Genomic DNA, 71,779 nt, shown 5'->3' on the forward strand with positions numbered 1-71,779 from the left:
GAGCGGACAACTTCCAAATAACCAATGTGATGCTCACTTTGCTTGAGCAACGGGGTTTCTTCACCGGTGGTCCAGCTCAAAATTCTTATTAGCATTTGAAGGGCTTTAAGATACATGTTGGTGGAGCAAACAAACTAATGTTTTCGAGGATGTATTGAGGCTAAGGCTTTTTCCCTTCTCTATACGGGGGAAAGCTTTAGATTGGTTGGAACGTTTGCCGAACTATTCCATTCACACTTGGGATGAGTTGGTGGAAAAGTTTATTTCTAAATTCTTCACTCTGGGGCACATGGCTACATTTCAGGATGATATTTTGGCGTTCCAGCAAGATCCAAATGAACCACTACACGAGATATGAGAATGCTATAGAACAATGGTTAAGGAATGTCCCAACAATGATATGATGGAGAATATGATTCAACAAACTTTCTATCGTGGTATTAACACAACCAACCAATGTGTAGTGAATCATCTAGCCGGTGGGAACTTTATGACTACGCCTTATGCAGAGGCGTGTGAAATCTTGGATGGGATGGAGGAAACGTCATCGTCTTGGAAATCCCGGGCCAATATTCCACAAGGTGATCCGAATATGATCCACCTTCACAAATAATTGCAAGACCATGGGCAAGCCATTGCCGAATTGACCACTATCATGACTCAACTAACAAAGGCCTAACTAAATCAAGTGCAAGCTCCTAAGCAAGTCAAAGTTATGGAGGGAGTGAACATGATGATGAATAAGAGGAGGACCAAGGGTCCACAAGTGCAAACTCGAGTGGATAACTATGTGCAAGATGATGGTGGTTTTGAGCAAGATGATTCCTATAATGAATAAGAAGAGGAAGTATAATATGTGAACAATTTTCAAGGGTAAAAAAACAGCTTCCAAGGCTCAAGCCAATAACAATGGTGACCACAAAACAATCATGGCAATTGGAACTCAAACAATCAAGGGAATTGGAATAACAATCAAGAAAATTAGAGTGGAAACAACCAAGGAAATTGGGGAGGCAACAATCAAGGTGGACGGAGTAACAATCAGGGCAACCGGGGGTCGGGTTTTCAAAGGCCCTCGATGTACCAACAACCGAGCAACCTACCTCTTTATCCTTCCCATGGTTCAAGTTCATCAAACAATGAGATGGGGCGTATTGAAAGCATGTTCAAGCAAATGATGGAAAAGAATATCGATTTGGATTCCCAACTTGCCTTACACAACACATCAATCCGCAACCTAGAAGTTCAAATGGGGCAAATCTATGAAACTCTAAATTCTCGTCCTAAGGAGGCACTACCAAGTGACACGGTGGTAAACCCAAATGGTGGTAACAATACGGGGCATTCCATGGCAGTTATCATAAGAAGTAGAAGAGGCGGGAATGCACCCACCTCAAGTAAAAGGCGACTTGTTGATGATGATCAAGTGATGCAAGAAGAAGAGATCCCGAACAATGTTATTCAACCTAATGAGGAAGTTCGATTGATATTGATGATAGTGTGGAAGAGAATCAAGATAAGGTGAACCCATCTAGGGAACACATTATTGACATATCGGAATCGGTAGTACAAAAGGCTAAGGCACCATTACCCAAGCCTCCACCTCAATACCCTCAAAGACTTGCCAAGCAAAATGGTGAGAATCAATTAAAGAAGTTCATCCATATGATGAAGATTCTTTCAATCAATGTGTCATTGGTCGAAACTTTGGAAGAAATGCCCGGTTATGAAAATTTTATGAAGGATCTTGTGACAAAGAAGCGGTCAATGAATTTTGAGACCATCAAAGTCAGTCTTCAAGTGAGTGCAATTTTTCATTCAATGGCTCATAAGCTGGAGGATCCCGGTGCCTTCACGATTCCTTATACAATTGGAAGTGCCGAGTTTTCTAAAGCTTTTTGTGATCTTGGGGCAAGTATCAATTTGATGCTCTATTCAGTTTTCAAGTATTTAGGAATTGGGCAAGCAAGATCCACCTCTATTAGATTGAAAATGGCCGATCGTACCATGAAAAGGCTGTTGGGTGTGATTGAAGATGTTTTGGTCTGGGTTGATAAATTCATTCTTCCAGAGGATTTTGTCATTCTAGATTGTGAGGTTGATTATGAAGTGCCAATTATTTTTGGGAGACCTTTGCTTGCAACGGCTAAGGCTCTTTGTGATGTGGATGCCGGAGAACTCACTTTCCGGGTTGGTGATGAAAAAGTGGTATTCCATGTGTGTAAATCCATGCGGGAACCAAGTATCAATGAGGTGTGTTCTTTTATCGATTTGGTGACCGATGTTATTGTTGATGAAACAAGTGCTACAATCAATGTTGATGATATGTTGGAGGCCGTTTTGCTCAACTTTGATGATGACGAGATGGATGGCTTCATGGAATGTGTGAACTCTTTGCAAGAAATGGGGTTATATAACTATGCACCCCGAAAATTGTCCTTGGATCTTGAAAATAGGACTCCTTCTCCTACAAAACCTTATATTGAAGAGCCATCTATCTTGGAGTTGAATCCATTGCCTCCACATCTTTGCTATGAATTTCTTGGCCCTTGTTCTACTTTACCGGTTATTCTTTTCTCTTGTTTGACTAACTTGCAGGTAGATTCCACATTGGTGATGCTACAAAAGAGGAAGAAGGCCATTGGGTCGACCTTGGGGAATATTCGGGGTATAAGCCCCGTAGTTTGCATGCATAAGACCAAGTTGGAGGATGGCGGAAAACCATCTATTGAACATCAAAGGAGACTCAATGAGGCTATGCAAGAAGTTGTCAAGAAGGAGATTATCAAGTGGTTGGATGCCGGGGTTGTCTACCCCATCTCCGATAGTTCATGGACTTCTCCAGTTCAATGTGTCCCAAAGAAGGGGGGGTATGATGGTGGTCACCAATTACAAGAATGAGTTGATTCCTATAAGAACGATGACCGGTTGGAGGGTGTGTATGAACTTTCGCGAGCTCAACAAAGTCACAAGGAATGATCACTTTCCACTTCCTTTCTTAGATCAAATGCTCGATAGATTGCCTGACCGTTCTTTCTATAGCTTTCTTGATGGGTACTCGGCTATAACCAAATTATCATTGCTCCGAAAGATCAAGAGAAAATAACCTTTACATGTCCCTATGGTACTTTTGCCTTCAAGTAGCTGCCTTTTGGTTTGTGCAATGCATCGGCGACATGGTGGAGGATTACCTTGAAGTTTTCATGGATGACTTCTCGGTGGTTGGAGATTCTTTTGATAATTGTCTTGCAAATTTGGACAAAGTGTTGTCTAGATGTGAAGAAACCAATTTGGTACTCAATTGGGAGAAATGCCATTTCATAGACGAGGAAGGTATTGTCCTTGGCTACAAAATCTCAACGAATGGAATTGAAGTTGACAAGGGAAATATTGAGGTGATTTCTAAGATTCCACCCCCAACTTCGGGGAAGGGTGTGCAGAGTTTCTTAGGCCATGCGGGTTTTTACTGGCGTTTCATCAAATATTTCTCTAAGGTGGTGAACCCATTTTGCAAGCTTCTTGAGAAGGATGCCAAATTTAATTTCAATGATGATTGCATGAGATATTTTGAATTACTGAAGCTCAAGTTGACAATTACTCCCATCATCACTGCTCCAAATTGGAGTGTGCCTATTTAACTCATGTGTGATGCAAGTGACGTAGCGGTTGAGGCTGCTTTGGGGCAATGCATCAACAGGATTTTCCATCCGGTATACTATGCTAGTAAGACCATGAATAGTGCCCAAGTCAACTATACCATTACGGAGAAAGAGCTCCTTGCTATTGGTTTTGCAATTGAGAAGTTTTGCCCGTACTTGATTGCTAAAGGTTATTGTGCATATAGATCATGCGGCACTTCGTTATCTTATGAGAAAAAAGGACTCCAAAGCTCAGTTGATGAGATTAGTGCTCTTTTTACAAGAATTTGATATTGACATCCAAGATAAAAAAAAAAAGGAGTGAAAACCAAGTGGCGGACCACTTATCTCGTTTGGAGGAGGAGGGGAGGCCGCATGATGGCCTTGAAATCAATGACTCTTTCCCCGATGAGAAACTCTTGGGAATTACAATGAAAGAGGTGCTATGGTTCGCGGACTTAGCAAATTTTCTTGTATATGGAATCATTCCGGATGAGTTCTCTTCAAGCCAAAGAAATAAGCTCAAAAGGGATTGTCAAGATTATTATTGGGATGAACCATTCCTTTTTCGAATTTGTATGGATGGGTTGATTAGAAGATGTGTACCGGAAGAAGAGCAAGGTGATATTCTTGGGGCTTGTCATTCTTCGCCATATGGTGGTCATCATGGTGGAGCAAGAACGACGGCCAAAGTACTTAGTTGTGGTTTCTATTGGCCTACTCTTTACAAAGATGTTAGTGAGTTAGTGAAAAGATGTGATGAATGTCAACGGGCCAGTGGAATCTAAAAGAAAAATGAAATACCTCTCACAACCATTTTGGAGATTGATATTTTTGATGTGTGGGGCATTGACTTTTGGGATCTTTTGTGAGTTCTTGTGGAAATACCTACATCTTGGTCGCGGTGGATTATGTATCCAAATGGGTTGAGGCCATCGCTTTACCCAACAATTAGGCGAGAAATGTAGTGACTTTATTGAAGAAGAATATTTTTACAAGGTTTGGTACTCTACGTGCAATTATAAGCGATGGGGGGGTCACATTTTTGCAAAAAGGATTTTGACATTTTATTTAGCAAGTATGGTGTTACTTATAAAGTCACGACTCCCTATCACCCAAAAGCTAGTGGGCAAGTGGAAGTCTCCAACCGGGAGATAAAGAGTATCTTGTCCAAAACGGTGAATGCTAATCGGACGGATTGGTCCAAGAAGCTTGATGATGCATTATGGGCTTATTAGACGGCTTACAAAACACCTATCGGAATGTCGCCATACCAGTTGGTGTTCGTAAAAGCTTGTCATCTTCCGGTGGAACTAGAGCACAAGGCAATGTGGGATCTAAAGAAGTTGAATCTTGATTAGGATGTAGCCGCTAACTTAAGGGTTGCACATTTGAATGAATTGGATGAGTTCCGGTACCATACTTATGCGAGTTCATCCTTGTACAAACAAAAGATGAAATATCTTCATGACAAATACATTTGGAATAAAGAGTTCAAGGTGAGAGATCTTGTATTATTGTTTAACTCAAGGTTGAGGATGTTTCATGGGAAACTAAAATCGATGTGGAGTGGTCCTTTTAAATTTGTAAGTGTGACCCCTTTTGGTGCATTAGACTTGAAGAACAAAAACAATAAAGTATTCCGAGTCAATTTTTACTAGGTGAAGCACTACTTGGGAAAGTTTGGAGATAGCCACGTGGTGACGGTCATTCACTTCATTTGAGGGTTTTCTATGTCGTGCTGCGACGTTAAATCTGGCTCTTCTTAAGAGGCAACCCATGTTTCTTTCCTTTTTTCTTTTGTAGTTAGGTGTTATTTGTGTTCTAACTTGATTTGAAGTGTGCTACAGAGATGAGTGTGACTTACGGAAAGGTCGACAAAAATATGGCTAAGTGTTCAAAAGAATGCGGACCGCACATTTCGATGTGCCATAGCAGAAGAGCATCGTGGCGGCATATTCCTCTTGTGGACCGCACAATTGAAATGTCAAAAATACCTATTCTCTGATGTTTGAGCTTGTCAGTGGAGGTCGATCTGCGACCGCACATGAAATCTGCGGCCAAACATGAAAATGTGCGGACCGCAGGTGGAGTTCTGAGATGAGGCCCCTAGGTGAAAGAGTGCTCGGCCGCACTCGCCCTTTTTACCCTTCTCAAAAAGTTGGTATAAATAGACTAATAGGCTTCATTTTACACTTTTCCCTATTTGAACAAAACATTGTTGCTCTGTTAATTTTTCTTGGAGATTCAACTGTCCACACACAAAGTCACCTTGATCATTCACTCATTACCTCACTCTATCTGGTATGCTTCAATTTCATGTTAAATTTTTTTGTGTTAGTTTAATTTTTAGATTTGTACTCCCTCTGTTTCAAATTAGATGGGGTCCTTTCTTTTTAGCCTATTCCAAAATAAATGACATATTTTTAAATTTAGAAATAATTCAACTTTAAACTCTTTATTTTTTTCATTTTACCCTTAATGAGAAGCTTTTATAACCACACAAATAACATGGCCCCACAAAGCATTTACCCCTAAAGCTTTTAAGACCACAAGTTTCAAAAGTCTTTTTTTTTATTAAACTTCATACGGAGTCAAACTACCTCATCTAAATTGAAACGGAGGGAGTAGTTATTTTTAGGCCATCTGTTATTTAGACTTCAATTATGTGTCCATGTGGGGTAGATCTGGACTGGGTAACCATATTACATGCTCTAATGGTTTTGGGTAGTAGACCTAATCAAGTCATTCTCGAAGAGTTAATCATGCTTTATTTGGTACCAACACACTTAACTACATGCGTATGGTTAAAGATAAGGTTTTTGAAAGAAATAGCTCTAGTTAGTGACTTTGTGGCTCTTGAGTTGACTTTGGTGATCATCAGGTGGTTTATCGGACCATAGTGATCTTTAAACTTGAATGTGGTCGTTATAGGCTCTCGACTCTATCCTCTTTTACAATCTAGTTGTGTGAGGGATGAGATGAATTGTTGCTAGTCCAAGTATCCATGTGAATGGTCTAGAACTTGCCCCGAAATTATTTCAAGATAAAATCCTAAGTTTTTCTTGGTTTCAGAAGTGATTGTAGGCTTTCCTTGGCCCGTTGAGCTTTCTATTGCCAACTAATATTGTTATCTCTAGTCAACCTCCTTTGAGCCTCTAGCCTTTCTCATTGGATAACCATGTCATAAGCCTTTACCCGTTTTGTCGTGACCCTCTCTTGGCACCTGGAATTTTCTTAACACTTTAGTGAAATAAGTGGCTTAAAGCATAAGTTTGGGTGAGAGATGATGAATTTGAAAACGGTATCAAGGCACAAAAAGAGATAAGAAATGATCTATATGAAAAGAGAAGGCAAGAAAAGAAAAGAACAAAAAGATAAATGCAAAAAGAAAAGTGAATAAGTGGAAGGGTTGATGGATTCAAAAAGAGGTAATGATCCTTAACATGAGAAATTAAAAAGGGAGAAAAATAATGAAGTGAACAAGAAAGAGTGATGTCAAGTCTCTCTAGCCCTCAATGAAAAGAAAATGCCTCTAAGAATTAGTGATTGTGAGCCGAGAAATGAAAATGTGGAGTGCTTAAGGAAAGGTGTAACCACTTACCCATATAGTATCCTACCCTAATCCAAAATCCTTCATTACAACCCGAAATAAATTCTACTTGATTTCGAACCTAGTGAGCTTACATTAGTGGTGATCTACATTAGGGGAAAGCCTATAGTACTTGAAGACGCACTTATGACATTCTCTTGTGAGAGATAAGTGAACCTTTACTGAATCTTAAGATTGAGTGCTAACGTTTTAAGTAAGCTTGGCAAATGGAAAGTAGAGGAGGAAGGGTTTGGAGTCCACCATGACCTACATGATAGAACAAGAGTCCTTGATGAGTAAAGTTAATTCTTGAAGCTCAAATGTCACATTAGAACTATATGCGCATGAATATCTGACTCGTCACCTTGTTGATAATGCATGAGTAGTATGGGTAATTTTTAGTCCTAACTGATGTATAAATGGCTCACCATTGACTCACTGAATTGACCTTTAACTCCGAGGAGGTGGGAACTAATTTATGTACTTGAGTACAAGCAAAGACTTAGGTTTGGGGGAGTTGATAAGTGTGGATTTTGACCACTTATTAGCACCTTTTTGCTTTTGTTTTAGTCCCAAATTATTGATTTATGTTCCCAAAACTAACGAAAGTGTGCAAATTGCATGAATGTTGGAAGTTTGGACTCCCATGATGAAATTCGACTAAAAAAGGAATGTTTCGACTCATAAGACAAGAAGGGGCGCAGAACATAAGATGTGCGGTCGCAGAAGAAAGTGCGGACCGCAGAATTCCCTCTGCGGCAGCAGAACAAGTGAAGAAGCCCAACAGAGTTTTAGCTAATGTGCAGAGCGCACATGATTTGTGCGGCCATAGAACAAGGTATGCACTGACAGAAATTCAAATGTTCAGAGAGTGTGCAGATGACCAAGACTTGAAGCTTTGCCGAAAGTGTAGTCCGCACAAGAATTGTGCTGTCGCAGAAGCTGACCTGCAGCCGCAGACCATATTGTGCGTCTGCAGAATCCAAGACCCTGCAAGCTAAAGTAATCTGCGGACCGCACATGGAATTGTGCTGTCGCAGAACCTCCCGAGAGGTATTTTTGTCAGCCCATTTTGGGCCACTGTAAATAGACGAGAATCACATTTTTAGGTCAAATTTTGAAGTTTGAACTGTTGTAGCCATTGTATATTGCTATTTAGGAATTTTGTGACTATTTTAGGATTTAAAGATCATATTTTATTATTTTAATCTTAGATTATAAGTTTAATTAGAATTTCTTCTTTATTTTCTTCATTTCTCACTATGAGTAGCTAGATTCTTACTAGGGTTGTGACTCAACCCTAGTGTGTAAACCTTATGGGTATTTAATTTAATTATTGGGTGTTGATTATTTAGCCTAGTTTATGATTTAATTTTAAAATTAATAGTTGCAAAAATTGATTCATGCCTTTTTGACTTGGTCTTTGCTTGAGAAAGAGAGACATTGTCTAGAAAAACTTGGCTAACAAGAAATTGGACTAATTAAGAGCTTGATTTGCCTAATTAAAGGGTTGGAACTAGAGATAGTGAGAACCCGACTTTAGCTCATATCAACTATTTATCTTGATACACATTTGGGCTTGAGAAAATCAAATTGGGAAAAATCACTCTATGACCGAGAGGTATTGAGTGGGTAACTCAGAGTTGAGAGCTATAATACACACCAATCAATAAAACAAGTATTAACGTATTTAACGCATTAGGTGAACACCTAGGTTAAGGTCACATCCCTAGGCTTTTTAACTATTTGGAAAAACAACAAAAACAATCATTCGCTTTCTAGTTTCTTCTCTTATCTTAATATTATTAGAGTAATATTAGAATTAGAAATCAAAACCCTTTGTTTGGAAGTGAAATCTAGTTGTTCCATTTGCTTTAGTCAAGTGTACCCCTAACACCCATATTAAACTCCATGTGGAAATCGACCCCGACTCTTGTTGGGTACTATTCTTCCAACGATCGTTTTCACTAACTATTGAGTATGGATTGGACGTGGATCAATTTTTGGAGTCTAAGAAAATCCTTATCTGTGGAATTGGTCCTGGTGAGTACAACATGATATCAGCTTTCTCTAATACAAAAGAGATCTTGGATGCACCCCAAACTGCTAATGAAGGAACAAACCAAGTGAAGAGATCATGGATAGAATTAATTATGAGGAACTATGAGCTCTTCTCCATGAAGGAGTCTGAGTCCATCCAGGAGAGGACGACTAGGTTTACTATAATAATAAATGAACTGAAATTACTTGGAATGGTGTTTACCTCAGAAGAGTTGGTTAGCAAAGTTTTAAGGATTCTTCCAGCCTCATGGAAATCAAAAGTCATAGCTATTCAAGAAGTCAAGGAGCTAGATAAGATCTCACTTGATGAGTTGGTTGGAAACTTAAAGACTCATGAGATGAGAAAGATAGACTGCGCAAGGAAGAACCAAAGAGGGATAAGGGCTTAGTTCTTTAGGAATCTGAAGAAGATGAATCTGACAGTAATGATCCTGACCTAGCAATGTTTTCTAAGTTCATAAAGAATTCCAAAAATGCATCTAAGAGAGAGAACAATGGTAAGCATAAGCAGATCGACAAAGTCACTTATGATGGGTGCTACAAGTGTAACAAGCTAGAATACATGGTTAAAGATTGTCCAATGTGGGAAATTGAGTGGAGGAAAGAACGACATGAAAAAGAGAAATGGGAAAAAATGAGAGAGAAGGGTCTAAACAAAGGAAAAATCCTAGGTAAAGGATTCATGAAGCAATGAAGCAAGATTTTATAGTAGCATATGAGGACAGTGGAAGTGATAAATAGGAAGAGAAGGAGGATCAGACCATAAGTTTATATGTTGTAATTGAGCAACATCAGACAGTGGAGACACAACCTCCAGTACAGCTTGGAATGCATATTGGAAGACCTCATCTATTTGATGTATATCGCTATGATGAATGGAAGATGCGTATGGAAATATTCCTTCAGGCCACTGACTTTGATCTATGGATAGCTGTCAGTCATGGACCAATCATCCGATTTTGGAGATTAAAACATTGAAGTGGCACCGATGGCAATTGAAGAAAGCCAAATAGAAGAATAAGTGATGGGGATGATGGCTATGAGTGATTCAGAGACTTAAGATGAAACAAATCATGTAAGTATCTATAACTTGAAAGAAAACATTCATGCTTTGTCCAAAAAATAGTTGATGGCGATAATTGTGGCCATGATGAGTGAAATGGACAAGCTGAGTGCTGGAAATGATTAGTTAATAAGCAAACTTTCATGTGTCAAACTTGAACTCGAAGAACTTGAAGGACAGGTCAAAGACCTTAAGAATAAGGTTCTTGAGCTCACTTCTAAAAATGAGAAATCAACTGATACACGTGGTAAAGGAAAAATGAGTGATTTGCAAAATAAGCTTGAAACGGAACAAAAAAGGGCTAAAGATAATCTTTGTGATGCTGAGTGTTGGAATAAAGTACTGAAAGAAAATCTAAAAAAAGCAAATTATGAATTATCTAGGCTAAGCAAGTGGCATAGATCCTCAAATGCATTAAATTGGCTGAATGGAAACTGCAGCACTAACAAATCAAGAATTGGCTATAGAAACCTATTCCCAAATTTGATCCAAAATATGTAGGAATTTATGATAACAAGATGCACACTCATTGTGGGAAGGTAGGACACTTTAGAGATACTTGCACTGCCTTAATTCATGCTGAGTTTAAGAACACTTTTGGTCTTGCTAAAAATGTGAAGAAGAAAGAAGAACCAAAAGTCAAGCCTCTTGTCTAAACTAAGTGGATTAAGGTTAACAACTCCTTTTTGGGCAAGAAGAGATCTGATTCATCCTTTTTCAAATAAAAAGGGACCCAAGCTTGTCTGGATTCCCAAGACTAACTTGTGATTTCTGGTGCAGGCTAAAGTGAGAGGGAACAATCAAGACTGGTATCTACACAGTGGCTGCTCAAGACATATGACTGGAGAAAAGAAATATTTCTCTCACTAATAGCCTTTTAGGGAGGGAGTGTGTCATTTGAAAATGGAAAAAAGTCCAGATAACATGTATTGGTAAGGTCGGTAAGTCACTCTCTCATGCTATAGAAGATTTGTATTATATCGTAGGCCTTAAACATAATCTCCTTAGAATTTCTCAAATGTGTGATAAAGGAAATGAGGTAAAATTAAATTCCAAAATTTGCACTGTCATTAAACTTGATACTGATGAAATTGTGTTAAAAGGTAAGAGAAACAACAATGTCTACAAGATATCGATTATGTCTCTTCCTCAAAGTGAGCACACATGCTTAAGTATAATGGAAGATGACCCATTGTTTTGGCATAAAAGACTAGGTCATGCTAGTTTTTCTCAACTCAACAAGTTGGCAGCAAAAGAACTGGTCCTTGGACTACCAAAAGTTGATTTCACCTCAGACAAGGTATGTGATGCTTGTGTCAGAGGGAAACATGTAAGGTCATCTTTTAAATCTAAAAAGATTGCCAGCACCTCCAAACCCCTGGAACTCCTTCACATGGACCTATGTGGACCAATGAGAGTGAGGAGCAGGGGAGGCAAGAGGTATGTATTTGTCATTGTAGATGACTTTTCTAGGTACATACAGACCATGTTTTTGGCATTTAAAGATGAAACTTTTGATGTTTTCTGTGTGTTTGTCAGAATGATCTAACAAAAACTGGGCTGCAATGTTTTAAGTATAAGAACAGACCATGGAACTGAGTTTGAAACTTCTAAATTTCTTGAGTTCTGTAACACACATGACATTGATCATAACTTCTCTAAACCTAGAACTCTACAACAAAATAATATTGTGAAAATAAAGAATAGATCTCTAAAAGACATGGGGAGGACCATGTTAATTGCGAGTGGATTGCCTAAGAGCTTCTGGCCTGAGGCAGTCAATACTGTTTGTTACTTGCTAAACAGATGCATGGTTAGAGTCATTCTTGAGAAAACTCCCTATGAGTTACTTCGAGGGAGAAAGCCCAACAGCATTTACCTGAGAGTTTTTGGGTGTAAATGTTTTGTGCACAATAATGGCAAATAAGCTGTAGGTAAGTTTGATGACAAAAGTGATGAGGGAATTTTCTTGTGTTACTCACCACATAGTAAAGCCTGTAAAGTTTTTAATAAAAGAATTATGTGCGTATAAGAAAATGTTCATGTTATTTTTTAGAAAGGTCTGCATGATGAAGACTATGATATAGGACTCACTGATGAAGTAGCTTCTAAAGAACCTGAACCTCAATCTGAAGATGGATCAGGAGATCTAAGGAAGTTGAAAATGATCATGAGGAAAAAGAAGAAGATATAACTACCCTAACTACTAACCAGGCTGATGATGTTGTACGTACTGACATTGTTCCTTTGAGTCACTCCTTGGGTGAACCATCTCTGGGGATGCAGATTAGACCATGGATACATTAAAGTTCACACCCCCTTAAGAACATCATCTTTGATCCTAATGTTGGAGTGCAAACCAGGTCATCTCTGAGAAACCTATGTGCATTTATAGCATTCCTCTCATATGTTAAACCTAAGAATATAAAGGAAGCTCTGAAGGATCCAGATTGATTTATAGCCATGCAAGATGAGATAAATTAGTTTGAAATAAGCAAGGTCTGGTACTTGGTACAAAGACTCAAGAACAGAACTGTCATAGGTACCAGATAGGTGTTATGAAATAAGCTGGATGAACAAGAAAATATCACAAGAAACAAGGCCAGACTTATGGTTCAGGGATACAATTAAGAAGAGGACATTGACTATGATGAGAAATTTGCACATGTAGCCAGAATGGAAGCTATAAGGATGCTAATAGCTTTTGTTGCACACATGGAGTTCACCATGTATCAAATGGATATAAAGAGTGCATTCTCGGACGGTTACCTTAAGGAGGAAGTGTTTGTTAAACAACCTCCTGGGTTTGAGAGTGAAGGATTTCATGATTATGTGTTCAAGTTAGACAAAGCCCTATATGCACTGAAACAGACTCCAAGAGCTTGGTATTAAATACTCTTAAAATTCCTCTTAACCAATAACTTTGTAAGAGAAAAGGTGGACAACACACTATTTCTGAGGAGTAAAGGCAAAAATGTTTTGATTGTATAAGTGTATGTGGATGATATTATCTTTGGAGCTACTAATAAAGCAATGTGCAAGATATTTGCTGAGATGATAGGGAATGAGTTTGAAATAAACATGATGGGTGAATTGAACTTCTTTTTGGGGTTACAAATCAAGCAAACACCTACTGGAACCATGATACATCAACAAAAATACATCAAGGAACTGCTAAAGAAATTTACATAGACTCTTCTATCTCCATAGACACTCCCATTGCCATTGCAACAAAGCTGGACCTTGATGATGAAGGGAAAAGTGTTGAACATAAGCTATATAGAGGTATGATTAGGTCATTGTTCTATCTCATAACAAGCATGCATGATATTGTATTCAGTGTGGGATTGTGTGCAAGATTTTAGGAAAATCCCAAAGAGTCTCATCTGAAGGTTGTCAAGGGGATACTCGGATATCTTAAAGGGACTCTTGATCTATGTCTATGGTATCCTAGAGTGTTTAGATTTGATCTAGTTGGTTATGTTGATGGTGACTATGTAGGTTTTCATGTTGACAGAAAAAGCACTTCAGGAACAAGACATTTTCTTGGTTCTTTCCTGTTGTCTTGGGGAACAAAGAAGCAGAACTCAATGGATTTATCTACAGCTGAAGCTGAATATGTGGCAGCAGTATCTTGTTGTTCTCAATTGCTATGGATAAGACATCAACTAAGGGACTATGATGTTTTTGTTGATTGTGTTCCTATTTTCTTTCACAACACTGGCGTCATAAACATTGCTAAAAATCCCTATCAACACAAGAGAACCAAGCACATTGATATTAGATATTACTTTCTCAGAGATAATATTGAAAAGGGGAATAATTTTCCCCTGTCTGCAGTAGGGAAGAAAAGCAAAAAGGTTTGTGTGAAAGCAAGAAAATCAGTTATCCCTGCAAGAAAAGAAGTGGCTCCTCTTGCTAGGACTCCTCTCACATTGAGTAAAATAAAAGTTGTTAATGAACACATCATTAAGGAGTCCAGAGGTTCCAAGAAGCCAAGGAAGCAAGTTCCAGTTGTTGAAATTGTTGTTGAGTTGGATGCAGAAGATGAGTCTGATTCTACTTTGCAAGAAAAGACATCAACATAAAAGAGAAATGTTGTCAAATCTACCAAGGCAGCTACCCCATCTAAAAAGGCCAGTAAAGGAAAGAAAATGAAGGGTATACCTACTGTGGTTGATAAGCTCACTGAGTTCAGGAATAGAAAAGTGTTGAATAGAAAAATTCTTGCAAACCCTGATGATAAATGGATGTCCCAGTTAGTTGAAAAACTTGAGCTACAGGGACGGAGACACATGTTTGTCAAGGCTTTTCCTCATGTATGTGTGCCTCCTGTGGTGGAGTTCTATGCAAACTTCCAATTTGATGGCAAAGTGGTCAAGAGTAATGTAAAGGGGTTTGAGATGGAGTTTGATGCTGAAGGGCTTGGGATATTTCTGAAGTTTGAATTGGATGCCCCCTAGAAGGTGTATAAGACTGATATGATTCCCTTTTCACAAGTTGTTGTTTCACTTTGTGAACTCCTGCATTTTGCAGAGATCTGAGAGAAGGCACGAGGGTACTCTGGTGGACTTGGCTATGATGGAGCTGCTTGACATTGGTAGAGCTATCAATCTCCCTAGCTTGATGATTCAGCACATGGCAAGGGCTGCAAACACTTCCAAGCCTAAGCATGTTATGCCTTATGGCTTCATGTTAACTGAGCTATTTGACAAGCTCAATATTGCCTTGCCTGAGCTTAAATGTGGAAACCACAATGATATTTTGGATGTTGTTACCCTCAATAAGTGTGGCTATGAGGAGATCAAGGCTAGGGGACCAACAGGTTCTGCCATTCTACCTGGTAGGAGCAGGGCAGTAGAGCTCACTAAGAGGTTGGAGTTAGCTCTTGAGGAGAATGCCAAGCTTAGAGAACACAATGATGAGTTGAGAAAAGAAACCATGTAGCTTAGGGAGGAGCTCAGAAGGGACAGAGAAGCTCATGCCCAACAGATTGCCACTCTTGTGAAATCATTGACCTTATCTTCCTCTCACCCATGAACCTCGTCCTTCCCCAGTGTCTTTAGCTTATTTTGTTATCCCAGTGATGCTTTAGTTCTTGTTTCTTTTGTTCTAGTTCTGAGTAGGTTATAGGATGTTTTGTTTATTTTGCTCTAATATTGTGAGTCAAGACCCTGGCTTATTTTTGCACTGCTAAATGAATTCTCTTATAATGTTTTAATGCTTCTCACTTGGTTATATCATTAGCTTAGTTTTTTTACTTTGATAATTCTTGAGCTTGTGTTGTAGCCTAAATAGCCATGAATCTTTCATTAACTGTGCTTATTGTGTCTAACATCTTTTTGTTATTTTTTCGATGATGCCAAAAGGGGAAAGATAGAGTTGGGGGTGTTGGTGTTGATATGTGTTGATGTGCATGTCTGTGTGCTTGTTGCATAAATGTTGTACCTATTCTGGTCATAGTATGGTGATATGATGATATGATGATGTGAGGTGATTACCTGGTTCTAATATGCACAAAGTTTGGCATCATCAAAAATGGGGAATTTATTAGTATTGAGATTTTGGTGATTAATAAAGTTTGTTCATATGAAATGCTTGAAGAACCAGGTCCTTAACGTAGTTGCTTAACTGCTCTAGGAACCAGCTCCTCAGGGTTAAAAATCAGCTCCTCAAGGTTGATGATTGTACGTCTTTGCAAGACAGTAACTTTATCTCAAAGTTACCCAGGTCCGAGTTTGTTGGAAGAGGACTGCTAGACATGATAAGGGTTGTTGCCCAAGAAGATACGCGTGCATAAGCGAGAGATAAGAGTCCCAAGACTTGTGGACTCCTTGGAGCAGTAGGAGTCCTATCAAACGAGAAGCTGACTACGCATAGGACTCCTAAAAGATCTCAGAGTCCAGGGAATTTAAATACTATCTTGTTGAACTGCTGAGATCATCCTTTTGCACACTAACTGAAGAACTATATTTTTCACACTCAAGTCGAGTACCAGTGTTGTGTTCTTCTTGAGTCAGTCTAGTAAATATGTTTTAGGAAATCAAATTGTAATCAAAGTATCATATACAATCAGTGAGTTGGAGTGAGTATTTGGTTTTGCAAGTTAGAGTAACTTATAAATCAAATAGTTGAAGTAGGAGCACCGGAGAGTATTGAGTTACAAATTTATAATTGATACATTTGGCTCATTGTTCTAGTGAAGTAGAAGTTAAAAATTCTACGTGGTAGGTCGTGATTTTTGCACCATTTGAGTCGGGTGATTTTTCACGTAAAAATTGTTGTGTTTACTTTACTCCTTATTTTACTTTATGTGTAAGGAGTAAGGTAACGAACCAAGTTCTTTAGTAATCCGTAAAGGCACTCAAACTAACACTAATTATATGATACCTATTTTCATAATATTTAAATATATATATATATACTAATACTAATAATGTAAGATCGTTTATACACTAACAGATTAGTAATTTAAACTTTTAGTTGTTGTGGATGCACTATATTTTAACAAGCAACTCTTAGTTGACTTCTATGCTAATACGGACTATATTAGTACTTCATATGATTACTTAAAGTGATATACACAAGTTGAAAAACTTTTATGTTGTCGATATAATCTAACCAATTGTGACAGATAACAAAATAATACTGGTGGGAGATTTACTCCAACCAAAAGAATATTTCTTAATTGTTAGAGAAAAGCCTATTTTACAATCAATAGACGTGTGTGTAATTTGTAAAAATAGTTTATTGACGTAAACTCTCCGTCCCCCTTTAAATCAATTAATTGAATAAGAGCTCATCTGATCGTATGTAAGAATCATATTATAAGTCCAAACTTAAAGTGACATAAAAAGTGCGGAAAGGGGCCAAAAATACCCTAGTTTGGTAAATGGTTTATTTTTACGTTCAATCCATCTATTGACGTAAAAATACATACGACGTTATCTTCTAGTCTAAAATTACTTTCGCGACTGATAAAAATTTATGTGGTCCCTTTTTTAATATGTTGGCAGCATGTAATTGGGCCACGTGACTCCCTTGTCCGGATCAAATTTAATCAGCTCCAAATTTAAACTCGCCCGACTAGAAAAAGAAAGAAAACAAAATCCTCACCCAACTCGTCTCCTCACCCACCCATGTCGTCCACCTGCCGTGCTCCTCCTCTGCATGGTCCAAAACTTGGTTATTTTAGGCAAGTGATTTTTTTTTAGCCCTCTTTTCTTTTAATTCTTTTTACCTTTCTCTTTCCTTCTTTTTTTTCCATTTTCTATTTTCCCATTCAACCCACTGATTCTTCATCATCTCGGGTCAGATTCTTCCATTGAACCACAAAAAAGCACTACTGGACTACCACTTCTCTACCGTAGACTTGAATTTGTTGAGACGGAATCGTCTTCTTCTTTAAAAAAATAATTAAATATTTTTAAATAGAAGTGGGTTAAACGCAGAATATAGAGAGACAAAGGGAGGAATTAGAAGTTTTGCAGGAGTTTGACTTTCCGGCGAGGGTTTCTTTGACGGAGTTTGAAGGAAGAAGGTTTTTGGAGTTGCATTAATGGAGGGTTTTAAGTGAGTTTACATGGTGTATAGCAGATGGTACTCTCAGATGGAGTTTGTGGTGCTTTTGGTGGTGTTTCGGGTGACCAGTTTTAGAAGCTTGGTGGTTACTGCATTTTATGGAGGTTATGTTGTGGCAACTATTTTGGAGGAGAGGCGAGGATGATGAGGGTTTTTATAGTGGGTTGGTCAAATAAACTGGGGTGAGTTTTTATATGGAGCGGGTTAAATTTGATCCGGACAAGGGAGCCATATGGCCCAATTATGTGCTGCCAACACGTTAAAAAGTGAACCACAAAAATTTCGGTTCAGAATACAATGAATTAAACGTAAAATGCATCACTAACATTTGTTAGTACCACATTTAAAGCATGCAGGCGACAACATAGTATACGAAGAGTTTGCGTGATGAGAAGCTACTAATAATCTTCTAAGGATTTCCCTTCACTTTCAACTGAAAAACGACAAAGCTTTCGTTAACGAGAATATAAACGAAAATCAGATAGCAACTTGTACAAAGAAGTTTCTACAGGTCATCGGTTCAAACCACGAAAGCATCTATTGATTCTTGCATTAGGATGGACTGTCTACATCATACCCCTTAGAGTGCGACTCTTTCCGAGATCCTGTGTGAACGCGAGATACTTTATACATCGGACTACCTTTTTAACATGTACAAAGAAGCAGACACAGAATAAAAGGGATATTATACATGATCATATCGATCAATGGCTAACGATAAAACGAGAACAATTAAACATTTTCAAAACATACCGCGACCAGATCATGATAATCCATATGATTTACAAAAATAGAAGGAAAAAAACAGTAGACAACAGTACTATCCCACTCGACCTGTTTAGCATATGTCATTTTGTACAACGTAACGTGACATTAATAGTAAGATCAAAAGAAGGTATTGTTAAAGGTTCCTTGAGAGAAATGAGAAGATGAAACAAACTCCATCAAATCAACTTCCACCTTATTGTTTCCTTCTGAAGAACAACCAGATGCTTGATTCATCTGCATATTCATGCTGTTTCCATATCCGAAGCACTCCGGATTATAAGATGAACCATCTAGAAGGTACGGAAGGTAAACGTCAGGACAAAAATGTTGAGAATACTGTAATTGAGTCTCTTGACCGTTAGATAGCGGATTTTCACCAAAGGAATTGAAGGCAGAGTTAGAGATAGATGAGTTGTTGTCGAAAAGATTTTGAGTTACTTTTGCCTCCATAGAATGATCAATGGCTTTAGTACCATTATTGTCACTCAAGAGTGAATTCTTTCCAAATAAATTTTGCATGAAGTTCATTTCTTCATCACATGTTTGATGAGTGAGCAACGATGGAGAATCATCGTCAGAGTATGTTAGGGTTGCATTTGTGATGGTACTATTACTCTGTGTGACAGTGGTGGTGGTGGAACTGCATCCACCGCCACCACCAGAACCACCGCCACTATGGTATGTGGCGGTGGTGAGGGGAGAATCATCAGCGAAGCACACGCTTCTTATATAATCTTGGAGAACATTGGAGCGATTTTGGCGTTCATTTTGGCCATCTTGTTGATTTTTTCTCTTCTTATTTCTCCTTGAATTCATCCTTCTTTTAGTGGCATTCCAATGGTTCTTGATTGAATTCTCAGTCCTTCCCGGAATTCTCTTTGCAATTTCTGCCCATTTATTTCCAAGTTGCTTATGTGCTTCTACTAACATCAACTCTTCTTCTTCACTCCATGTATCTTTCTAAAAGAAAAAAAAAATTAAAAGATAATTTTGGATGAAGAAATATATATTAACAAAGAAGATGTTCTCAATTTACAAGAAATCTAATATTAATTACTTTTCCAATGAAGTGGACTCACTTTTATAACTGATTTTGATGCCTTTGTCAAAGAAAAGTTTCACAGTCACGTGAAAATGGAGGTTGAAATCAGTCAAGCATTGTGAGAAGAATGAAATAAATATAGTAGAAAACAAACCCTAAAAATACCTTTTTGGTGGAAATCCTTGTGACCAAAAAGGTAAGAGCATAAAAACTAAATAACCAAATAGAAAAAGACATCTCTCACAATAAAACTTTAGGTCCAAGCTTTAATTCCCTACCAAAAAAATGGAGAGAAAATCTTCAAACATCTGAAGTTCTATAGGTTAATTCTAGTCCTTAAAAACATCAAAAAATGTTTTCTGATAGAGGGATCATTCATTACCCAAAAAAAACTTTCTTTTCAGCAGATAAAAACAACAAAATTAAGGGGCTTGAAAATATTTGGTTACTTGATTAGATAAAAATGGATGGTGGAGATCTGAATGACTAAACATCACCCAAAATCTAGAGCAAATCTGAGTTCTTAGATAGCCTTTGCATGTATCTATTAAAAATTTAACTCTTATTTAGTAAGAGCCGAACCTTTTTTTAGGGCTGTATTAGGCTAAATTTTAGAAATGAAAATTTTAACGCTTCGGAAGACAAAGGAAAATTAAGAGAGCAAAAATTTATAGGAAAAGAAAACCTTGATATCTGGACGCAAATGATTATGCCATCTCTCTCGACACTGCTTCCCTGCTCTAGCGTCCATTTTCTCAGCAATTTGAGCCCATTTCCTTACTCCTAACTGTTTTACCAACCTAAGCAGTTTGCTTTATAATTAATCCACAAAAAATATAAAAATTAGTTGAACACTTCAGTTAAACTTATTCTTCCATTCGTTTAGATTAAACTTAAGAAGTGCAAAAAAAAAACCTGTCTTCTTCATCAGTCCACGGACCCTTGACCAAATAATTTGTTGTTGAATTGCCTTCTTTTGCCTTTTTCCAACTCTCCCTTTTATTTTTTTGAACTGAATTCGCTTCTTCTATTAAATCACTCTCTTGTTCGTTGAGAAAAAACCCTTCAATAAAACTTGGCTCTGGTAAAGTTTTTGGCCAAGAAACTCCATTTGCCTGGCTACTACTACTACTACTACTTAAAGGGTAAAAATAATTTTCATGACTCCATAAAAACCTATCTATGGCAGTAAATGGAGGAGTTGATCCAAGGTAGTTTTTTGGTAAATTTTGATAGGGACGAAAAGCACTACTACCACCTTCCATGGAAAGAGAAGAAGAAGAAGAAAGGAATGTTTTCAGCAAATAAATTTGCTTTGTAAAAAAGGAAAAGTGTTTAAGTTTTCTTCTTAGTTTGGAAGATATGACCATATGACAATAGCTGAATAAAGAGCTTATAATACTGTGGTTTCTTGCAAAGAGCTGAGGGGGAATACCAGCCGTTGATCTTAGAATCCATCCAACGGTTCAGAAAGGAGGTGGGCTAGCTAGCTATAACTCCTGAGCTTCCTCTTTAGTGTCAACTGTAGAAAGAAAGGTGGAGAGATTAGTGCTGTCGTTAATAAATTATCATTATTGTATCACTTTCTATAATAATAAAAGTTTAATTAGTTGTGGTGAATTCATTGGGAATTTATTTTTATTTTACTGACAGTAATGACATGCTAAACTACCTATTATATATATATACATGTTTATCCAAATTTTCGCCATGAAACAAGTTAGTGATGAAATATATAAAAATAAAAATAAAAAGGTTAGAGAAAATTAAGGTAAAAGAGGAAGAATTACAGCAATGCGACTTGAAAACGTTTTTAGCGGGAAGGGTAAATTAAAAGGATCATAATTAATAAGGTAATTGGTGCTCATAATTTTCTCCATCGTAATAGAGGGAATTATGGACGACTTTAAGTTCCATATTAATAGCTCTACAATTACTACTAAATGACTCACTCATTCGAAGATAACATGACAACCCTAAGCTTACTATTAATTTCATTTTTCTCTACTTCTTTTCTGTTCGTTATAATGCACATATACACTTTGAAAATTCTAGCTAGGGTTCATCATGCATGAATCACTAGCATAATTTATTTTTCCAATCTTTGGACAACCATACTAATATGCAAGGAATGGTCATTATGTTCTTGAACGTGTTGTTCAGCATATTATTATTTTATAAACTCATATGTACTAGGAAAAAAAAACTCAATTGTAGCCGTGCAGCTCGATATACGAAATATCCCTCATTCACACACATGATACGAGGAAAGGTTGCACCCCAAGGGGTGTGATTTAGACAGTCTACCCTGATGCAAGTATCAAAGGCTAGTTCGACTCAAACCCCTCAACTAATAGGTCACACAAAGACCATTGTATTACTGCTGAATTCTTCTGAACGAATTAAAAAGAGTTATTGAGAAAAAACTTCAAGGGCCTCTCAAACTGCATAAACAACCGTGGCCATCTTTTAGGATTTGACTATAAAGTTTGCTTGGGTATTTGTTTGTAATTTTCAAAAACAAGAATCATTCAAATAAATTTTGTAGAAGAAAAGTGTCTTGGAGCTATTATATTGTTTTTTAATACATTCGTAAAACTTCTTTAAAACAGTATTTAATCAAACACAAATTCTTTTTTTGTAATTTTGTTTTCTTCAAAAAGCTTCTCCAATCGAAAACTATCGTGTAGTTAACGTGCTTGGAACCTTAGTATTAAAAAAAAATCAATCAAAGGAACAATCGACTATGTCTAGACTCCAACTTAATTTTTTGAATTTTTCTTAAAGAGAGTCATTCTCTCTTGACTGTGTAATCACCGTATAGCTTTTTATGATTTTCCTTTGTTTCGTTGTATTTAGTGAAGGGCATATGGTTAGTGATATACAGGTAGTGCGTGGTTAATGCATAATTAACCTCTCTCACACCTAAGGTGGAATAATTAATTAAATTGAACCATATACAACGTATTACATTCCATAAGAATTACTCCCTCAATTCTAGCTTATATACCCCTATTTTATTTTTAACTGTTCTAAAAGATGATTTGGTTCTAATTTTAGAAATAATTTAAGTCACAAATATGTATATGCATCTGCCGCTACTGACACAATGATATGAGGTGGCGGTGGGAGGGAGAATCATCAGCGAAATATTTGCTTCTTATCGATATAATCTTGGATCGATATTTGCGTTCATTCTGGCCATCATGTAGTTGATATTTTCTGTTCTTGTTTTTCCTTGTAATCTGCCTTTTTTTTAGTGGCATTCCAGTAGTTTTTTGCTTTGAATAAACAAAAAGAGGAAAAAGGATTTTCAGCCAAGAAAAATATTTTTTGCTTTGAATAAAAGGAAAGTACTCTTTGAGTTTTCTTTTTGGTTTGCAAGATAATATATGTTCATAACCATATATAGCTGAATAAAAGAGCTTATAATACTATATAGATGGCTGAGGACGAATGTCAGCCGTTGATCTTTGAACCCATCCAAACGTACGGTTGACAATTGAGGTGACTGTAACTCCTGAGATTTTTCATTCCTCTTAGTAATAACAACAGTATAATTAAGAGAGGTGGAGAGATTAGTGCTGCCGTTACAGAATTTTTATTGTTAATCATGTATATAAAAAGCTTAGCCATAGCTAATTCATTTGAATTTTTTTAATAATAGTGTGTGATTAATTCTAAAATACCTCTTACTAACTTTTATATACTAGTGTAATTTATTTTTTACACTGGTGTGAAGTTAAAAAGGTAAAATGGGAGAATCACAGTTCTTAGAACCAACAACTATTTGTTTTCTCTTAGAGGGGAGGGTAAATTAAAAGGATCATAATTAATAAGTAATTGGTGCTCATAATTTTCTTCATAATAAGGAGGGAATTATGGACGACGTTAAGCTCCATATTAATAGCTCCACATTACTACTAAATGCTAATGACTCATGTTCAGTTCCTACAAATTAGAGGAAATGATTTCCTATGACCAGTTATAATTTGAAGAGAAAAAAGTGATCCAACAACAATCTTATATTTTTATTTATCGATCTTTTGTGAAACATATACGTAACTAAAGAACTTTTATAATAAACCATAAAACTCATCTCCCCGAAAGTGAGTTTATGCCAAACTTCTATATTGATATGCTCTCTGCAACTATATATAACTGTGTGCTGAGTTTGTAGCTGAATTCAGAAAAACGCACTACTATATATGTACCTGTTAGCCACTAGATTACTATCTATATCAATATTATTTATATAGATAATAATCTACAAACAATATTTACTTGATCAAATTGTTACCATCAGAAGAGAAATTAAACTAATTTGACCATAGCCATACCCTAAAAGTTCGTCATTGTCTAAAGACTATAGTGTAGTAAGTAGGGATTGTTACACAAAATAGTCGGCCAGATTTAATGTTTACTTTTTCTAGCCGGTATACATAGATTACATATTGATTATATACAGTTATACATTTTTAATACATAGAGTATATACATATTATACCTTCGTCGGCTATTTTTAGTTTAAAAGATTAAGTGGACGACTATTTGGGTTAATTATTCTAGTAAGTATCCATCCAGCAATACCAGATTTGTCATGTTATTTGGGCCATGAATTATGTATTGGGCCAAGTGGTGGAATTTTCATTCGGGATTTTTTTCTTCCTCTACAATATTTGAAAATTATTTATTAAAATTGTCCTAATTTTGTATGTTAACTGCCCTAAACAAGGATTACTTACAAATTATATACAATCCATTATTAGTGCCTTAAATTAGGGGATTTAGTTACATCTTTTTTCTATTTTCTCTCCATTCCTCTTTTAATAAGACTCATTCTAGTTATGTATTACTTATTTTAAGCTATAACAAACGGAATTTCAGTTACAAAAAAGAAAAAAGATACGCTACAATATGACAACAACTTTGAACGCAATTGTCGCCAAAATTTATCCCTGTTTTCCATCTCTATGATTGCTCTACTCTGCATTTACTAAATAATTTCTTAACAGCATTGTCAAACTATAGCACCAATCACAATTAAATCAAAAGGCATAATTGAGCAGATTCGAAGTTTTAGTAGATTTCAAATTAAATTCAATCGCCTCAAACTTTGGATTCAACTTTGTATTAGTATTTCCAACAAGAGTCTATGCTACCCAGTTAATTTCTCACAAAAATTTTAAATCTCACATAAAACTCAGTTTCTCGGAAGTGTGACGATGACACTTTTAATATGAAACTCGAAATTTCTCCACCAAAATCATTCAGTTCCTATCAATATTCAGGTTTTTCTGCTCAAATAAATATGAATCAGTGCACATAAGTCGATTTGGAATTCATTCTCTACTTTTCTTTCCTTTATAAATCAACTGAGAAAAGAACAATGTATGGTATATCAACATACAAATTAAAAATACATTTTGTACAAATTAATTTAATGTAAATTTGAATATCTACAATAACATACATAGTAAAAATAAATTTCATACAACTTATTTTCAACTTACCTACAACTTTCATACATTATTTTTACCCAGTTAAATACAACTACAATATCATACAACTTAAATACAATTTTCATATAAAATTTATACAATATGAGGGTGTTTGGCTAAGCTTATAAGCTGGTCAAACTGGCTTATAAGCACCTTTTGGCTTATCTACGCGTTTGGTAAACACTCAAAGTGCTTATAAGCTAAAATCAGCCATAAGTCATAAGCTGGTCACCCCCAACTTATGACTTTTCAGCTTATAAGCACTTTTAGTTTGACCAACATTTTTACTAGTTTATCCTTAATAATATTTTATAATTCACAAAATATTTTTCACAAAATAAATTTCTTGACTTTCTCTTCATTCCATATTCGTTATTAATTCTTTTCTTTACAAAGAAATTTTTAATTTATAATCTTTTGAAAAAGATTCAAGGGTATTTTAGTTATTTTAATAAAAGAATAGTTTATCAGCACTTTTTAATCAAACACATCAACTGCATATTATCAGTTTCAGCATTTCTATCCAAACACATAAATGCTTATTTTAAAAATCAATTTCAACACTTAAAAAGACTCTTCAGCACTAAGCTTATCAGCTATTTACAATCAGCCAATCCAAACGAGCTCTATGTCTTTTGTATGTATTTTGTATAAGATTTGTATATATTTTGTAAGTAGTGTGTTCTTCTTCCTCTCTGAAATTCCAGTCAAAACTTCCTCTCTTAAAACAATGTTGGTACATATCAACAACTTTACGTAAAAAGATAGTATTTATAACTTAAATATAAATTTCATTCAACGATTCATACATTATACGATTATTTTTCAACTTTCATACAGCATTCAAATAAAAAAATATATAATTACAATAGAATACAACTTAAATACAATTTACATACAACTTTAATACAATATCGTAAGTATATTGTATCTTCTTCTTCTTCTTCTTCAACTTGAAATTCTACCAAAATCAAGTCTAATCTTCACCAAACACCCTCGAAATTGAGATATAAACTCCAAAGAATATTTTCAATTGTTTGCAATAACACCTTATCCAAACAAACAATAATTTTTGAAAACCCAAATTCGAATTCAAAGTTTCAAAGCTTTTTAATGGCTGTCAATGGTGGAGACTCAAATACCTTCAAAATTTATTGATTAACAATTTCAATTCGAACACCAATTGTGTAACATGAAAGGAATTGCTAAGTTAAAACTCTATATTTTAACAATTAAAATTCATTGATGAATTTTCTGAAAATAAAAAGGATGAAAAGTAGAGAAAAACAAAGAAAGAAAATTGGGAAAAGAACAAAGAAGGAGAGAGAGAGAGAGAGAGAGAGAGAGAGATCAGGGATGGGGAATTGGAGATTCCCTATTCAATTCCTAATACAAAGGAATACTCATTTAAAACTAATTTGTATATAATTGGTAAATTGTATATGGCCATGTAATTAAATTAAAACTTGATTATGAAGGGTTATAAAGTTTCATATATAGTATAAAAAAGTAAAAATCCCTTTTCATAAACCACTATAATTTAGAACCTAGTAACTATAATTTACCTAATTACCATTCGTAGCTACTATTTAATTGTTACTAATTTGTATCATTTGTATTCAAAGGCGCAACGAATACAACTTGTGTCAACTGTATTCGTTCACGCAACGAATACAACGTGTATCAACGGTATACATTCGTTCAACGAATACAAAATGTATCAACTGTAACCAATGTGAAATACAAGGCTGTATACAATGGATACAACTTGTATCGACTGTATATATGGGTGTATACAAAGAATTTGACTGTATCGACTGTATTTATTCGCGCAACGAATACAACCAAGACGAAATACATAAATACATAAAAATAAAATATTCTTGTTGAGAGTCGAACTCAAGACTTTTACTAACTAAACATGCGCTCTAATCAACTGAGTTACGAGAGCTTCTTGCTCTCTTGTTTCATTTTAAAACTATTAATCTTTTATTTCATGGATTTGCTAGACGATTCGAATATAGCTATGAGTGGTAAATTTGTTGAAAGTATGACTACGAATTATAAATACAATATAAATATTTGATGTGTCGCGTAATTTCTCTTCGCGGTACTAGTCCACTAAGGGGTACACCAATAGAACTCGGGAGTTCTGAGCATGAATCCTAATGGACCTCTTCATCATTGTATTTTTTTTCCCATCAAAACGATAAAGTCACCACGTAAGGCCTTGCAGATCATTTTGAACTCTTTTTTATATAATAGATTGCATTTTCTGCCTATAAAAATAGGTCAATTGATCGAATTACGTTAAATAGTTATGTCTTTTTAGATATATTTCTTTTGTTATCTGATTTACCATCCTTTAAGATTTATTTTATTAGTTTTCGCATGACACCTAATTATTTCGATCATAATAGTATATTCTATCCAATACGCAAAAGGACAAATGCCAGGTCATTGCGGACAAAAACAGAAATATAAGAAGAGTTTTTTTACACACTTGATCCCTTTTTAACTATTATTTTAAAAAAATAGCATCATTTATTGTTTATTCCATAAAGAACACTTTTTTTTTCATTATTAGCATATTACCAAAATTAAGCCCAACATTCATCTTCTTCACTCCATTTTTATAAATCTGATGCATATATGAATGCCACCTAAATTCAAGATGTATTGATTTATACGTCTTTTATACTTTGTATATCAAATATCACTTTAATTAAAAATGTATTTTTATGTATATAATTTTTGTATATTTATTTGTGAAGTGCCATCTTATTTTAAGATGTATTTTTAATGTATATTTCAAATATATTTTATATGTCAAGTTCCATTTTAGTTCAGGATGTATTTTATATATATATATATATATTTTGTATATTTATATGCCATCTTAATTTTCTTTAATTTTTTTATGTATTTTTATGTATATTTTATATATGTTAATTCAATATATATGTTTTTTATACACGTTTTGTATATATTAACGTATATTATTATCGAAATAAGATCGAAAGGAAGAAAGAAGGAAGAGAAAAATTTAATAAAGATAATAAAAAAGAAAGCGAATGGAACAAATTTAGAAAATATATTGGTTTCGGCAGAAAATAAAATTAAGAACGATGAAGAAAAAGAAGGAAAACTAATAGATAAAAAGAAAAAAAAATATGATTTTTGTACAAAGAATTATTGACTTTCTATTCAAATTGCTTATGTTTAGAGATTAATAATTAATATTTTTATTTTAATGGAACTGTGCGCTATAAATATAAATATTTTTCTGTAATAATTATAATATTAAATTTTATAGTAGGAATTTATTATATTTCTTTTAAACCGTGAGAGTTATATTATTTCCAAATAAGAATGCACCAGCAAAAGGATCAGAGCTGACAAAAGCTTTAAACGATGTGGTCTTGCGACGTGGCTGAAGCCTTCAGATACATCTCTAGAGTTCTTACACGCATCCTTCGAATCCACCTACTTGTCCACTTTGGTTAACTAATTCACGAAAATCACTTGTGTTCTCCATATATTCTTCGAATCCACCTACTTGTCCACTTTGGTTTTGGGGAAGAACTGTAGTTAACTTCTTTTTCAATTGAGGGTTTAATTTCCAGCTCTGTAACTATCATCTGATCAAACTATGGCTACAACTAAGGTCTACGTTGTGTAAGTAACACACACACACACTCACAAAAGTAATTGGATTTGAGTGGTTATTAGCAGTAGCAGCTGATTCTCTTTGTTAATTTTTTATTATGTTGGATGATATTTGATTCAGGTATTACTCTCTTTATGGCCATGTGGAGACTATGGCGCGAGAAATACAACGCGGAGTCAATTCTGTTCAGGGTGTCGAAGCAACTCTTTGGCAGGTAAACTCTACAGCTCAGCCTTGGAAACATGTTGTTGAAGTTTCTGCTATAGCTTAAGTAGTTTCATTTTAGTAGTAACATTTAAGTTATATACATTGATCGTGACTAGGAGTGGCAAACAGGCGGGTCGGATATGAGCGGTCAAAAGCGGGTAAATTATCCGATCCGATCCATATTTAGTACGGATAAAAAATGGGTTATCCGGCGGATAATATGAATATTATCCGTGGCTTCTTGAACATAATCACTATGGGGAGAATTCCTAGTCTTCCAACCTTGAGGAGTTCCCAATTTGGGGTTTTACAAATGTAAAAGTTAAACCATTAGTTATCCATTTGGTTATCCATTTTCTAAATGGATAATATGGTTCTTATCCATATTCAACCCGTTTTTAAAATATTCATTATCCAACCCATTTTTTAATGGATAATATGGGTGGATAACTGTTTTCTTTTAACCATTTTGCCACCTCTAATCGTGACGTTTGATAAGTGATATACATTGTAAATTTTTTAATTATCAGTGACGTTTATGGGTTATAGCAGGTTATTTACCTTATTTTTTCAAGGTTATTAATCGATGTCTATTATAGTCAATTATGTGTAATTGCTCAGTCGTAGCCACGTGTAGTGAAGGTTGTTCAATTGAATCCCCTTAATCTGAAATTTATAGTGTGCAAGTAGGATAAAAAACAAAAATTTTCTTTTGTGTGTAGATATAAATTCTTGAAGCCCTTCATATAAGAGAATCTTTTATTGTAGTGACAAAGCTGGTTCAAGAATTGCATTAGGTCGCTTGTTTGAATTCCCGTGTGCTATTCTTGCATTTTTTCCCGGATCTCCTTGTTAGAACTTTTTGTCTCCGCCACTGTGATTGGATAAAGAAATTCTATTTACTGCTAGTTCCATGAATTTGATTGTAGGTTCCCGAGACACTTCCTGAGCGGATATTGGAGAAGATGAAGGCTCCTAAAAAACCTGATGATGTGCCTGAGATCAGGCCTGAACAGCTCTTGGAGGCTGACGGTTTCATTTTTGGTTTCCCTTCTCGTTTCGGTGTGATGGCAGCTCAATTCAAAGCATTTTTTGATGCCTCCAGTGAGATATGGGCCACTCAAGCATTAGCTGGTAAACCTGCTGGAATCTTTTGGAGTACTGGTTTCCATGGAGGTGGTCAAGAGCTTAGCGCGTGAGTACTTCATCATCTAGTCTCTGCTTTTTAATCTGTGTTCTAGTTAATCCTATTCACATAGATTCATTGACATTAGTATAGATTCTTGACTTGCATACTATTGAGTTTTAAGGACCACTATCCTGCTAGATTTAGACTTGTGGAGTATGAGGCAGCCCGATGCACTAAGCTCCCGCTATGCCGGGTCCGGGGTAGGGCCAGACTACAAGGGTTTATTGTATACAGCCTTACCCTGCATTTCTGTATAAGACAGACAAATTTTGAATTTTCCTTAGTGCTTCAACTCGATATATTTGTGAAAGGTTAGAGCTTTGCAAGATGCATTATTGGTAAATCCAGAATCTTCCGTCAGTAGCTGTATAAACGGTCGGCGGTTAACCGTGGCCCGTAGATTGCAAAATATTAATATTCTCTTCATTTCCTCATGTCACATAAGGGCATTGAATCCTAGAATCGTGCATGTTCACTAACCGTAGTGAGGAAAGTTCATAGCTCTGCTGTGAGTTCTTTCTGCATAATTTCCAATTTTCAAAAGTGTTAAATCTAAATCTAAATGCTAGTAGCTCTATGCTCACCTTTGCCCAGTTTGGTTTAGCTACCTTTTTTCTCCTCTTTTATCATTTGGGAAGACAATAGATCATCACAGCCTTATTCAATTTGATCAGGATATTGCATAAGAACTAAGTTTAAGCCCCTAGCGAGAAGGATAATTATGACGGAACATCTTTTCACGGATCTAAGAAATCAACCTCTTGAGATTTCCAGAACAGGAAACAGACTTCAACCGAAATTGAAGGTTGGTTTTGGGATCTTATTATTTGTAGAGTGATCAAGTACTCCCAGAAAGAGACATGCAATGTTCTTCTAAAACCAGAGGTTTCAATTCAGTGTTTGGGTTGATGAACTCAAATAGGCTGGTGATATCTGCAGAATATACGTAACTAGGGAATATATAGCAAAGCAAAGCAGATACATGAAGCTTCTCATGGGTTGTTAAATCATTTTGGAGAATGTTACTGATGTATTATCACGATTGCTTTGGATACTTATTTCTTCTCTTTTTGGTGACTGATTTATATATTTGACAGCTCTTTTATCGACACGAGCGCTTGTTGTTTGCAGACTAACAGCCATTACTCAGTTGGCACATCATGGCATGATATTTGTTCCTCTTGGATATACTTTTGGTAAAGGAATGTTTGAGATGGACGAGGTAAAAGGGGGATCATGCTATGGAGCTGGAACTTATGCTGCAGATGGATCTCGTCAGCCGACTGAACTGGAATTTCAACAGGCCTTTCATCAGGGGAAATATATTGCTGAAATTACAAGAAGACTCAGTAATTGACACATAATTGAGCAATCTGTCACTGAAATGGAAAGAATCCAGTAAGCTAGACTCTCTGCAAGTGTACATGATTGTAAAAGCCTTTTAAATCTGTAGAGAAAAGGTTGAATGTACCATCACTACTCGTCTGGTTTTGCTTATATTCTGTTATGTTCTAATCGTTGAAATATTTGAGCAGCAAGGCTAAACAGCACCAACACAGTGGTTTTCTCATATGGAAAAAATATTTTTATCTTAGCAGTATATACAATTACAGGAAAGCACTTCTTGTTCAAAGAAGGAAAAAGGAACCGGCTGCTATTAGTCTGCTAAAGTATGTAATGCTTACTCTTAAGTCTAACACAGCGCAAACATAAGGTCCATTAAATTCTTAATGGAATATTATACTACAAATTACAATTAACAATAGCCTCTCAATTATTGTATTGTTTCTTTGAATATGATGCTCCTAATATTTATCCAATCTTTGTTGACATTCAAATTTGCTTAATCACCCTTAAATTATATGCCTTTTTTAGTTAATAATTTGTTGTAAAGTTTATCACTCATATGTGAAGAAAAAAGAGTGGTCATAATTCAACGCAACAAAACCAAAATACCTTATTTCCATATTAACGAGGAACTACGAGATACGTAGAATTTTACATTTTAGGAGCCAAAAGAAACAAGTGACGAAGAAGTTATGGTGACTCCGTACACCCAAGTCCTTCCCGTTCCACGTCACCAACACTTTCCAAAAACGAGCCCCAATTCTATTACTGTCACCAACGACCGTTACTTCGCAAATAACCCACTGGTCTTACTCATCGATAAATGTAACAGCATCAAGCAGCTCAAACAAATCTATGCCTGCTTTCTCCGTACTGGGCTCTTCTTCGACCCATACTCAGCTAGCAAACTCATCGAAGTCTCTGTTTTATAGCATTTCTCATGTCTCGATTATGCCCAGAAAGTGTTCGATCAAATTTCTCAACCAAATCTCTTCTCTTGGAATGCGCTTATTCGTGCCTATTCTTCTAGCCAGGACCCCATTCAGTGTATCTTGATATTTGTTAATATGCTTCGTGAGGGTTGTGAGCTTCCCAGTGGATTTACTTACCCATTTGTGATCAAAGCATCTGCCAGGATGAAAGCTTTTCGAATCGGGAAAGGACTTCATGGAATGGTAGTTAAGGGGAGATTTGGTCTTGATATCTTTGTTCTTAATTCATTGATTCATTTTTATGCTAATTGTGGATGTTTAGATGCGGCGTACATAGTTTTTGAGAATATGCAGACAAGGGATGTTGTTTCTTGGACTACAATGACATTGGGTTTTGCTGAAGGGGGTTATGCGGATGAGGCGTTGAACTTGTTTCATAGGATGGACGAGGACAATGTGAAACCTAACGATGTGACAATGATGGCACTTTTGTCTGCTTGGGTAATAAGTTGGATTTGGAGTTTGGTAGATGGGTGCACGCGTTTATCAAGAGGAATGGAACTAGGGAGAGCGTAATTTTAAGTAATGCGATTCCTGATATGTATATTAAGTGTGGGTGCATTGAGGATGAGAAAAATTATTTGACAAGATACGGGAGAAGGATATTGTTTCTTGGACAACCATGCTTGTTGGGTATGTAAGGGCGGGAAATTTTGATGCAGCGAGAAGCAGTGGCGGATGTAGTGTAGTATCACCGGGTTCAACTGAACCCATAACTTTTGACGCGGAGTAAAAATTTATGTGTAAAAATTCATTAAAATTACAAAAATAGTAGATATGAACCCATAACTTTACAAATATAATGGGTTCAATGCTAAAAACTTTAAAAGTTGAACCCATAAAATTTAAATTCTGGATCCGTCTCTGGCGAGAAGGGTGTTGAATACCATGCCTAGCCAAGATATTGCTGCTTGGAATGCTCTAATCTCAGCTTATGAGCAGAGTGGTAAACCAAAGGAGGCTTTGGCTGTTTTCGACGAGTTGCAGCTCATCAAGAAGGCAAAACCTGATGAGGTGACGCTTGTTTGTGCTTTGTCTGCGTGTGCTCAGTTGGGTGCAATTGGTTTAGGTGGGTAGATCCACGTGTATATAAAGAAGCAAGAGATAAAATTATATTATCACCTCATTACTGCATTGATCAACATGTATTCCAAGTGTGGGGATGTAGAGAAAGCACTTGAGGTATTCCATTCAGTCAACAAAAGAGATGTGTTTGTATGGAGTGCTATGATTGCTGGCTTGGAATGCATGGGCGTGGCAAGGAAGCAATAAGTTTGTTCTTAAAAATGCAAGAACATAAAGTCAGCCTAATTCTGTAACACTCACAAATGTATTATGTGCTTGCAGCCATTCAGGGTTGGTGGAGGAGGGGCGGGCAATTTTTAACCAAATGGAAACCGTTTATGGGATTGTACCTGGGTAAAGCATTACACTTGCTTAGTTGATATACTTGGCCGTGCTGGTCAATTGGAAGAAGTTGTGGAGATGATAAAGAATATGCCAGTAACCCCTGGTTCATCAGTCTGGGGTGCTCTGCTTGGGGCATGTAGATTACATGGCAATCTTGAACTAGCTGAACAAGCTTGCAATCAATTATTTGAGTTGGAACCTGAAAATCGTGGTGACTACGTACTTCTATCCAATATTTATGCGAAATCAGGGAAATGGCACGAGGTTTCTATGTTAAGGAAGCTTATGAGAGAATGTGGATTGAAGAAAGAACCAGATTGTAGCTCAAGTGAGGTCAATGGTATTGTTCATGATTTTCTAGTGGGAGATAATACTCACCCTCTGTCGCAGAAAATCTATGCAAAATTGGATGAGATTGCAGCCAGACTGAAGTCTGTAGGTTACGTTTCCAACAAGTCCCAAGTACTGCAACTTATTGAAGAAGAAGATATGCAGGAGCAAGCCCCAAATCTTCATAGTGAGAAGCTAGCTATGGCATTTGGACTTATCAGAGCGACTCCATCTCAACCAATTCTTATCGTGAAGAATCTACGTGTTTGAGGGTTGATGGTAGGTTAGAAACACGTGTTTTAGCCGTAGTATTGCACTCTAATTATTGCATTTTACGTGTGTTTGAGCTTAAATGATAGTGAATTATACATATTACGTGTTTTATGCCTTGTAGGAAATGATTCTAAGCTATTTAGGTAATTTGGAGCAAAATCGAACAAGTTGGAACTTTGAAGTCTCAGTTGAAGCCTAAGAAATTAAGTCGGGATCACGTTCGGGGGTCGAAGACCAAGTCCGGATATCAAAAAGTGAACAAACAAGTTTACTATGAGAAAAAGCCACTACCGCGCCGCAGTGCAAAAGTGGTCTGACAAGCAAAGTGCAAGCTCTATGGATTTCCACACTAGCGCGCCGCATGGGGCGGCGCAACTGTGCAAAATCGTCAGAGTGATTTCCAAGTTCGGCTAGGAAAGAGTAATTTCGTCCGGGCTTGTTTCTACACGGTATAAATACACCAAAAATACGGTTTTGAAGGGACTTTTGACCTACGGGAGATTGGAGAACCAATCAAGGCAAGAGGACTTAAGAATTCATCAATATTACAACCTGCAATCGGTGTAATACGAGAGTTTGTATCGAATCATTAGAATTGGTGTTTTCTTTGTTCTTAAACTTATTTGAGATGTATTACTCCGTTGTTATGGAGTAATTTCCATTAGGGTGTTGACAGATATGATGTTTCGATAACTTGATTAGGGATTCGATTCTTAATAATTGTTAGAATTAATTGATGGAGCTTTAATTTATATGGTGAGTTATTTATTGTTTTGCTTAATCAAAAGAGGAGTTTGATATTGAATTTTTTCACATCTTATGCTCTAGTTTAAATTCGTGATTCAAATAAGTAATCGAAAGAGCCTCTTGAATTGTTAATCGGACTAGAAAATAGGGAAATATTCGCGAGAAGTTACCCTTTAGATCATAACCACCATTTGATTGTTGCAATAGTTTACCGTGCTTCAATTAGATTAATGACTGAATTAACGTTTAATCGAAAGAGGAACATTAACTTCAAGTGCAATATGATTATCGGTTGAATTCGTGAGAATCAACTGTATTATAGAGTTAATTAACTCAAGAATTGGATCCTGAGTCAGTTATCTTTCACCTATCTAGTTAAATATCCTTAACCCTCTCATTGATATTTCTTTGTAGCTCATCTGCTGTATTTTGTGATCAATTGTTATTTGCTTGATTTTTAGTAGTTAACCGTAGTAGCAGTCATCAAATCAAGTATTAATTTTTCTGGATAGTAATCAACTAGAGATTATTCGAACACTATTTGAATTCAATCCCTGTAGAGACAATAAGTAATCTATATTATCTTTGACTAGCGAGCAATAATTTTGTGTTGTGTTTTGCGCTTGTCAAATTTTGGCGCCGTTGCTGGGGATTGGCAATCAATAGTGTTTCAAATAGTTTTTAGCACTAATTCAGGAACCATATATTTACTTTAGTGTATTAACGTTTCTCACTTGTGTGCAGGATACAAGTTTGATTTCTCTAGTGTATGACTCGATCCTTTTCAAAGGAAGTGATACCCTACGAACCAGAGTTGGAGAAACACCTGTGACAACTGAGAAAAGAAAGAGACTTAACAGAAAAATTCTTGGGTCAAACTTCGACTCATGATACCATGGCAACGAAGAGAATGATGGAGTAGACTTAGCTGCAAGAGAGGCAGCACAACAAGAAGCTGCACGGAGAATTGCTGATGAGACCATCAACGATGATGGGGATCAAAGATTCAATCTAAGTCGACCCTTGGTTGAAGACCAGTTCGAGAATGCAACACCCAGGCCTGGAAGATCATTGGGCGACTATGCTAGGCCAGTCTATAATTAAGGACTGTCAAGTGTCAGACCTCCACCCATAGCAGTAAACAACTTCGAATTGAAGCAAGGCTTGCTTCAAACTATCCAAAACAACTGCATTTTCAGAGGGAGGGTGAACGAAGATCCTAATACTCACTTGATGGATTTTGAAGAAACCATGAACACCTTCCAATACAACGGAATATCAAAGGATGCAGTCTATTTAAGGGCATTCCCCTTTTAATTGAAATATGATGCGAAGCAATGGCTTCGTAGCTTACCCACAGGTTCGATCAGGACATGGGAAGATATGACCAAGAAATTTCTTGACAAATACTTTTCAGCTGCAAAAATAGGGAAGTTCAGATGGGAAATCCACAATTTCTGCGAGAAGGAGACAGAAACGGTTTTTGAAGCTTGGGAGAGATTCAAGGAGATAATCAGAAAGTGTCAGCACAATGGAATTAATTTGTGGATGTAACTCCAGGATTTCTGGGATGGGCTGATGACGAGCGCAAAACACACTCTTAAATTGTGCTCGCTAGTCAAAGATAGTATAGTATAATAGCGTCTCCACATGGATTGGATTTAAACAATATTCTCGTAGTTTGTAACTATATTGCTATCCAGGAGGATCAACAGTTGAGATTTATATAATTAATAATCTAAAATCTATAGCTATTGACTAATGACAATCACAACAAAGGTAAGCAAGGAAGTTATCAATGGAAAAAAATATGGGTTGATAGGATAGGTGCAAGATAATTCTTCGGGATCTAACTCTAGATAATTCACTTCTAATGTTCAAGTGAGTCTCTCGAATTCACTTAATTATCAGTACAATTGGTTAGTAGAAACCCCTCTCTCGATTAAGTCTCAACCTCACAATATGAACCAATTTAAGCTCAGTGAAGATATGCAAGAATTCGTAATGGGTTGGTCTTTAGGAGAACCTCTTTCGATTATCCTCCTAACTAGGTTTAATCAAGGATTCAACTAGCCTCTTTCGATTACTTAGAAGAATCTATGAACGCAACCAATAATATAGTGCAAATATATCACAAGTTATGCCTTTCTCGATTACAAGAACAAGTGGACATAGATGCAACAATTAAATCTTTCAAAAATGATTCAAATACATAAAAATAGAGTTATAATCCACAAACAACCATCAATACACCAAATCCATCAAAACCCAAAAGGTTCTACTCCATAGACATGGAGAAGTTCTTCACAAATGAAACAAAAATATAGGAAAACATAAATACAATCCAAACCCGGATCTTGAGTGAGGAAGGAAGGATGAAATCCTTGTGCTCTTGCTTCTCCCTCTTCTCCTTAGCTACCCTAGGTCTAAGGTATGTCCAAAAGTGCAGAAATGGTGTTTTTCCCGTGTATTTAATTATTCCCCAAATGAACCCCGGGTGAAAATACCCCTTTTTACTGAAATTGGGAACATACTCTAAGAATTGTTCACTACTGCGCCGCATGTCGCGCCGCACCATGCGACACGTAGTGGCAATTTCCAGAACAATTTACAAAATGGATTCTGGGCATATTTTGCACAGCAGCGGCGCATGCCGCGCCACACCATGCGACGCGGTAGTTGGGTATTTGGAAAAATGTAAAACAAGAGAGTTGTATCCCTTTTAAATATCTTTCCAACGATATATTGTGGATCCCAAACGGATTTCTGAGTGAAAGGTTATGTGCATTTCACTGGACAATGCGCAGTATGCCTGCTCGATTCTTCGTTTCGTTCTTAAAGTGCACTATCATCCGTTGATCCCCGAACATGATCCCAACTTAATTCTTGGGTTTTTACTCAGACTTCAAAGCTCCAGAATAGCTTGAATTCATTCTATAACATCTACATAGATCGGAATCACTCATACAAGATATAAAATACATAATTAGTGTAAAACACTAGCGATTAAAGCTCAAACTCAATTAAAGTGCAGTAAATTGAAGTGCAATAAGAGACAAAAATATGAGATTATAGACTACCATCAGCTAACACTGTCTTCGTGACGAACTCTGAATACTGCATGTGGAGGACCACTAATGAAGAAAACTCCAGAGGAGATTGTCTTAATCCTTGATGAATTATCTGAGGATGCTAATCAGTGGCCGGCTGAAAGTAATGACAGGAGAAAATCAGTTGGGGTTCATCAAGTAGACTCTAACACATCCATGCAAGCCCAGCTAGACAACATGGCCAAGGAGATAAGAAAATTGACATTGGCTAAGGTACAGAGTGAGCCGCAAGCAGCATGTGACTTTTGTGTATTGGAACACCCTACACATGAGTGTCAAGCATAGGCTAAGGAAGTCAATGCAGTGGGGAACTTTAATAGAGGAAACTACCAAGGCGTGAACAACTATAATACTATGGGTCAAAGACATCCATATTTTTCGTGGAGTTCACCTAGTGGGAGTCTGAACTCATGGCAGTAAAATAGTCCTAGACCCTAGGGTCAAAGACCACCAGGTTTTCAGAATCAGCAGAGGCAGCAATACCAATCATAACATCCAAATCAGTCTAGTATGGAAGATCTCATGAAGGCATTCATCAATTAAAAAAATGAAAAATTCGAGACTTAGGGCACGACTATCCGGAATTTAGAAAGACAAATGGGACAAATTGCAAATTTGTTATCTGAGAGGGCTCCTAGGACTCTTCCCTCTAACATTGAAAAGAACCCAAAGGAAATAATCAAAGTTATATCTTTGAGAAGTGGCAAAACATTGGTTGACCTAGTGGTGAAAGCTAGACCAGAGGTGGTGAAAAAGCAGACTGAGACACCAGTAAAGAAAAAGAATAAAGAGAAAAAAGGCCAGAGTAGTGGGGTACAAAAGGATATTGAAGAAAGTAGACATATGCCAGCTCTACCATTCCCTCAAAAGATGAAGCGGGAGAAACTTGAGAAATGTTTTGGGCGATTCTTGGAGATGCTCAAGAAACTTTATGTGAACATTCCCTTCATAGAGGTACTCACTCAGATACTTGCTTATGTAAAGTTCTTAAAGGAAATACTGTCTAGCAAGAGAAAATTAGAGAAAACAACAGTGGTCAAGCTAAATGCCCACTGCAATGCCATATTGCAAAATAAAATTTCCCAAAAGTGTGGGAACCCAGGAAGCTTCACCATACCATGCTCGTTGGGGAGTGAAAACATTAGACAAGGCCCTCTGTGATTATGGTGCGTCTATAAATCTAATGCATCTGTCTGTATTCAGGAAACTGGAAGGTGAGCTTAGAGAGATCAAATCAATACCAGTGTCCCTACAACTGGCTGGCCAAACCACCATTCTACCTGAGGGAATCATTGAGGATATTCTAGTGCGGGTGGACAAGTTTGTGTTCCCCGTAGACTTTATTGTGGTGGATATGAAGGTGAAAAAGGAGGTGCCTCTAATTCTAGGGAGGCCATTCTTATGTGCAGGCAGAGCTATCTTTGATATCTATGAAGGGCAGCTTATGCTCAGAGTGGGCAACGAAAAAGTGGTGTTTCAGATGAAGAGGATGATGAAATACCCCAGTGATGAGGCGTCCGCCTACTCGTGTTTCAAGCTGGATGTTGTTGGAGAATTGGCTGAAAAACACAAGTTTGACAAGTTTGTGGGGATACTCTAGAGAGGAGTATTACCCACTCTAGCACAGTGGAGGATAAAGATCCTGAAATAAAGAAAGAGGATGAAGCTCTTGAAACTGAGGATCAAGTGGTTGATGAGAAGGAACTATAAGAGAAAGCTTCTAAGCCTACTGTGGAACTGAAAGTCCTCCCCACTCAATATACTTTTCTTGAAACTAACAATTTTTCTGTGATTATTTCTGCTGACTTGACAGGTACACAAGAGCGAAAGCTGGTGGAGGTGATGAAAAAACACAAGAAGGCTATTAGTTGGAGTATAGTTGATATTCAAGGAATCAGTCCACCCATTTGCATGCACAAAATTCTGTTGGAAGAAAATAGCAAACCAGTGGTGCATCCCCAGCGCAGGCTGAACAAAAATTTGGAGGAGGTAGTGCACAAGGAGATCATCAAATTGCTAGATGCAGTAGTGATTTTTTCCATCTCGGATAGCCAGTGGATTAGTCCAGTACAAGTTGTACCTAAGAAGGGGGCATGACAGTGGTGAAAAATGAAGATAATGAATTGATCCCCACAAGACTAGTCATTGGGTGGAGAATGTGCATTGATTATAGAAGGCTGAATGATGCAACAAGGAAGGACCACTTACCACTCCCCTTTATTGATCAAATGCTCGAGAAAGTGGATGGACATGGATGCTACTGCTTCTTGGATGGGTACTCAGGCTACAAACAGATACCTATTGCCCTAGAAAATATTGAGAAGACCACATTCACTTGCCCATCAGGTATTTTTGCTTACATGAGGATGTTGTTTGGGTTGTATAATACACCTGCCACTTTTCAGAGGTGCATGATGTCTATATTCTCTAATTTAAATGGGAAGTGTCTAGAAGTATTCATGGATGATTTCACCCTCTTTGTGATGACTTTGAGGACTGCTTGAAGAATTTGGAGCTCGTTCTTGAATGTTGTGAAGCCACACACTTGGTTCTTAACTGGGAGAAGTGTCACTTTATTGTGAAAGAGGGAATTGTCTTGGGCCACAAAGTAACTGCACATGGAATTGAAGTTGACAGAGCCAAGGTGGATGTAATTGCTAGGCTCCCTCCACCAACTTCTGTGAAGAGCATAAGGAGTTTTTTGGGACATGTTGGGTTTTATAGGAGGTTCATCAAAAACTTTTCCAGCATTACCAAACTGTTGACTGCATTGCTAGCGAAAGATGCCAAGTTTGTTTTTAATATGGAGTTCTTAAGAGTATTCGAATTGATAAAGGAAAAGCTTGTAAGTTCTACTATTATGGTGACACCTTATTGGAGCCAGCCATTTGAGATAATGTGTGATGCCAGTGATGTAGTTGTGGGGGGCAGTTCTGGGGCAAAGAAAAGATAAAAAGTTTAGGCCCATTTAGTATGCCAATAGGACGTTGAATGATGCTCAAGTCAACTATGTCACTACTGAGAAAGAGTTCTTTGATGTGGTCTTTGCTTTTGACAAGTTTAGATCATACCTGGCGGGGAACAAAGTGATTGTACACACGGATCACTCAGTCTTAAAATATCTGTTGAGTAAGAAGGAGTCCAAGCTGCATCTGATGCAGTGCGTGTTGTTGCTCCAAGAGTTTGACTTAGAGATCAAAGATAGGAAGGGTACATAAAATCAAGTCGTCGATCATCTGTCTCGACTTGAGAGACCTCCGGTTGAAACAGTTGACGTAAGAGAAGAGTTCCTTGATGAGCATATTTTCTCCATTGTTACGGTCTTTGAAAGACCGCCTTAGTATGCTGATGTAGCCAATATTTTGGCTAGTGGATGGTGGTCTAGTGACCTCTCTCGTGATAAAAAAAAGAAGCTTCAAGGTGAGGTAAAAAGTTATTTTTGGAATGACCATTTCTTATTTAAACTGTGTGCCGATGGTGTGATTCGAAGGTGTGTGCCTGAAGGAGATATGGCAAGCATTCTTTCTCATTGCCATGATGGAGCAGCCGGAGGACACTATGGTGGAAATCGCACTGCAGCAAAGGTCATGAAAGTCGATTATTATTGGCCTACTTAGTACAAAGACGCACAGGCGTATGTAGCTGCATGTGACAAGTGTCAAAGGGCAGGTAACATTAGCAAGAGGGATGAGATGCCACCAAACTCCATTATAATATGTGAAATTTTTGACGTTTGAGGCATTGACTTCATGAGTCTGTTCCCATCATCTTATTAATATGAGTACATCATAGTAGCCGTTGACTATGTCTCTAAATGGGTCGAAGAAATCCCTACTAGGACCAATGATGCTCGGGTGGTGTGTGAGTTCCTATGGAAGAACATCTTTACCCGCTTTGGACACCTCGATTGATTATCAGTGACAATGGGTCGCACTTTGTGAACAAGCAGTTTGCTGCACTGCTGTCCAAGTATGGGGTCACACATAAAACATGAACCTCGTATCATGCCCAAACTAGTGAGCAAGTTGAAGTGTCTAACCGTGAACTTAAATGAATTCTTGAAAAGACGGTTAGTGCTTCCCATAAGGATTGGTATGTAAAGTCTGATGAAGGTCTATGGGCGTACAAAACTGCGTTCAAAACAACCATAGGAACTTCCCCATTCAAACTAGTGTATGAAAAATCATGTCATCTACCTATTGAGATAGAACATAAAGCTTATTGGGCAATTAAGATGCTTAATCTTGACCTTAGTCTTGCAGGTAAACACAAGTTGGCGCAGATGAACGAATTGGAGGAATTTAGACTGGACGCGTATGAAAATGCGTGAATCTTTAAGGAAAAGACAAAGAGGTGGCATGATTATCTGATTAAGCCAAAGGAGTTTCATGAAGGGGACATAGTCTTACTATACAATAGTAGACTTAGGTTGTTCCCCGAAAAATTCAATTCAAGATGGACAGGTCCGTATGTGGTTAAACACGTCTCACCGTATGGCGTCATTGAAATACATAATGAAGAAGGGAATGAAAGTTTTAAGGTGAATGTGCACAGGTTGAAACAGTACCTTGTTGGAGTATTTGACAAGCAATCCTCCAACATCGTGATCAAATGAGTCTAAGTGACGGAGTCAAGCTGACGACTATAACTCATAACTACTTCTAACCCTCTTTATTGCTTTTGTAGACTAGTTAGATAATGGTAGTTTAGGATTATTAGAGTTTAAGAGTTTTGATAATTGTTTGAACATGTATGAGCATGAATCGAACACAAAATAACTACAAAATAGAGTCGGGGTGCGACCCGTAGGCTAAAAAGTGAAAAATAATCGGGAATCTGAGAAAATTGGCCTCTCGCACCGCATGAGGCGCCGCGCTAGGCCAAAGAGGCAAAATCTGTCAGAAAACGACTCTCTGGAAAACCCCACTACCGCGTCGCATGGGTGTCACGACCCAATTTTTCCCTCCGTTGGGTATCGTGATGGCACCTAGTCTTAGGGACTAGGTAAGCCTAACATTTACTGAATAACAACAATAATTAAATAACATCTAACAATTTTTGAAATAAAAATCTCTATAAAATTTACAATTCCCAAAACCGGTAGTACAAGTCATAAGCTGTACTGAGTTATTAGAAAGCCTATAAATGCAATTATTTTGAAATAGAGATAAAACAGTGCAAATACAATATCAGAAGCTGACTCCGAAGCCTGCGAACACAGCAACAGATTTACCTTGAGTCTCCACAGCAAGATCCGTACTGCTAGCGATCGGTCAACCGACTCCACATTACCTGGCTCTGCACAAAAATATGCAAAAGTGTAGTATGAGTATACCACAATCGGTACCCAGTAAGTATCAAGACTAACCTCAGTGGAGTAATGACGAGGTACAGTCAAGACACTCACTAGTCAAATAACTTGTGCCATACTAAAATAATCGAAAATAAATAGCAGTGATAGCAACAATAATCCACTAGTGCTATAAACAACAAGGCAGCAAGAACACCATAATTATTACTCAGACGAATAAGAAATACAAGAACAAGTCTTTCACATATAATCTCTTCAAATAAATACCCTCCAAATATATTTCTTCAAATAAGTATCCTTCGAATATAAAACTCTTCCAAATAAATATCTCATATCATTGGTTCTCGACCCTCTTTCATATTCTCATGGCTCCTCGTGCCCGCATTTCTAATCACAACCGCACGAACAACTCTCGTGCCAAATATTTCAATACATAAAATCCGCACGATTAATTTATTTTTAATAAAGTAAGGTTATAATTTTTTTAAACCAAGTAAGAATTCAAAAAAGAAGTGAGCTTATTTTAGAAATAGTTTGAGTAAAGAAAAATGACATTTCAATTTAAATAAAATATCATATAATCTATTGCTTCGGATGTAAAACTTATTAATTTAAAATATAATAGTAACTTCTTTTATTTCAAATAACTCAGTCATCAAAAATCGGTAAAAAAAATCAGGAATATAAATCTTCAGAGTCTCGCACTAAAAGCCCAAGCTAATACAATACAACAAAGAATACAAACACATAGTAAAATCAAATAATACATCACGGTAGATCACAAGGATTGACCTATCACGCAAATACAAAATAATCAAAGACAAGTACAACCATAGAGAGATGTCAACAAAAGGCACTCCCGAGATACCGTCTCGTAGTCCCAAAAGTAAATGCTCAACAGGGGATCTCCCGAGATACCGTCTCGTAGTCCCAAAAGTAAACATGCAAGACAGGGGGATCTCCCGAGGTACCACCTCGTAGTCCCAAAAGTAAATATGCAAGATATGGGGGATCTCCCTAGGTACTGTCTCGTAGTCCCAAAAGTAAATGCTCAACAGGGGATCTCCCGAGATACCGTCTCGTAGTCCCAAAAGTAAACATGCAAGATAGGGGGATCTCCCGAGGTACCGCCTCGTAGTCACAAAAGTAAATATGCAAGACATGGGGGATCTCCCTAGGTACCGCCTCGTAGTCCCAAAGTAAATATGCAACAAATAACAATGCCCACAGGCTATCACAAATCATCACAATTCAATTCCCGACACAACCCACCTTGTCTCGCCACATGCGCAATAATAAAGTAAATGCCCGCCTTGTCTCGTCACACGCGCATAATAATATTCACACCTTGTCTCACCACATGCGCAACCCCCCCACCATATATATATATATATATATATATATATATATATATATAGTCCGCCTTGTCACGCTGCATGTGCATAAATCAATAGTAATAATAGCACGGCAGAAACCTCGTGCAAACACCCGAACAAAACTTCCCAACAATATAACGTGCCAATATCACATCTCATAAATTGTACCTCAAGTGCTCAAATATTACAACATATCACAGATTTGCACATCAAGTGCTCAAATATTATAATTTATCACGAATTGCACATTAAGTGCTCAAATATTATAACTCGCCACCAAATTCAACAATACATTATTTTTCACAATAAGGAGCCCATGGCTCGACCATAATGTGCACAAAATCTTAACAAATATATCCGGGAGTGAACAACTCAACAAAATAATATTTCACATAAAAATCAAGGTGGCAATCACACCAAATTATCATATAAAAATAAATCCAACAAAACAAGAATTTAGGCAAGACAATTAAAGGATATAATAAGTGCCAATAATTTCTAATTTAATACATAAGGGCGTCTAAGGATCTTAACCAATGTAATTTGTACATATAAACCAAGTACGTACTCATGACCTCGCGTACATGGTTTTCAATTACACAAATTGCACATAAGACTCAATGCCTAAGGGAAATTTTTCCCACTCAAGGTTAGGCAAGATACTTACCTTTCTGAAGTTATGTCGATATTCCAAAATCGCTTTCTTGCTTGAATTGACCTCCGAACATCTCAAATCTATCCAAATTAATTGTACAACTTCATTAAAATTTATCGGAAATAATTCCGGATAATAATACGTCGACTTAAAAATTTATTCCGAAATGTCAACAAAAGTCAATGCGGGGCCCGCCTCTCGGAACCCGACATAATTTTTATGAAATCCGAACACCCATTCCGATACGAGTTCAACCATACCAATTTTATCGAATTCCAATAACAAATCGTCCTCAATATCTTGAATTTTCATTTTTGAAAAGTTTTTACAAAAATTCCCATTTCCTCCATTAAACTCGAATTAAACGATGAGTATAACCATAGATTCATGAATATAATCACTTTCGGATATAGAATACTTACCCCAATCAAGATTGTGAAAAATCTCTCCAGAATCGCCCAAATCCGAGCTCCAAAAGTCCAAAACGAAAATGGCGAAATGATCATTTTTGGTCCTTAAATGTTTCTGCCCAATTTTGCACCTGCAGACGAGTCGCCGCATCTGCGGAGCCGCTTCTGCGAGCCAAGATGCGCACCTATGCTGCCTCCACTTCTGCGAGCACAGTGGCCGCACCTATGCTTCTGTGCAATTGTTGCCGCATCTACGACCTTCTCCATCAGCCTTGCCCAGCTCCCCTTCACTCGCTTTTTCAAGGTCGCTTCTGCGAGGTCGCTTCTGCAATGAAGCATCCGCAGAAGCGAGAATACCAGTAATCAAAATTCCATCAGTTCCAATTGTCCAAAAATCGATCCGTTAACCATCCGAAATCCACTCGAGGCCCTCGGGACCTTAACCAAATATACCAACATGTCCCAAAATACAATACGAATTTAGTCGAGGCTTCAAACCACGTCAAACAACGTCAGAATTACGAATTGCGCATCGAATCGAATTATGAGTTTTCAAATCTTCCAACTTCTATATTTTACGCCGAAATGTATCAAATCAATCCGGAATGACTTCAAATTTTGCACACAAGTCATAAATGAAGTAATGGAGCTATTTCAATTTCCGAAATCAAAATTTGACCTCGTTATCAAAAATTCAACCTTCAGTCGGACTTTCAAAAAATCTTCTATTTTCCAACTTTCGCCAAAATGCGTCGAATTGTCCTACGGACTTCCAAATCCAAATTCGAACATACGCCTAAGTACGAAATTATCATACGAAGCTATTGCCATCATCGAAATTCCATTCCGGGGTCGTTTGCTCAAACGTCAATTCTCCGGTCAACTCTTTCCATTTAAGCTTCTAAATAAGAATTGTTCTTTTAATTAAATTCTGAATCTTCCGAAAATCAAACTCGACCACACATGCGGTTCATAATACATATTACGAAGTTGATCGAGACCTTAAGTCACTAAACATGATGTTAATTTGTTTTTAAAATGACAAGTCGGGTCGTTACAATGGGGGTGTCGCGTCTAGCGACGCGATAGTGCAAAATTCGCGGTTGATTTTAAAAAAAATAAAATATATATATATATATATATATATATATATATATATATATATATATATATATATATATATATATATATATATATATATAAAAGACCCGTTTTCCCTTCCCCTTCTCCCATATCTCTCATTCTCACTCTCTCTCTCAAGTCTTTCCTCTCTAACTCACCCCCAAATCCCCCATTTTTCTTCTTTCTTCAAATTTCTTCCACTCCAACTCTTTGGCTTCACCCCTCATCAAGGTAAGTTCTTCTTGTCCTTCTTTTAGTATTTAATTGTAGATTTTAGTTAACTTTAGTTTAAGTTTTCTAACCCTAGGTATTTTATTTTGCTAATCTTTTAGCTATTTTTGTTCTATTTTGGCATAAATTCTTGCATAAACTTGTGGGGTTTTCATTGTTCTTATGATTATGGGTGATTTTTGGTGTGCTTTGATGGTGTTGGAATTAATTTGTGTTGAAGTTTGGTGGGGGTGCCCAAGTGGCCGAAATTAGTGAAGTTTGTATAAAATTTGTACGCTTGGTGCTATTGTGAAGATATGGTGATGTTGTGGTTGTCGTGAGTGGTGTTTTTGCTATGGTTGTATGATGATTCTAACCCACTTTGAATTAAAATAAAAAGGTGAAAAGTATGCCCACAATGTGTATTGAAATGCCTTAGTGACATAAAATTATGTAGTGTTGCTAATTTTGAAGGAAAGTGTTTTGTGGGATGTGATGCTAGATGATAAGTGTGGGGTAGGAGGTCATGTTCGTATGTTGTGAAACTTTAGTTTGTTAGCCCTGAGTGCTAATTTATTGACCACCCCAAACTAATATTTTGCTAGGTGCTAAATAGGGTGCCCGATTCATGCTAAGTACTTGTGTAGTATTGTATTGTATCTTAATTTTGTTAGTAGTGGGTTAGACTAACTTATTATGCTTATTTTATTAATTACTAGTTTAGCTTCTTAATTTTGTCTTTTACACTAGTGTAGTCCGTGGTTATGTTATTGTAATGTTATGTTGGTGGTCGGGTAGATTGTTGATTACTCGTGGTGTGCTTTCAATGGGGTAGTTTGAGTCCCTGATATACATTGTACTTGTGAACATGCCAATAACATAAATATGGGGTGGTTACCCCGTTTGGTCTTATTTTTTGTTTTAAGTGTTGTGGCTAATGTTGTTCGTCTTGTGCAGGTACAATGTCTCGCTGTCCTAGCAAACGTTCTAACACAGGTACCTCAGAGGTTGCCTTTAGTAGCCGTCGAGGAGGTAGGCGGGCATCTCCCCCGCCCCAGCGGAGGAGAAAGAGAAGCGCATTGATGATGTGGATGTAAGACCAGGCTGCAAGTATGGCATTCAGGCTGTGCCAACTCATGCTAGGATATGGTACCGGACCTTTATTCCATCGGTGAGTCCCGACCCGGAAGTTGGCATTGATGATGGTAAGCAAGCCAGCAAATACTCGAGAATTTACAACAACATCAGACACATGGGTTTTGAAAGCTTGTACCGTCCTGGTGAGTCGGTGAATGCGAACATGGTCAAGGAATTTTATGCTAACTGGCAACCTGAGGCCAATTTAGATGCAGTGTATGAAGTAGGGGTGCAAGGCAAGATGATTTCATCTTCTTCCCGGGTAATAAATCAGATCATGGGATTCACAGAGCATTCACATAAGTTGTTCTTGAGGTTGCTGCGTCGGCCCCCTATCCTGATATTAGACACCAACTGTGTGGCGCGGGGTCTCTTGCCACATGGACGCGAGATGCTAATGAGTTCCACAACGACATGAAGAAGTGCCATTTCCAGCGTCCCCCCCTCCCCCCCCCCCCCCCCAGAGTCGTTCTCCGTTTGATTAATAAAAAAATCATGCCTATCTAGAATGGCACTGATGTCTCTCGGTTGAAGGTATGTCTCATTTATGCTATTTTGACTCAGATGAAATTTGATCTGGGTAAGATTATGCTTGAGCACATGTCTCGAGTACGACCGCTTGGGGCCCGCCACCTATATTTCCTGAGTATGATCACTCGGCTTCTGAGGACTCACCATGTGGAGGAGGAGTTCCATTATGATCGGGAGATTCCGGTTTTGCGGCCTCTTAAGCCTTTTGATGTCATAGCTGTGACAGACCCCCCCCCTCCGGATGTTTGTTGTTCCTGTAGATCATAGATTTGTTTGTGTTGAGGAGACACTGCAGTTGCTATTTGCTGATATGCACATTCGCGCTACTCGGGGGAGGTTGACTTGGCAGAGCTGCAGGAGGACCATCCCCTCTCCGCGGTCACACAACAGTGATTGGGCTTAGCCGCTGGAGTACAGATTCCACCAGATGAGGACGCAAACTCTGTTCCCTCTGATGATGAATAGTACCTGCGCACCTTTGAGGGTGCTGATGAGGAGTAGGCCACAAGCCTCAGGGAGTTACCTTTTCACTCTTATTTTACTGTTTTGCATTGGGGACAATGCAATTTCTTAAGTGTGGGGGTGCTTCTATTTGATTGTATTTGTACTTGTTTTCTATTTGCCAGTTGGTTTTGTTTGATTTGTTTCTTGCTTTCTTAGACAATATGGTCTGTAATCATAACTCTGATTTCTATCGGCCTGTAATAGTTAGTAATTAATTGTTTAGTTTCGACTCTTCCCGACGATGGATTTCGTCGACTGGCTTCTTGAGGGATTTGAAGTCGAACGAGAAAAATACAAATAAAAAAATTTGAAAATAAAAAATGTCTTTTGTTTTATTTTATTCTATTTTATTTTACTTTCTTAGGTAGTGTAGTAATTCTTCATTGGTTTTTCTTTGTGTCGCGGTTCTTTTTCAAGAGTTTTACTTGAACCAGGTGTAGTTATTTTTTTATTTTATAGAAATAAAGAATCTTGAGTAATAGTGCTAATTTGAAGCAATTTCCCTTGACTGCATATGCCTTAAGAGTGGTGAGTGCCTTAGTCATGACGCCTAGGCTCAATTCTTGACTCTTAGATAAGTGCCTTAAATTGCTTGATCGTAACTTTGCTTAGCTGCTTTGACTAGAGAGTCGGGAAAGATCTGATCCTAAGTGAGTTATGTGCTAATGTGTGAGTGAGGTTTTTGTGATATTCTGTGCATTTCAGTGATATCTAGAACTTGCCCCGTGTATTTGCAAAGTGAAATAGTAGTCTTGTTCAGTCTAGAAAGTGATATAGGCATTTCTTTGTTGAGCCAATTATATGTCTGTGACCTGCCTAATTATTGTGCATCTTAGTTAACCCCTTTGAGCCTGTAATCCTATTTTATTTTTTTGCAACCACACTACAAGCCTGACCTCTTTGTTTGAATTGACTACCTGTTTGAACCGTTGACCTCTCTTGAGCACTTGAATTTGGTATGAGTTTGTTAAAATCTACAAGGAGGTATGGTTGGGTTTTGAGTGAAACAATAGAAAAGGAGAAAGATGAATTGTTGTGAGAGCCACTTGTAGGAAATTGAGAAAAAAAGAAGAAGAGAAAATCAGAATCTAGAAAAAGAAAAAAAATTGTTGGTGTTTGTATATATTATAAAGAAAATTATTCTTTGCTAGTGGTAAATCTTGCTTTGTATGTGCTTAAAGAAATTGGGAGCTTGATGTTAATATGATGTGAAGGTTGGGGTTTGGTTCAACATAACTGTAGGGTTTAATTTGTGAAATTGTAAGTATTAAAGTGCTCAGGGAGGTGTAGCCACTATATCCATATGTATCATACCCGCCCCGCAGCCTACATTACAACCAAATAAAGTCTTACGTGATCCTTGACTGAATGAGCTCAATTAGTAGAGTATTACACCACGAGCAAGCTTATGGTACATATTTCTGAGAGTGAGTGAATTCTATCTATCTTGAGTTCCTATTTGTTGTTGAATTTTATTGTGTGTGGAACTACTCTCTGTTGTTTGTATGAAGGCACATGACTTGTGAAGGTAAGGTAAAGTCTTTGACCTCTGTGTTAGAGTAAGTGAACAGGTTGTGAAAAATGTGTGGTGCTTTTGAGTCGAGTCTTGAGGTTAGGATGTTATGATAGGGTGCTTAGTCGATTTTAAATATTCTTGGCATGATGTGTTAGGGATGTTGTTTAATGAAAAGGCTGTCCCTAGGTGAAGTGCAATTTGATTGCTCGAGGACGAGCAATGGTCTAAGTGTGGGGTGTTGATGGTAGGTTAGAAACCTGTGTTTTAGCCATAAGTATTACACTCTAATTACTGCATTTTACTTGTGTTTGAGCTTAAATGATAGTGAATTATACGTATTAAGTGTTTTATACCTTGTAGGAAATGATTCTGAGCTATTTAGGTAATTTGGAGAGAAATCGAACAAGTTGGAGCTTTGAAGTCTGAGTAGAAGCCCAAGAAATTAAGTTGGGATCACGTTCGGGAGTAGAGGACTAAGTTCGGATATCAAAAAGTGAACAAACGAATTAACTCTAAGAAAAATCCACTACCGCACCGCACGGGGCACCGCGAGGCGCGGCGCGGCAGTGCAAAAGTGGTTTGACAAGCAAAGTGCAAGCTCTCTAGATTTTCTCACTAGCGCGACGCATGGGGCGGCGCGACGTGCGGCGCAGCTCTGCAAAATCATCAGAGTGAATTCCAAGTTCGGCTAGGAAAGGGTAGTTTTGTCCGGGCTTGTTTCTACACAGTATAAATATACCAAAAACACGTATTTGAAGGGACTTTTGACCTAAGGGAGATTGGAGAACCAACCAAGACTCAAGAATTCATCAATATTACAACTTGCAATCGGTGCAATACGAGAGTTTGTATCGAATCATTAGAATTGATATTTTTTTTGTTCTTAAACTTATTTGAGATGTATTACTCCATTGTTATGAAGTAATTTCCATTAGGGTGTTGACAGATACGGTGTTTCGATAACTTGATTAGGGATTCGATTCTTAATAGTTGTTAGAATTAATTGATGGAGCTTTAATTTGTATTGTAAGTTATTTATTGTTTTGCTTAATCGAAAGAGGAGTTTGATATTGAATTTCTTCATATCTTATGCTCTAGTTTAAATTCGTGATTCAAATGGGTAATCGAAAGAGCCTCTTGAATTGTTAATCGGACTAGAAAATAGAAAAATATTCGTGAGAAGTTACCCTTTAGATCATAACCATCATTTGATTGTTGCAATTGTTTACCGTGCTTCAATTGGATTAATTACTGAATTAACGTTTAGTCAAAAGAGGAACAATAACTTCAAGTGCAATTTGATTATCGGTTGAATTCGTGAGGATCAACCGTATTATAGAGTGAATTAACTCAAGAATTGGATCCCGAGTCAGTTATCTTTCACGTATCTAGTCAAATACCCTTATTCCTCTCATTGATATTTCTTTGCAGCTCATCTGCAGTCTTTTGTGATCAATTGTTATTTGCTTAATTTTAGTAGTTAACCGTAGTAACAATCATCAAATCAAGTGTTAATTTTCCTGGATGGTAATCAACTAGAGATTATTCGAACAATGTTTAAATCCAATCCCTGTGGAGACGATAAGTAATCTATACTATCTTTGACTAGCGAACAATAATTTTGTTTTATGTTTTGCGCACGTCAAGGGGACTGCCACACTGTTGCCAAGATTCTCTCCAAGCTTTATGATCGAGAAATACTATTGAGGGATCGCTATCGATTCCATCATTTTAAAGAGGGGAATTGCTCATGTAAGGACTACTGGTGAGTGTTAGAATTGACTGCATAGTGAACTGTAGGGAGAAGTGTCGTTCATTTTTTTTTATATATTGCCTCCCTATGGAACTAATAGCTCAGGTAAGATGTTCAGATGACTGGGGATGCGTTGTTAATTAGCATGTAGATGAACATGATGCAGACTAGAGACACCAATTTAGTAACTGTATAAATAGCAGTCAAGGTTATTTCATATGCTTAGTCTACCTCAAACCTTCAAACATTGGATGATTATTAACTTAACTTAGTAACATAACATTCACATCAATGCAAAGTGAGACTAGAAAAGAAAAGTACCAATGAAGGTAAGGTAGCATAGGTCAAACTGTACTTTTTTCCTGGGCGGATCTCTCTTCCAGTTACAAGTTGCAAGACTAGTCTCAATGATACTTTACTTGAAAGGAACTTTTGTCATAAATGTTACGTAAGATATGGTCAAAATTATACTGAGGCTTGAATTCATACTAATGTATTAATTCAAGCAGAAAATACGTAACCAAGAACGCCGAATCTGGCAATAGGAGCTTTCAGAAGTAACCAACTGATTAGTAACTTAAGAACTGAATACAATTAGGCAGTTAATGTGCAGACAGATAACAGATGTGGACAGCAGAGAAATAGATAAGAAATTTCAAGAATTATTAGGAGGGTAAGTATGGTACCAGTGTAGCTGTGTACATGAATAATTAGATGCTTCTACTCTATTATTCTATTGTGCTTAAAATCAATGAGGGAGAATTTGGCAGCATGAGACAGGCACAACTTCTGCTAGCTCATTTTCTTGTTTGGTCTATGATTCCGCAGAACCTGCAAATAAGACAATGTGTTTGCATTTTAGTTCTCTGAGGATGACTATTTGAATCTAAAATATCAGACATGAAAAACATGAATACACAAATGCCACTAAATATGCAAACTGGTCCCTGTTAGTAAGTATACATGTATGTGATATGGCTGATTTTCCTTTGTTAACATCCACTCAATATTGAATAATTCCTTTTGATGGTTAACTAAATTTAGAATTATGAACATGGAAAGGAGATAGAGGAAATTGTATTTATGCACCTTTTTTTGCATCAGTCTCACTCAGAGGAGTTTCTGATGTTGGAGATGATGGTGAAGTGCTTACAGATTCCCTGGCTTCAATCAACATCGAGATCACTTCTCGCATTGTAGGCCTATTTACAGGGGATGTATTGGTACAGAAAAGAGCAATCTTGAGAACTAAAGACATCTCCTCACTTGTTCTTTCCACAGTAAGATCCAGCCTTTTGTCATAAATTTCAGATATTGCCACTCCTCCTTGAAGTGATCTTCTCACCCAAGTCACCAAATCACCTCCTTGATCAAGGGGTTGAACTGGAGACCTACCAGTAACCAGTTCCAGCAAAACAACCCCAAAACTATAGATGTCACATTTCTCTGTCACTTTCATTGTGTATGCATATTCTGAAAAAAAATCAAGAAACTAGTCAACTTCTCTACCTATGAACTGCTGAATAAAGAGTATCATTAAGTGACTAAAAATCAGTCTTACCAGGGGCAATATAGCCGTACGAACCAGCAACTGCAGACATGGATTTTGAGTATGGGAAGTCAATTAGCTTTGCCAAGCCAAAGTCTCCAACATGTGCCTCCAGCAGTTCATCCAACAAAATATTGTTCGACTTTATATCCCTGTGAATGATATGTGGCTTACAGTCATGGTGCAGATAGCTTAAACCCTCAGCAGCTCCTAGTGCAATTTTGTACCTGGTATTCCAATTTAGCAAGCTAGTCGTCTTATTCCCGTGAAGTACTTCGCCAAGGCTTCCGTTTACCATGTACTCATATAAGAGAAGATTGCAGTCTTGGTGGTAGCAGAAACCAAATAGCTTTACAATATTTCTGTGATTTATTTTTCCGAGAGTAGATAATTCAGCGTGGAAGCTGCTATCAACGCTCTCCCCTTCTCCTCGGGACTTCAGTTTTTTAACTGCAACAAATTCACCATCAGCCATAGTAGCTTTGTAGACAGTGCCACAAGCTCCCTTTCCTATGATTGCACTGTCTGAGAAATTCCCAGTCGCTTCGACAAGGTCCTGGTACGTGAACCCTTTTCGTGGAAAGTAATGATCATTCAAGACATCAGGCTTTACTTGATTGTCCAGTGAAACAAAAGCTGTCTTGTGGCGGCCTCTAATGACCCTACATATAAGTGCAATGAATATCAAAGAGATCATCCCAACAGTTGCACAAACAACAGTAACTATTTTTTCTCTAGAAGAACGATGATTCAACCAGCTTGTATTCGGTGCAATCAAAGGGGCTGGAGAAGGATCACAATGGCTAGAATCCAATGTGCACAACCCAACATTTCCAGCAAAGTTGCTGGAGTCCATCCTTCGAAAGGCAGGTGTATTTGGTACTGATCCCACAAGGTTATTGTTAGAAAGATTGCATACTATCAGGCTCATCAACTGCCCTATTGAAGTTGGAATCTCACCAATAAGCTGGTTATCATTTAAGTACAATGTTTCAAGCATTTGCAAGTTCACAAGGTTGCTAGGAATTGATCCATTGAGAGCATTGTGGCTGAGATTGAGAGAAATCTGCAGAGTCCCAAGTTGGCCAAGTTCAACCGGAATGCTACCAGAGAATAAGTTCCCTCCCATCTCCAATTCAGTAAGTCGAACGAGTCCACCTAAGCCACTTGGTATCTGTCCACTAAACTCATTATCAGATAGCTTAAGCAGTTCCAGGTTCACTAGATTGCCAAGTTCACCTGGGAGAATTCCAGCAAACAAGTTCTTGCTAAGATCAAGCCGCTGGAGCCTTATACAACTCCCTAGCTCATGTGGAATCTCACCAGAGAACTGATTGGAGGAGATATTAAAAGCAACAAGCTTCACAAGTTTTCCAATATCAGGAGGAATTATCCCGAAAAAGTAATTACGTGACAAGAGCAACCTCTCTAACTTTCTGAGGTTGCCTACCTCGGGTGGTAGCATACCAGAAAATCTGTTGTGAAAAAGCTCAAGAGCAGAAAGGTTCTGAAGCTTGCAAATATTAACAGAGAAGCTACCAGTGAGCAGGTTATCTCCTAGCATCAGCTGTTCTAAAGAGTTGCATGTTTTTAGGCCATAAGGTATATTGCCCGACAACCTGTTAGACCCGAGGCTCAGAAACGTTAGTTTCTGAAACTGACAAAGATTTGAAGGTATGCTTCCTTCAAGATTATTCTTGGACAAGTCCACTACAGAGAGGTTGCTTTTGAGGCCAATAAATCGAGGAATATGACCGTCGAGTTGATTGTCAAAAAGTTGTAGATTTTCCAAGAATTCAAGATACTGAAACTCTGATGGAATTCTACCTGTCAAATTGTTTATAGACAAGTCCAAATTCTTCAGCAACTTCAACTTTTCAAGCTCCTTTGGAATCTTCCCATGTAGTCTGTTTTCGAAAAGGTGAAGCAACCTCAGGTTAGAAAGTAAGCCCAAGCTTTTAGGAATGTATCCACTCAATTGATTTTCAGATAAATCAATCTCAGCTGCACTCCAACAATGTCCCAATTCCCATGGAATTGTTCCATTTAACTGATTGGTGTAAATGTACAGCCTTCTCAGATTAGTTAACTTTCCAATCTCTTTAGGAAGAGGTCCAGTGAAGGAATTCTCATGCAAAGCAAGCAATTCTAAATTACTGAAGTTTCCAATCTCAGGAGGAATTGCACCAGAGAAAAAGTTAGCCCAAAGAATTAAGTTGGCGAGACTCTCTAACTTTTGAAGCTCTATTGGGAAAGACCCTTCTAGCCTATTCTCTGCTACTCCAAGAATTTGTAAACTTTCACATTCACTAATTTCTGCAGGAATAGGACCAGATAAATAATTTCGACCGGCTCTGATAATTCTAAGCCTTTTCAATTTACCTATAGAAGCAGGGATTTTTCCAGTGAGATTGTTACTGTAAATAACAAGCTCCTCAAGTTGTGACAAGTTTCCAATGTCCTGAGGTATTTCACCATAAATGTAATTCTCACATAAATAAAGTTGTGTTAGGGAGGTAATATTGCATAATTGGACAGGAAACTCCACATTGAACCTATTGGTGCAAAGGTTCAATTTCTCCAAACTTTGACACAGTGCAAAATCATCAGGAATGTGGCCAGAAATGAAATTTGTTGACACATTCAATTTAGTCAAGTAAGGAAGCCTACAAATGCTAGAAGATAAACTACCAGTTAAGTTGAGGCGATCGATACTGAGAGAAATCACCTGACCATTTTTGCTACACTCAACACCATTCCAATTGCAAGGACTCAAGTCTGAAGAATTCCAACTCTCAAGATTGTTATAAGGGTCATTTAGGGATTTTCTGAACTCCAAAAGAATAAACCCCTCTTCATTTAAAGATTGACCAAGGGTAGCAATGAAATGAATCAACAACACCAAAAACAAATGCTGTTGAATAGCAGAATTCCTATGGTTTGCCATTTCCAAGAATAAAAGGCATAAATGACATGCTTTTTAGTTTGCTGAAGTCATGTCATTTTTATGGATTAAATTATGGAACTTCTTAGCATGGCAATGCTCAAAAAAGTTGTAGCAGAGCTAATGGCAGACCAAGAAACAGATACTATTAAATAAGTTTGAGATTGCAGGCCCCATTATAAGGAAATTATATTAGAGCCCCAAACTCAAGAACAAAAAAGAAAACATGAAATCCTTGAGATTGCAGGTCACAAGAAATAGTGCTAGTCAAGACATGCAAAAATGGGGTTTAGCTATAATACTTGAGCAAAGTGAGAAAATTAAATAAGTGGATAAAAAAGGGATGTGAAACAGAGAAAGAAAATTGACAGAGGAAAAAAAAAAGTTGATTGATTGATAAGGAAAGAAGGAAGAGATGGACAGCCAAAGGTCACAATTGAAAGGAGAGTCAACTAGCAAGAACTTTACAGTAGTTGCAGAATGGAAGTAGTAGTAGTAGTACATGTGAGTGTGATATGTGAATGAATGCAACTACTAAATGTACTCTGTAATAACTCCTTAACCACTTGTTTCATCTTCTTTTTGCTTATTCCAGCTCCTCCTCTTCTCCACCTTATTCTTCTTGTAATTCTAAATATCATGATTTCTTATTCTAGTTGGTCCCAAATAGTATGTTGCTTTATACAATGTAAGTGTTGTTGTGATAAAGAGAGATAGAGATTGGTCATGCAAATTTCTTGGATATATCTTTTACCCAACTATTCTAAGCCTAACAATATGGAATTATATCAAATGAAATGAAAATTCTTGCCCACTAGGATTCCTGGAATTCAACTTCTCTTTGTTCCTTCCTTTATATTTTTGACTTTTTTTAAAAAAAATTTATAATCTTGATTTTCCAATCAACTTGCTAACACCTCGACTAATGCACGAGGTTGTTACTTTTCACCACTCAGTGGTGAAACAAGAAATTTTCCCAAAGGTATTCACACTCAAAAGAAATAAAAAAAATTTCATACAAAAGGTGTTCAATATATGTTATATACATTTAAAATCAATATTTTACTTATATACAGTAAAGTGAAATTTTTGTAATATTTTGATGAATTGATCACTCTTAGCAAAAGGTGGCTTCGCCCCTATTTACCAGTATGAGCAACTCTATCTACCAAGGCTCAAACAGATGGAAACAATTATCTATTGTAGTATTTTTGTCTCAGCTAGAATTTGAATATGAAACATTACGGTTCTCAACTACTTCATTGACCAATTGATCACAACCTAGACGAATTTTTCGGGGTATTATCACTTTTAATTCTTGTCAGAAACTATTTACATTTTGTAGCCAAAAAAGTATATAATATATATATTCGATTACTATTTTGAGAGCGACTACACAGTGTCATTTTCGCTCAATTTTCTGACTAACTTTTTGGTTGTCGTTTATCTTTTTACTGTTGGAAACTTGGAAGTAGTCTACAAACGTCATGATATCTTTAAAGACTATAGTCAGGTAAGGGATATACCCCATTAGTAGTGGGTGGATGAATTGGAAAATGCAATGTGTTGTTACATTGTATCCTACCACCACAAGCCAAACTTTCAGTAATGGGTTTGGCAGAACAAGAATTGGTTCACATTAATTAAAATTTAAAAGTTCAAACGATCTTGTCTCATCTCAAATATTTTTTTCAATTAATCAGCAAAGAATAGGTATTCTCGTGGTAGGCACACATCAAAAGTTCTAACAATCTCGTCTTATCTCATGACGCCAAAAACAATTTCAGTTAACATCACTCGTGATTGATGACTCGGATTAATTTTTTAAATAATTATTTAGATCGTCAAAATTATTTTTTAGCAAAATTTTTACTCCTCCTTTTATTTGTTGATTGAAGTTTTGGCACACCTATTTTAAAAAATCATTTGATACCACTATTAATATATAATATTTTATTAAATTACCCTTGTTTCTTCCATAAATGAGTAATTAATGACTATATGCCTTCTTAGTATAGTAATGTTGGAATGAAAAAATAGTTAATTGGTTTTCTAGAGAAATAAATATTTTAGACCAAATTTTTTTAATATTAAAGTGACGCATAAAAAGAACCGGAAAGAGTATCATATTCACTCGCTTTTAAATATCTAACCGAAGGCAAGGGGGGAAGTTAACTGTCGTATTGAGGGTAGTTCCTTTAGTTTTCTGGTGTGGTCTTCCTTTAGGCTAAATAAATATTGATGAGTTAAATAATTTTGGTATAGCATTTAGTCGTTAGTTTAGGCTAACATTTTGTTTGGACGGTTGTTATCCATTGTATCGTATTGTATTGTTATTTTAAAATAATATTTGTTTTGATTGTTTAGTTAAAATTGATTGTATTGTATTGTTAAATTCATCGTTCCGAAATTATGAAAAGACCCATTTTTGAAGCAACCGATTTGATGTGGTGTGATTGTTTCGTATTTTTTTTTTCAATTATGCCTTCTTTATTACTCCATAATTCTATTTTACCTTTTATCCTTTTTAAATTTTAACTCCAAATCTTCAACCTATAACGTACTTTGTCTTCCTCCCATTTTTTTCAGAACTGCTTCTGCCGTTCTTTGCCAACTCCACGGTGAAAGATAACAAGAATAAGTTCTGCCATTCTTACCTAATTTGTCTTCGTTCATTTCACGGTCATTATTTTTTACATAATATTTTACTTTTCTTAATATTATTGTTATGATCTAATTATGAATAGAGTGTACTTATTATTATTTTTAATATTACTAACTTGTTCCATTAATTTTGTTAGAATTTGCATAAAGTTAATTGATTAATCTGTTTATAAGACATAATTAGAGATAAATTAGTAAAAATTAGGGGTTCTCTTAAAAAAAAATTATGCGCAATTCTTGATATATTTAAAACAATTGAGTGTATTTTAGTAAATTTATTAGTTACAGTACAGTATGATACAGTCAAACCAAACATAAAATATGTTATTAACAATAACAAATAATACAATCTATCCAAACGTTGTATTCATAAAACGATACAATACAATACAATACGATACATTACAATACATTATAAAACGATGGGTAACGATGATCCAAACCAGTATTTTAAAAGGCGTAGGCGTAAGGCGAGGCGTTTTACAAGGCGTAAGCCCCGAGGCACGGGGCAAAAACCCCTTAGGTGTTTAATTTTTAATATTTTATAAAATAATATAATGACAGTAAATATTTATAAACAGGTAAAATTGCATAAAAATTAAAAAAAACTATAAATATGTGATCATCAACACTTAATAGGTTGTGAGTTTGAGTCACCCCAAGAGCAAGGTAGGGAGTTCTTGGAGGGAAGAAGTCAAGGGTCTATCGGAAACAGCCTCTCTACCCCAGGGTAGGGGTAAGGTTTTCGTACACACTACCCTCCCCAGACCCTACTAGTGGGATTATACTGGGTTGTTGTTGTTGTTGTATCAACATTTAATAGGTAACATTGCATATATATATATATATATATATATATATATATATATATATATATATATATGTGTGTGTGTGTGTGTGTGTGTGTGTGTGCGCGCGCGCGCGCGCGTGCACTCCATCCCCACAAAAAACTAATCAAAACAATCTATTATACGCTACTTACAAGCACAAGTAATTTGAGTCTAAAAGAATAAAGTTTTCTATATGAAAGAACAAAAAGGATGTTTAACCTGCAATTTGAACTTTGAACTTGCTGCTATGAAGGAGAATGTAGTTCTCTTTGTATTTGTAAAAAAAAAAAAATATTCGTTGCTTTTGGAAGATATTAGTAGACTAGCGGACAAGATAAAAAATTGGGAAAGACCATGAATTAGGGTTTCAATCAATAAAAAAAAGGTTTTGACTTTTAAATTTAATACTTTTGAGTTCCTTTTTAAACCTTTTGAGTAATTACCAAACTGACTTTTGAGAATTTGGGTATTATATAAAGGACTTATTCAACAAATTTTATTTTAATTTTAAAAAGTCTCTGGGGCTTACTCTTCACTAAAAAAAAACGTGCCACGAACGCCCGGATGTACGCCCCGAATGCCCGGGCATACGCCCCGAATTACTGGGCGTACGCCTCTAGAGACCTTCGCCCCACACCATTGCCGTGGGGCGTTTTTGGTACGCCTCGTCCCGAAAATACCTTTTAGAACAGTGATCCAAACAGAGTGTAAGTATTTTTAGGTATAACATTTAGTAGTTTCTACCGCAATCTTTTACATGGGAAAACAACTCATTTCGCTAATTTTCTCAATGGGGCATGTAAAAAATATTGATCAATACACCTTATCCGTCCTTCAAACTTCAAAGAATTGATAAAAGTGAGAACCGAGTCGGATAATTCATGTTAACCATTACTGAAAATTAGATATTGTGCACAAAGCATATCATAAAAGCAAACGTGGAAGCTTTTTACTTGACATTATTCCAAGAGCACACAAATGATAATACAACAGTAGTGTATGATAATAATAACAGCAATCAACAATAATAATAACAACGTTAGCAATAAGAAAATAATGATATAATTGAACATGCATGTTGTGTGAAAGACTTTTGTTAATACAAGTGAACTGTGTTGATGATGTCATCCGTATCGTACTACACAGCGGAATAATATTGTTTTTTTATATATAAATCCAATTCTTGAATTATATATGGTCCACTCTCTAGAATATTGCGGCTCGATTTTCCTCCTCTATTTGCTTCCAAAAGTTTGTTGTTTTCTTCAGTATATTTCTTCTTTCTATAGCACTTTCTGCATGCGCAAGTTGTACAGGGAACCCAAGACAGGGATGGCTGAAGACCGAACACAGTCATTCTGCTTGTCACCGGAAATGATAATGTTCATAAAGGTGTATTAAATGTTCTGTACCCGCTAACATTTAATAGGAAATATTCTGCAGTATTAAGAGCGACGGTCCGTTACAGAGAATTTGGCATTTATGTTCATCATTACATATTCATCAATGACCCTCATAATTGACATTTAAGGAGGACATGATCCAAGGCAACCCTGAAATTCGAGGGGATCAACTTATTTCGAGGATTCAATTAGTGACACCCGCAGTGAGGGGAATGACGCCACGCCGGTGCATGATAGGCGGTACCCTCCACAGGTTCGGGAGACAACTCCCGATGATGCTGATAAGGAGCATGTAGTGGATGCAGTGAGGGTCCTGCAAGAGCAACAAGCAATCATTCTAGGCCATCTCACGCGACAGAATCAGGTTATGACGGAACTGAAACATGCGTTATCAGGTGCTTCGAATAATGCAAACAGACGAGATTCAATTCCTCTCATTGTTACCGCAGACCAGACAACGCAGAGAGTCGACAACAACACTCCCAGGGGTGAAGTTGGCTCCGACGGGGCTGGGGGAGCAGATCCGGTCTCAACGATAATGCTCCGTTCAAGGATGAACTTTTGCAGTTCATGAGGGAAGTAAACGCCCGCATGGATCAAATCCCGGCGCGCCACTAGTATTGAAAGGCCCGAACTCAAAGAAGTATATTTAATTACCGTACAAGCCGAGTGCGGCACCAGAACTAATCCCGAAGAGGTTTAAAATGCCTGAAATTCTAAAGTATGATGGAACTTCAGATCCATAGAAGCATATTACTACATATACAACGACGGTGAAAGGAAATGATTTAGCTCCTCACGAAATTGAATCTGTGTTGCTAAAGAAATTTAGAGAAACTCTCACGGGGGAAACTCTAACATGGTATTCATTATTACCCGAGCATTCCATAGATTCCATCGAGATGCTCGCAGATTCTTTCATTAAGGCTCATGCCGGGGCCAGAAAAGTGCAAGCTCGGAAGGCCGACATATTCAGGATCACACAGGGAGAATCTAAATTATTACGAGAGTTTGTTACTCGATTCCAAAAAGAAAGAATATTGCTCCCGGGTGTCCCGGATGAATGGACAGTTGAAGTATTCACCAAAGGATTGAATCCAAGAAATTCATACGTTTTCCGGAAGATGAAGGAGATCCTGCTTGAGTTTCAAGCAACAACTTGGGCAAATGTACACAACCGATACTAGTCAAAAATAAGGATCGAAGATGACCAGGTCGGTTCTTCATCGTCGGCTAGATGACGGGAGAAAAGTAGAGAAAAATCAAAGGATGACTACGACACGGATAGACAGACTTCGAGGGGCTGGTTTTTGCCCTACGAGCGGACCGAAGGCCATGGCAGAAACTTCCGGGCAGCAAACAAGTTCATCGCTGACAGAGGAACCGATCGTGGTCGAAACAATAGATCACTCCAGGATAAGGAGACGTCGGGGTCTCGGGATCCTTCTTACCCCAAGTTATCGAAATATAACTTCAACGTCAGTATAATGGAGTTGGTGTCAGCCATGAGAAATATTAAAGAGGCATGATTCTCGAGACCTATGAGATCCGATTCTAGCTAGAGAGATCCTAACTTATGGTGCGAGTACCATGGGATGAACGGTCACCGGACAGGGGACTGTTGACGCCTTCAAGACGAGGTGACAACATTATTGAAGAATGGGCACCTCAGAGAATTCTTGAGTGACCGAGCTAAGAATAATTATGGTCGTAACAGAGACAACGCATAACTTCTGAAAGTAGGAGAAGAACCCCCACGCCAAACGATCAATATGATCTTCGGGGGGAATGAGATTAATGGGGTCACCTTTTCGGTAGCAAAGAAGACGAAAGTATAAATAACTCACAGCAAAAGACTCCGGGAAGACGATATCACTTTCATGGAGAAAGATGCAGACAGATTTCTGTTACCATACAACGACGCACTGGTAATCTCTTTAAATGTTTTAGATTTCAAGATTAAACGTGTTCTGTTGGATCCAGAAGTTCGGCTAATATCATACAATGGAGAGTATTGGAACAAGCTAAACTCATCGGAAACATTATTCTAGTAACAAAGATCCTCGATGGATTCAACCTTGCGAGCGTGACGACCCGAGGAGAGATCTTGCTACTCACGAACGTTGAAGGGGTAATGAAAACAACTCTCTTTGAAGTAGTAGATGGTGATATGGGATACAACATCATCCTGGGGAGGCCATGGTTACACGAGATGAAAGTTGTACCATCAACATATCATCAATTGTTAAAGTTTCCAACGCCCGAAGGAATGAAGCAGATAAGAGGTGATCAACCGGAAGCAAGGGAGATGAATGCAATCTCAGTTTCTAGTAGCAAAGGGAAGGAGCGCACGACATAGCAATTATAGGAACCGATGCCTTTTCCAAGTTAGAAGGAGTTAGCCCAGGAGCAGAGTTGTCAGAACAATATCAGGTGCCGAGATATTTCCAAGTTCTGAAAACAAACGGACGCAACGAAGTCCACGGCAGAGAAACTGGAGCAAGTGCCATTGTTCGAAGAATTCCTAGAAAGAAAATTTCATTTGGGGACAGGACTGCACCTCGAACTCAGGTCTAGTTTATTGAATTACTTAAACTTAACGCTGATTATTTTGCATGGTCGCACGAGGATATGACAGGTATCCCGATGGAAATAGATGTACACAAGATGAGTTTGGATCCCAATGTACCACCGGTACGACATAAGAAACGCCTTATTACCGAGGCCAGGAATAAATTCGTCAAAGAAGAGGTAACCCGCTTGCTTAAAATCTGTTAGGTCAGAGAGGTAAGATATCCAGACTGGCTAGCCAATGAAGTAGTAGTTCCTAAGAAGAACAATAAATTTCGCATGTGCATAGACTATAAAGATCTTAACAAGGCGTGCCCGAAAGACTTATTCCCACTACCAAATATCGATCAAATGATTGATGCCACGACCGGGCACGAGTTGATGAGTTTCCTTGATGATTATTCCGAGTACAACCAAATAAAGATGAACCCGGAAGATCAGGAAAAACTTTGTTTATAATGAATTTCGGTACATATTGTTACAATGTAATGCCCTTCGGGTTAAAAAATACCGAGTCACTTATCAACGACTTGTAAATAAGATGTTTGAAAAGCAAATAGGAAAGACCATGGAAGTTTATATAGACGATATGCTCGTTAAGTCTTTGAATACAAGTGACCACCTTAAGCATTTACAAGAAACATTCGACATCTTGAGGAAGCAAACTCAACCCCGAGAAGTGCGCTTTCGGGGTCAGTTCTGGTAAGTTCTTGGGGTTTATGGTCTCACAAAGAGGAATTGAGGTAAACCACGGCAAATCAAGGCCATATACGATATCCCAGATCAATTGTCAAATGTAAAGGAAGTCCAAAGACTCATAGGAAGGTTAGCAGCTTTAAGCAAGTTCATTTCCTGGTCGTCGGAAAAATGTCATCACTTCTTCATATTGCTCAAAAAGAAGAATAATTTCGAATGGACACCGGAGTGCCAGCAGGCTTTGAGGGACCTAAAAAAATACTTATTAAGCCCTTCATTGCTTTCGAAACCAAAAGAAGGTGAAACATTGCTAGTCTACTTTGCGGTTTCAGAAGTTGCGGTAAGCGCGGTTTTATTCCGGGAGGGCGAAGGTATGTAATTTCCCATTTATTACGTTAGAAAAGTTTTAACGGGAGCAGAAACTCGCTACCCATATTTGAAAAAAATTGCCTTAGCTCTCGTAGTCGCCGCTCGGAAGCTGAGGACCTACTTTCAATTCCACCCGATAGTTGTGGTGACTACTTTTCCTTTGCGGAATATACTCCACAAACCTGAGCTCTCAGGTAGATTGGCCAAATGGGCCGTCGAAATGAGTGAATTCGACATAAAATATAAACCAAGGACTGCAATTAAGTCACAAGTCTTTGCTGACTTCATGGCTGATTTTAGTCTGAGACTACTAACTCTGGCAACCAAGGAGGCAGTAATGGTGTCGGAATCAACATCGGGGATTTGGACCTTATTTACGGACGAAGCTTCGAACGTAAAAGGGTCCGGGCTCAGAATAGCCTTAATTACGCCTTCGAGGGAAACCTTAAGGCAGGCCATCAGAACAATCCCTTTAACTAACAATGAAGCAAAGTATGAAGCTTTGATTGCAGGGCTCGAATTGGCCCGGGGACTTGATTCCAAGGTTATAGAAATCAAATGTGACTCATAGCTGGTGATAAATCAGGTCCACGGGATCTTTGATACCAAATAAGAACGTATGCAACAATACGTAGTAAAGGTCCAGGCGTTTTTGGCACGATTCAGAGAGTGGTCAACTACTCATATCTCGAGGGAGGATAACGCAGAAGTGGATGCATTAGCAAACTTAGGATCATCGACGGAAATAAAGGGATCGGAGTTCGGAACGGTGGTACAACTGATGAGCTCAGTCCTGGATACAGATGGTTACTATGAGGTGAATTCGGCTAGTCTGGTCTGGGACTGGAGAAATAAAATAATCAACTACCTCGAGCACGAAAAGTTTCCCGACGACCCCAAAGCATCACGGGCGTTACATTCCAAAGCTGCACGTTATAGCTTCAGGAAAGGCCAATTGTATAGAAAATCTTTCCAATGCCTGCTGGCCCGGTGTTTAGGAGAGTCAGAATCTGACTATATCATGAGAGAAATCCACGAAGGGATATGCGGTAATCACTCCGGCGCAGGGTCTTTGGTACTGAAATTGATACGGGTAGGATATTATTGGCCTCGCATGTAACAAGACGCCAAAGATTTCGTACAAAAATGTGATAAGTGCTAATGTTACACATCACTAGTATATCAACTAGCAGAACCCTTACATTCGGTTCTGTCCCCATGACTGTTCATGAAATGGGGGATGGACATCATCGGACCGCTGCCACCGGCTTCTGGAAAGGTAAGGTTTCTTTTAATTTTGACTAATTATTTTTCTAAATGGGTGGAAGCAGGTTCTTATCAGAAAATTGGAGAATGCAAAGTAGTCGATTTCCTGTGGGAAAATATAATTTGCAGGTTCGGGATACCAAAAGATATAGTATGCGACAATGGGCCATAGTTTATTGGTGCAAAAGTTACAAAATTCGTTGAAGACTTGAAAATAAAGAGGATCACATCTTCTCCTTATCATCCGAGCGCAAATGGTCAAGAGGAGTCAACAAACAAAGTGATTATTCAAAACATCAAGAAAAGGTTGGAAGCAGCAAAAGGCAAATGGCCCGAAGAATTTCCTAGAGTTCTATGGGCCTACCGAACCACAACCAAATCGAGCACAGGAGAAACTCCTTTTTTTCTTGTTTACGTTGCTGAAGGCCTAATCCCGGTAGAAGTGGGCGAACCCACTTTGAGATATTCTCAGACAAATAGAGAATTGAATGACAAAGCAATGCTAATCAACTTGGAACTGCTCGAGAAATGCAAGGACTTAGCGCATGTAAGGATGGCAGCTCAAAAGTAGAGAATGGAGTGATATTATAATCGAAGAGCCGAATTCTGTTATTTTAAAGTAGGAGACTCGGTTTTAAGGAAAGTAACCCAAAGTACCTGGGAGCTCAACGCAAGGAAGCTATATCCAACGTGGAAAGGTCCCTACCGGATTTCAGCTATCGCTGGAAAAGGTTCATACGAGTTGGAGAACCAGAATGGAGACAAGTTGCCCAACAACTGGAACGTGGCACACCTCAAAAGTTATTATTGCTGATGAACATTATTCAAGCGGAAAGTATGTGCTGCACTCTTTTTTCTTTCGTTCAGTTTTGTCCCAATTTCCTAGCAAGCTTTTTAATGAGGCAGCGATAGAAAGAAACTACGAAGACAGCAACAATAAAACCGTTGATAACAAGGCAAAAAAATAAGCTTCCACTCGGGGACGATTAGGTAATCTTTGGTTCGATAGAAAATTTCCACCGGAAAGTTAAGTTTGCTATCGAACAAAGGTTACCCGACCGTTTATGAGCACAAATCACTAGAGGACTGTTATGTATTCTTTCACTCGATAACATGGATTCCTATGGGGAAGTAAGGTATGTTGCCGAGTGAAGGATTACCTAGCAATTCATTGGTGGAACCTTCAAATATATAAGACTTCCATTGTTCCAATTCGCACTTTCCGCATTCGAACACTGGGGGGGAGGGGGGGGATGATATGAATATACGACAACAATGATGCCACGTCAACCGGTAAACAAAAATCCGGAAATAAAATGCATCATTGGGACCTGTCACACCCCTTTTTTTCACCTTAACGTTCTTAAAAGATAATAAAGTGATTTTAAAACGCTCAAAAGGGTTTTCAATCTTGAAAGTGATAAAGAGTCGCCACCTGGCATTTGGTTCGGTGTGCCAGGTCACCGTTTTTAGAAATGATTTGTTCTTTTGAAACACGATTAGAGTCGAAAACATAGTCTACACCAAATATTATAGGTAAGGGGGTTCATTTGACTCGGGGAGAAGGTGTTAGGCATTATCCGAGTCCCGTAACTAGTACGGTTGCATACTCGATCTAGTTGGATTTAAAGAATACTCTAAATTGAGGCAAAGAAAAACACGCAAAGAAAATAAACACACAAAAGAGGTTCAAGGTCGTCCCACCTAAATGAAAGAAAATGAAAAGAAAAGAAAAAAGAAAATATTAAAATCCTATACTAACCTATACCATGCTTCCTCCACGATATTCTTAATGGCCGCCAATTACAGGATACTACGTGGTATACCCCGGATAAAAATATATACAAAATTTGCGGGGCATTCCCCTGAGTATAAACTAAAGGGGACTTCCTTTCACCTCGAGAGAAAATGGCCTAAAGATTTGCCTACCCAAATGTGGGCGGCCTGAACATGCTACTAGCGATTAAAGCAATAGAACAAAACAATTATCATGCTAAACTCAACTTTTATTCTTAATGTCCAACCTCCATAGTCCAATTCGGTAACTTTCACTATTTTGTTCTTAGACTTTCTCTTGTTTGCAATATCGCGTAGACTATTAATTATATTTCCCTAATACTTAATTAATTTACTACAGAGAAAACTAATTAAACACAATGATAGAAAACATAACACCTAAAGGAGAACATGGACTTGAAATACTACAAAATCACGAAAAAGATATAGAAAGAAAAGGCGAAAAACTAACAGTAAGAACGCAAAGACTAAAAGAGTTTTCAAACTATCTCAATGACTACTAAAATTCTCAAAATCTAAAAGAAACACTACTACCAAGAGTTTACTAGTTCAACATTAAATTATCACGATCAAAATAAGATAAGAAAAATGACCCTCATGACGATTCAAGTGAGTAGGTAAGAAAAGATGAGTTTAAAAGCAGAGTTTTATCACAAGCTAAATTCCAGAAAAAGAAAGGAAATACAAATTAGCAAAAGAAAAAAAACATGTGTTGAAAATTTGTTCTAACATTTAAATTACCCAAATGTCACAATTTGAAATAGAGATAGATAATTCCATTAATATAATGTCAAAATACCTTCATCCCTTCTATTTTTACTCTAGTAAGAGAGGACCAAGTGATTCTAACAAGTTGAAAAATAAAACATGACTGCAGATACTACGATAACAAATGTTCATGCTAAAATCACGTCAAACATAGAAAGTCCCAACTCCAATTATTATGCACGAACACTTTAAGCAAACAAGGAGCAAGGGAATTGCTAAACTTCAACACTAATTAAATTCTTATGTTCTATATTTTAAACGGCTCTCATTATACTCAAATTAACACTAATAATAGTGAAATGAGCGGGGAAAAGAACAAAACTTGAAATTGCCTTCGATTAACAAACAACAATCCAGGAGTTACACGAGCAAGACAAATCAACTGCTACGGCCGGAATTTGAAACTGACGGAACTCGAACGAACCAAACTCGAACAGTGTCTCAACTCATTCGACCTCCATATTTGGAATCCATGATCGAAGGAAGGGACTGAAATTTTGTTGTCTTATTATTTTTTGAAAATTGGAATCAAAATAGAAATATTTCATATGCAATTTTTCTAGATTCAAGAGAAAAATTAAGAAAACTACACTAAATTTTTTTTCCTGGAATTCAAGAGGAAAATCGACAAGTAAACTGATTTTTTTTTTTTTTTGTTTTGAAACTCCAAGAAGAGAAATCCTAAAACTTTTCTTTACCTCTTTTCTCTAAAATTCTCTCTCCCCTCTAAAGAAATTTGTGTGTAGGTGAATATATCTGTGCTCTTGTGCTTGGAGAGGAAGAAAGAAATCTGCTAGCAAAAACCGTGTGGGCCCCTATGAAAGAAAAAAAAAATGCTAGAGCCAAAATTGGTGCCCCTTTTCAATCGTGAGTGTGCACTATATGATGGAAAATCTTTGTGGGTGGTAAGGGAACTAATTGAAATCGGAATACCACCTAAAACTTAGTATACAAGAAGATAAAATTCAAAAAGTTATTTATGAAAAAATAAAAGTTAAAATAAATTTCCAAAAGGATCTTACATTGGATTGTTGAAGAACTCATTTCTTTCTTTCCAATATTTGTCTTTGTGTTTGTTTTATTTTCTATTAATGATAAAATATAACTAGCTATACAAAATACTATTTATCTATAGTAACTAACATTAAAAAGAGAAATAAAATAATTATATTAGAAAAATCTAAATACTACTCGATATTTACTAAATACTTATAACTTAAAATCACACTAAATCAAGTAAAATATTTTTTGAAACTTTTCTTTTTATATTTTTGTAAAAATAAAATAAAACTAATTAGACATACTATTAATAATATAAAACAAAGGTAAATATTTTTGTAGTTTTTAATTTTTAACATAAAATAAAGCAAAAATTAATTAAAAGTTAAAATAGCAAATCAGACATAAAACCGACATCTAAGCACTAAAAAGGTATAAAATCTCAGGGAGGGTCAAAATTTACATGTCTACAACTGCCCCTCTTTGATTGAAAATACGAAGTGTTTTTAGACAAAGAAAAGACAAGATGAGTTCTTGACCCGACCTTTATTTAAAAGAGAAAAAGAAAGGAGAATGTGACTGAGCCCTGGTATCTGAGCTGCCTACATATCCTTGGCTATAAAGGAATCAGGTCACGTATAGTTCAGAAGTAAAAAATAAATGTAGAAGGTTACAGAGGTGGAGAGTCGAGTGAAGTGCCGTCGAGGTTCCGGTTCGCGGTTCCTGCCATTACATCAAAAATGAAAAATAAAATAAAATAAAAATTACAAGAAAAACTACAAAATCTTATCTACTGTTTTGTCTTGAATCTTCTACAGTCTTGTTGTGCATCTCGAACTATTGACTCGCATTCTTGAGGCGAACTTCTGCTACTTCT

The 71,779-nt window shown here is 37.2% G+C and overlaps 6 protein-coding genes, 1 non-coding gene and 1 pseudogene across 7 annotated transcripts; 5 read left to right on the forward strand and 3 right to left on the reverse strand.

Annotated features, from left to right (window-relative positions):
- Window positions 1-9,284: 9,284 nt before the first annotated feature.
- LOC138895464 (uncharacterized) lies at window positions 9,285-9,680 on the forward strand. The gene has a single exon (XM_070180151.1). The coding sequence runs from the start codon at window positions 9,285-9,287 to the stop codon at window positions 9,678-9,680; it is 396 nt and encodes a 131-aa protein (XP_070036252.1).
- Window positions 9,681-18,820: 9,140 nt separating this feature from the next.
- Window positions 18,821-21,010, reverse strand: LOC104117515 (transcription factor MYB119). The gene is made up of 3 exons (XM_070180152.1): window positions 20,661-21,010; window positions 20,431-20,545; window positions 18,821-19,663 (listed from the first exon to the last, which is right to left on the reverse strand). Exons 1-3 carry the CDS (start codon window positions 21,008-21,010, stop codon window positions 18,821-18,823), a joined length of 1,308 nt encoding a protein of 435 aa, XP_070036253.1.
- A 7,645-nt stretch (window positions 21,011-28,655) lies between these two features.
- Window positions 28,656-31,906, forward strand: LOC104117508 (probable NAD(P)H dehydrogenase (quinone) FQR1-like 3). The gene is made up of 4 exons (XM_009628568.4): window positions 28,656-28,924; window positions 29,037-29,130; window positions 30,053-30,318; window positions 31,444-31,906. Exons 1-4 carry the CDS (start codon window positions 28,899-28,901, stop codon window positions 31,667-31,669), a joined length of 612 nt encoding a protein of 203 aa, XP_009626863.1. The 5' UTR covers window positions 28,656-28,898; the 3' UTR covers window positions 31,670-31,906.
- A 427-nt stretch (window positions 31,907-32,333) lies between these two features.
- Window positions 32,334-34,161, forward strand: LOC104117507 (pentatricopeptide repeat-containing protein At2g29760, chloroplastic-like; annotated as a pseudogene).
- On the forward strand, window positions 34,149-34,661 carry LOC138895465 (pentatricopeptide repeat-containing protein At2g29760, chloroplastic-like). The gene has a single exon (XM_070180153.1). The coding sequence runs from the start codon at window positions 34,149-34,151 to the stop codon at window positions 34,659-34,661; it is 513 nt and encodes a 170-aa protein (XP_070036254.1).
- A 2,181-nt stretch (window positions 34,662-36,842) lies between these two features.
- LOC117281780 (small nucleolar RNA R71) lies at window positions 36,843-36,949 on the reverse strand. Its single transcript, XR_004512408.1, has one exon. It is a non-coding gene; the product is annotated as a small nucleolar RNA R71 (small nucleolar RNA).
- Window positions 36,950-39,118: 2,169 nt separating this feature from the next.
- Window positions 39,119-40,389, forward strand: LOC104117514 (uncharacterized). The gene is made up of 3 exons (XM_070180154.1): window positions 39,119-39,609; window positions 39,725-40,102; window positions 40,335-40,389. Exons 1-3 carry the CDS (start codon window positions 39,119-39,121, stop codon window positions 40,387-40,389), a joined length of 924 nt encoding a protein of 307 aa, XP_070036255.1.
- A 13,206-nt stretch (window positions 40,390-53,595) lies between these two features.
- On the reverse strand, window positions 53,596-57,679 carry LOC104117506 (leucine-rich repeat receptor-like serine/threonine-protein kinase At1g17230). Its single transcript, XM_009628566.4, has 3 exons — window positions 54,608-57,679; window positions 54,136-54,519; window positions 53,596-53,877 (listed from the first exon to the last, which is right to left on the reverse strand). Exons 1-3 carry the CDS (start codon window positions 57,540-57,542, stop codon window positions 53,861-53,863), a joined length of 3,336 nt encoding a protein of 1,111 aa, XP_009626861.1. The 5' UTR covers window positions 57,543-57,679; the 3' UTR covers window positions 53,596-53,860.
- Between the last annotated feature and the right edge of the window lie 14,100 nt (window positions 57,680-71,779).

The sequence above is a fragment of the Nicotiana tomentosiformis genome, chromosome 7 (assembly GCF_000390325.3).
Source record: "Nicotiana tomentosiformis chromosome 7, ASM39032v3, whole genome shotgun sequence".
NCBI lineage: Eukaryota > Viridiplantae > Streptophyta > Magnoliopsida > Solanales > Solanaceae > Nicotiana > Nicotiana tomentosiformis.

Excerpts from the sequence above, each read along its gene's own strand:
- LOC138895464 (XM_070180151.1), top strand. The coding sequence starts at position 9,285 with ATGATATCAGCTTTCTCTAATACAAAAGAGATCTTGGATGCACCCCAA.
- LOC104117515 (XM_070180152.1), bottom strand. The coding sequence starts at position 21,010 with ATGGAAGGTGGTAGTAGTGCTTTTCGTCCCTATCAAAATTTACCAAAA. Across the intron at positions 20,546-20,660 it reads TGGACTGATGAAGAAGACAG|GTTGGTAAAACAGTTAGGAG; the intron begins GTTTTTTTTTTG and ends CAAACTGCTTAG. Across the intron at positions 19,664-20,430 it reads ATTTGCGTCCAGATATCAAG|AAAGATACATGGAGTGAAGA; the intron begins GTTTTCTTTTCC and ends TTTTTCTTTTAG.
- LOC104117508 (XM_009628568.4), top strand. The coding sequence starts at position 28,899 with ATGGCTACAACTAAGGTCTACGTTGT. Across the intron at positions 28,925-29,036 it reads ACAACTAAGGTCTACGTTGT|GTATTACTCTCTTTATGGCC; the intron begins GTAAGTAACACA and ends TATTTGATTCAG. Across the intron at positions 29,131-30,052 it reads TCGAAGCAACTCTTTGGCAG|GTTCCCGAGACACTTCCTGA; the intron begins GTAAACTCTACA and ends ATTTGATTGTAG.
- LOC138895465 (XM_070180153.1), top strand. The coding sequence starts at position 34,149 with ATGCCAGTAACCCCTGGTTCATCAGTCTGGGGTGCTCTGCTTGGGGCA.
- LOC104117514 (XM_070180154.1), top strand. The coding sequence starts at position 39,119 with ATGGGACAAATTGCAAATTTGTTATCTGAGAGGGCTCCTAGGACTCTT. Across the intron at positions 39,610-39,724 it reads CAAAATAAAATTTCCCAAAA|GAAACTGGAAGGTGAGCTTA; the intron begins GTGTGGGAACCC and ends GTCTGTATTCAG. Across the intron at positions 40,103-40,334 it reads GAAAAACACAAGTTTGACAA|GTACACAAGAGCGAAAGCTG; the intron begins GTTTGTGGGGAT and ends CTGACTTGACAG.
- LOC104117506 (XM_009628566.4), bottom strand. The coding sequence starts at position 57,542 with ATGGCAAACCATAGGAATTCTGCTATTCAACAGCATTTGTTTTTGGTG. Across the intron at positions 54,520-54,607 it reads GTACGGCTATATTGCCCCTG|AATATGCATACACAATGAAA; the intron begins GTAAGACTGATT and ends ATTTTTTTTCAG.